At 39.2% G+C, this 72,089-nt stretch overlaps 3 protein-coding genes and 1 long non-coding RNA gene across 12 annotated transcripts; 3 read left to right on the top strand and 1 right to left on the bottom strand.

The window, feature by feature from the left end:
- Positions 1-8,986: 8,986 nt before the first annotated feature.
- Positions 8,987-13,749, top strand: LOC6725078 (presequence protease, mitochondrial). Of its 4 annotated transcripts, none has more exons than XM_016173398.3 (3): positions 8,987-9,124; positions 10,528-11,138; positions 11,189-13,749. In XM_016173398.3, the coding sequence occupies exons 2-3, from the start codon at positions 10,570-10,572 to the stop codon at positions 13,713-13,715; spliced, it is 3,096 nt and encodes a 1,031-aa protein (XP_016025997.1). In that variant the 5' UTR covers positions 8,987-9,124; positions 10,528-10,569; the 3' UTR covers positions 13,716-13,749. The 4 variants fall into 4 exon arrangements, with proteins under 4 accessions (XP_016025997.1, XP_016025998.1, XP_016025999.1 ...); XM_016173399.3 differs by lacking the exon at positions 8,987-9,124 and adding an exon at positions 9,131-9,220; XM_016173400.3 differs by lacking the exon at positions 8,987-9,124 and adding an exon at positions 9,271-9,325.
- A 15,730-nt stretch (positions 13,750-29,479) lies between these two features.
- LOC6725079 (protein gustavus) lies at positions 29,480-37,505 on the top strand. Of its 4 annotated transcripts, none has more exons than XM_016173406.3 (3): positions 29,480-29,628; positions 34,434-35,323; positions 37,096-37,505. In XM_016173406.3, coding segments are annotated over exons 1-3 (1,032 nt in total). In that variant the 5' UTR covers positions 29,480-29,626; the 3' UTR covers positions 37,236-37,505. The 4 variants fall into 4 exon arrangements, with proteins under 4 accessions (XP_016026005.1, XP_002106107.1, XP_039147446.1 ...); XM_002106071.4 differs by lacking the exon at positions 29,480-29,628 and adding an exon at positions 33,814-34,104; XM_039291512.2 differs by lacking the exon at positions 29,480-29,628 and adding an exon at positions 34,273-34,349.
- Positions 37,506-39,164: 1,659 nt separating this feature from the next.
- LOC123327129 lies at positions 39,165-40,376 on the bottom strand. The gene is made up of 2 exons (XR_006541602.1): positions 39,974-40,376; positions 39,165-39,906 (listed from the first exon to the last, which is right to left on the bottom strand). It is a non-coding gene; the product is annotated as an uncharacterized LOC123327129 (long non-coding RNA).
- A 5,451-nt stretch (positions 40,377-45,827) lies between these two features.
- LOC6740662 lies at positions 45,828-56,490 on the top strand. 3 transcript variants are annotated; one of them, XM_016174202.3, is made up of 3 exons: positions 45,828-45,982; positions 48,503-49,452; positions 54,546-56,490. In XM_016174202.3, exons 1-3 carry the CDS (start codon positions 45,955-45,957, stop codon positions 55,788-55,790), a joined length of 2,223 nt encoding a protein of 740 aa, XP_016026006.1. In that variant the 5' UTR covers positions 45,828-45,954; the 3' UTR covers positions 55,791-56,490. The 3 variants fall into 3 exon arrangements, with proteins under 3 accessions (XP_016026006.1, XP_039147395.1, XP_039147394.1); XM_039291460.2 differs by lacking the exon at positions 45,828-45,982 and adding an exon at positions 46,749-46,776; XM_039291461.2 differs by lacking the exon at positions 48,503-49,452 and having other exon boundaries at positions 45,871-45,982.
- The last annotated feature ends 15,599 nt before the right edge of the window (positions 56,491-72,089 follow it).

Here is a 72,089-nt window from a genome sequence, read left to right on the forward strand (position 1 = left end):
AATCCGATTTCGACGCAATTCGAAAAAAATCTACTCGGAAGTCAAAGCCACAAGGTGAATGTTCAGGATGCGGACGTTTTGGTCACGCTAGTTATGACTCATCATGCCCAGCAAGGCAAGAAAAGTGCAACAAATGTTCACAAATTGGTAATTTTTCCCGAAAGTGTAGAACCATTCTTAAGAGACGGAACTCTCAGTCTAATTTTAAAAATGTTAAGAAACGTAAAACGAATGTTCGTTGCGTGGAGGGCGAGAACACAGAGCCCAAATTGGAAAAGGATAACACAAACTGTTTCAAAATAGCAAGTGATGAGGAAGAAGAGCTTATATACTGCCGGGTAGGGCCAGAAAATTTCGGGCCAATTGGAATTGGAAGAGTCTAGTAGGGAGATTACAACGTTTATAACGTCAAAGGGGCTCTTCCGATATAAAAGATTGATGTTTGGGGTAAATTCGGCTCCTGTTAGCTGCATTCCCAAATGCCATGAATTCGATGACGTGATAATTTTTGGTGCCAATGAACTCGAACATGACGAAAAAGTAAAATCAATTTGCAACTCGGAAATTAACCCAAAGAGGCGCACCCGCTGTAGCTCTTGGATCGGTCCTTCTACAGTTTGATATGGATGGCGATCCAGTGATTATTTGATTTGCCAGCAAAGCCCTGTCTGAGGTTGATAGGCGCTACTCTCAAACGGAGAAAGAGAGCTTAGCACTTGTCTGCAGTAGAGAAATTCTACTATTACCTATCTGGTCTACATTTCGAGCTGGTAACAGATCATAAATCCTTAGAGGCTATCTTTAAACGGACATCGAAGCCTCCGGCTCGTATTGAGAGATGGTTACTACGCCTTCAATCATACAACTTTAAAGTAATCTATAAAACCGGAAAGGAAAATACATCTGATGTATTGTCGATGCTATACACAGTCAAGAGAACGACTCCCTGGAACGAGAAACATCAACGAAATTATATCCATTTCGATTTGAACTGTCGACCATAGGGCCTCTCCTACTGAGAGGAAATCGCATTGTAATCCCAACAACTCTTCGAAAACGGGTACTTGAATTGGCACATGAAGAACACCCAGGAGAATCAGCTATGAAACGCCGCTTAAGATCCAAGGTATGGTGGCCGTTGATCGACAGAGATGCGGAAGAATTTGTTAAAACGTGCAGAGACTGCCTCCTGGTATCCCAGTCAATAGGACCAGCCCCGATGGACAGGAATCCATTTCCTACTTGACCGTGGATATGGGTTGCGTCAGATCTGTTGGGACCCCTGCCTAACAATGAATTCATTCTAGTTTGTATAGACTATTTTTCTCGCTCTATGGAGATTAAGTTTTTGCGGTCGATCTCATCGAGCAGTTTGATTGGAATCATGAAAGAAATATTTTGCAGATTGTGCTATCCAAAATACTTACTTACCGACAAGGGACGGCAATATATTAGCTATGAATTCTCAGAATATTGCAAGACATGCGGCATAGAATAAGTTAAAACCTCTCCATACTGGCCCCAGGCTTATGGGGAGGTGGAAAACATGAATAAATCCTTAGTCAAACGGCTGAAAATTACCTACTCCGATTCTGTGCGAAAGCCTTGTGCAAGCCTCTACTGAAACTGTTTACCTTATCTCTGGAATCTTCACAGTTTCCTCATATATGGAAGGAGTCCTTTGTGATTCCTCTTCATAAAAAAGGTAGCAAACTGGATGCAAGCAATTACAGAGGAATCTCTAAATTGTCGGCTATCCCAAAACTTTTCGAAAATGTTATCACTCCTCATTTGCAGCACCTTTGTAGATCAATCATATCACCGTGTCAGCACGTTTTTATGAATCGCGGATCAACAACCACTAACCTCTTGGAGCTAACTTCTTTCGTAATACAGGGTTTCAAAAATAATCTTCAAACAGTTGTCATCTACACTGACTTTAATAAAGCATTTGACTCTGTTAATCATTACCTTCTAGTAAGGAAACTTGATCTATTAGGTTTCCCTATTGATCTTCTAAATTGGATTTCAAGCTATCCGAATGGCATGACGCAAAAAGTCCTCTTAAAAATTCTCTGTCTTGTATTCTCCGAGTCACATGCGGTGTCCCCGAGGGAGCCACCTTGGTCCGCTTCTTTTTACATTATTCATTAACGACCTCCCCTTAGTAATAAAACATATGCCTCCAGCACAAGGACATTTCGCGCCATTTGGACTTACAATCCGATCTAGACAGCTTTCAAATATGGTGCCGTGATAACGTATTAACCTTAAATGGCTCCAAGTGTAAAGTTATGACCTTTTGTCGTGTCAACCCAATACGCGCGACTTACACTCTAAGTGGGTGCTCTTTGGACAGAATAACACGTGTTGATGATCTTGGTGTTCTTCTGGACCCTGACTAAAATTTTCTGACCATATTTCGACTATTGTCAATAACGCCAGAGGTGTGCTTGGTTTTAGAAAAAGGTGGTCTAAGGAATTCGATGATCCTTACATGACTAAAACCTTATTTATTTCGTTAGTCCGTCTGATTCTTGAGTATGGAGTTTGGAGTCGACAATACGTAGTCCACTCGGACCGCATTGAATCGGTCCAAAAAAACTTTTTACTTTTTGCCTTGCGGGCCTAAATTGGTGTGCAAACCATATATTACCTCCTTATTCCAGTATACTACTTTTAATTAATTTACCTTCCCTAGCTAACAGTAAAACTATGCTTGGAACAGTCTTTATTTGTAAGCTTATTCGTGGTGATGTTGAGACTTGATGTCCCGACTTGATTAGTCCGCTTAACTTCTATGTTCCAAGTATTCACTAGAAACTATATACCCCTTATCTTAAATCATTGTAGATCTAACTTTGAGTTGCATGACCCTTACAGAGTATTGTGTTCTGACTATAATAGACTTTATCCTATTATCTGTAATCTTGACTCTCTGCCGCTCTTAAAGCAATCAATTTTAACTTTTTTAGTACATAATTAGATCCTACTAACACTAATATTTATTAGAGTTATGTTATTATTTAGTTACATTATTTATTATTATTTATGACATTATGTTCATTTCCTCGTCTCTGTTCTCTTTTCCGTACGATACACTTCAGCGCCCCTCGGTCGGTTGGGCGGAAGGTGTGGCCGTATCAGGGATTGAAGAATTAAATGAACAGTTCACAGACTCTGCGGAAAGAGATAGAGATATCGTGCAAAAAAAAGGAAAGGAAGCAGCGGATAAAAAGATAGGAGCTAAGAAGATCGATATTAAGATTGGCGATAAAGTGTTGCTAGAAAACGTAGTTTTTCCAAATAAACTAACACCGACTTTTGACCAAACTGAGTTTGAGGTATTAGAGAGACATAAAGATAGCAGGTGGCGGCAGAACATTAATGAGAAACGTTGCACACCTAAAGAAGATTCCAGGCGACGTATCTGTCGCACCAGCGCGCTATGGTCCAGAATTCGTTTTTTTTGGCATAAAGTCTAAATTTTTATGTCAATATATCGTCCTCTAGCAATTATTTTCTAATAGAAAATTGATCATATAAATAAAAACAAAAAACAAAATTAACCGAAAGCTTCACTAAATCGTTTTATGAGCTTTTAAAGTTGAAGTGTTAAAAAGCTGATTGAGAGAATGCAATTTCCGAAAAATTACTTGCTTACTTTTGCATGTGGTATGATCGTTAATACGCATCCTAAAATTATAGTAAAATATGGAAAATAAATGCCAAGGTATGATGTTTTTAACTTATGTAGGTAATATATGTATAGTTGTACTGTTTTTATGTTGTGTGACATCCAATTTATGTGTATTTTAACAGAAAATTCTAACGTGTCCCCTGTGTTTCGTGGAGTATAACTAATTTTCTGACAATTTCTGACAAAAGTTAAAAACGTCAGTTTGTACCTTTAACTATTGTCTTTCACGGTAAAGTAATATCTTTTGCCCATTTTTGCTCGTTTTCTTAAAAATTTGATTTTATATAGGCAATTTTGAGTTCAGACATAGCGACCTCCTGGACATTTGGAGGCGTAACAATAGGCAAATAAGTTATGTTTCAGATTACGTTTATTCCGCAATCAACAACAATAATCAGGAATCGAAACAGACAGAAGATATTGACAAAAAAATAGTAAATTTTGAATTATTTATTAAAAAAAAACTGCCCGAGTGTAACAGATAACTAGACCGATTTATTTCCAAACATACCAAGTGGATGGCGTCAAAGATAACAATTCTTGTTAGAGATTTTGAAAACTCCACGACACCGAAGCAAATGGGACGCCGAAACTTATCTTACCAAAATGAAGGAGAAAGATTAAAAAGGAAACTGAAAATACGAGTGAAGCCCGGAATAAGCTTTACAAAACGGACCGACTATCACATGCAAAAAAAGATATTCGGATCAATAGGATGAGTGATATTTTCCACAGAGCGATTGATAACTCGGACCCACTATTATCAACAATTAGTTTAAAAGAACGAGAGAGAAAAAATAGGAAAAACCACTTCCGAAGGCAGTAATAAGTCTTTTGGAAATACAGTCTAATTTTAAACCTGATCCATGAGACAAAATATTGGATTCACAATCTGATTCTGATTCGAATTCAGATTCGGAAATTTAAAATGTAGAACTAGAAAAAGAAAAGGGGGATTATTTTTAAAACAACAATATACACGATTTAAAAAAAAAAAAAAAAAAAAAAAATGATATTTCGTTGACTCCTGAGCCATACCAGTAGTTAATATGGGAGGCAAGAGAGGGCGTGGTCGCACAGACTTCAAATTTTCTGTGCAAACTATTTGTGATTTAACAACAAAATGTACAAAGTTTCAAGTCTGTAGCTCAATTTTTAGACTTTATGCCAAAAAAATCGAATTCTGGACCACAGTGCAGCGCCCGTGTTCGGTATTCTCCAAACCATTCCAGCATCTTTTCAGGAGGCCCTAGAAGACCAGCCGTCGGAAGCACCTGCTCAACACTCTCTTTCGAAGGTGAAACCCCTGAAGCTCCGTCTCAAATATAGAGGAGGGATGTGGGAACCTGTACCAAACAGTGACGCTACTGGGACAAGCAGCGACGCCACAGACACGGGAGCGGGAGAGACACGGCGATGAGTGGGCAGCGAGACAGGGAGATTCAGTCAATTGTGAACCACATGATTGATAAGTCGTATTACCAAAGAACGAATAAAACGGATCAATAACAGAAGCTCAGCGTGTATCAATTGTGTATTTTCGGGGTCTTTACAACGGCGAATACAGGGTAGCGTGTCTCTTGCCGTTCCGATAATCTAAAAGCACCGAACGAAAAAGGAGCACCAAAGAACAAAATGAAAAAGAACACCGGTGCAATAGCGGAAGCGAAAACGACAGTTCACCGGTGCAGCTGGTGGTATATAAGGCTGTAAGTATAAGTGCGCAATCGACAGTGATTACAGTAATAAATAAAAAAAATAAATAAATGTTGTTTAATATATGTATGTATTTTATAGAAAAAAAAAGCATATTGACTAATTTTCGTAAAATCTAGCTCTTCTATATTGATACGTGAGTGCCAAGAATTGAAAGCGAGGTGTAATAGTTCAGCAGAAAAAAAAAATTCACCTTGTTTCCAACTCCAGCTTTCAATTTTTGCACAAATTTTCTGATTTCCTTTTGGTAATTTCCTTTACGGTTAAAGTCCCACGGTTGTGGTAGCAATAATAAGGAACTAGGATCAGGGTATTACGAGACATTAACCGACACGAATATGTGCAATATGCAGTTAAGCCCTAAGCTAGTCGCGGGCAATAATTATTTTATTTAATTAGTAAATGAAAAAATTAAAACCTTTTCAAAAATGTAGGCGTATGAGTTAGAGTGGGCGTGGCAAAAGTTTTTGCCAAATCGATAGAAATTTACAAGACTAACATACATGTGAAAAAACATCAACACATTTTTCAAAAGTGTGAGCGTGGCATATTTGTGCAGCTTGTGGGCGTTATAGTTGGCGTGGCAACATGGGTCAACAAACTTGCGCTGTGTATGCTGAATCTCAACCTTCAATCATTTATAGTTCCTAACATCTCTATGTTCATACAGACAGACGGATACGTCTTGACCGACTCGGCTATTGATCCTGATCAAGAGTATATATACTTAATGTATTTGGAAACGCTTTCTTCTGCCTGTTACATACTTTTCAACGAATCTAGTATACTCATTCACTCAACGAGCCTATGATGATTTTACTATAACGATTAAAATTCTCAAGGCAAGAATGCAGAATAGCCGAAGACTTGAGAGGGGGTCGAAGATTTTAACTCTTTTAACCTTTTTTTTCAATACAGCCAATGTCCAGTATTCTCCTTTTAAATCTCTTAATTTATGGATTCTTGTAAAACCGTGCAGTGTTACAAGTCTGCAGATAAGGAACAAATTTATTAGTATGCAGATCAGAAATTGTGTATATAAACTGCTGCCTAACCCTAGTATGGTGATTTTCCTCGAAATCTGTATGGTGAAATTAAGACGCCACAAAAATTGACACCTCTAGCAAGAAACGGGCGATGTCCACAACGGCGATCAACATATTCCTGTCACATTACTTAATAAGTGCAGGAGAATCATCTCCTAGATACCAAATATAAAAATTCTTTAATAACTTGGTTAATTATTTTCCGAGTTGTGGTGTATGACCATAGTTGTGTTGTTCAATTTTAATTCAATTTATTGCTTTATTTAACTTAGGTCAAGTCTTCATCTTCCCTTCAAGGGGAGATTTTTCAACTCGTTCAATTCAAAACGTTGTAAGAATACTTTGCTGGGATCGGCGTCTCAGTCCGCCTAAGATGCTTTTCAGACAAAGTTGATGTCATATTCATATCATAATGATGTCATATTTGGGAAAGGCTTGCTCGGGATGCCGAGCTTTGGAACACGGTTTACAAATCGGGGTATGTTCACGACCACCACTTTAGGGATACCCCGCCACGGCCTCTAACGCACAATGTTGGGCCGTACTCACCAGCAGTAGGCACAGCTCCAAGAGTCCATTGATCGCCCGCCGACGACGATCTTCAGGGCCATGAGGCAGGACAGGGTGAGAATAGCAAACAACTTTCTTTTCGCTTTTTTCTCTTCGTCCCGTGTGTTATTCCAATGGGGTGTCGTGGCTGCCACTTGCCAGTCACGCCAGCTGATCACGCAGTCAGCTGGGATAGCAGTGCTGGTAAACAGCAAAAGCTCCCAGGTCTGGCAGCGCTGCACGAGTCCTCAGGCATAGATGGCGCTTTCTTCTCGGTGCACTCACTGACTAAAGCTAGCAGCTACGGAAATCACCTAACGATCTGTTCTCCGGGCGGCCGATGGCTATCCTTGGCAACATTCCATGGAAACCCGCAGTCAGATCTATAATAGAGCAGTAGAGCCAGAAGAAGAGTATAAAAAGTCAAGGAGCAGACCAATAGCCAACACCCCCGCGCAGGCGGCACACTATAAATCCGGGGCTCTGGCGACCGAGCTGTAGCGGTATATCTCCCACCGTCGCAACTTATTTTCCTCTGCTCAACCCCCTACCCAAAGCCCACGGCGCGTCTGACCCAAAGTGGGTGGCTACGTGGCCTGTGCCTGTACTCTTGTCAGCCGGGCAACAGCAAAATAAAAACCCATTCTGCGTCTGAGTCAAGTTGGCCGGCACAATGGTCTCCGGCTGCGCCGCATCGGCCTGCAGTATATCTAAAACCTGGCGAAAGGTATAAAGCAGGAGGTATAAAAGGCAACAATTAACTTGAATGTCTGGAAATAACATGATTACTCCAGGTGGCAGCCACACATGTGGAAATCCACCCTCTGCTAATCCCGAGGCTAGGACACGGATTCAGGAGGCCCTACCCAACATTACCCCCAACCCCACCCCGACGGCGGCACACTTGGCCGTCGGACTAAGCAATTCAACAAGTGCACCCAGTAACGACGAAGAAAGCTTGGTGTTTGGGAAAAGGTCAAAGGTCCTAAGGACCCCACCCCAAAACCCGAGCGATGGCACCCCCAAGAGACCATTGGAAGTGCCAGAGCCCCCTAGAGCTCAACTAGCAAAGCGGGTAAAGACCCCCCAGCTAGAAATCGAGGAGATGGAAGCAATCCTGGACAACCTTCTGACGAAGTTCAACCATAACGGGGTGAGGAGCATTAACCTGGCAATGAAAAACTCATTCGCCAGATCGAAGGAGCTCCAACTAAAGCTGCGCACAAGGCTGCCGGAGTCAGAGAATTCGCTGGTCGGACGCACGGCAAAAGCAGGTGCTAGCCAACAGACCACCCCCAAGCCAAAGGATCGCACTGCGCTGTCAGCGAAGAGATCCCAACGACCCGACCACCAGAAGGCTGCGGGACTGATAACTTGGGTTTATGATCTTTGTGTTCTTCTGGACCTCAAAAAAAAATGTTCAGACCATATTTCGACTATTGTCGTTCTCTAGTTCGTCCGATTCTTGAGTATAGATCACCAGTTTGGAGTCCTCAATATGTAGTTTACTCGGACCAAATTGAATCGGTACAATAAAACTTCTTACTGTTTGCCTTGTGGCGCCTAAATTGGGATTGGTATACTACCTTCATATTCCAGTAGACTACGTTTAATTAATTTACCTCCCCTAGCTAACCGTTGAACGAAGCTTGGAACAGTCTTATTCGTGATGAAGTTGATTGTAACGACTTCTTTAGTCGGGCTCTGCAACCGACCACTGTATGCACACGTACGCATATGCATTGTGTGTAAATACTTCTGACAACAGTCAAGCATCAGTTCAATGCTTCTATTTTTAGCCCATGAACAGTTATTTTTTCCACTTCTTTTGTTTGCCTCTGTATAGATGTAGAAGCACGACAAATATTGTTATGTTCGTTTCTGAGTACATAAGCAGCAGCAATAAGCGATCAAAGTTGACAATTGAAAAAAAAGCATGTTGTGTAAATACTTTTGACCACCTCTGTATATAAAATGTACCAATTTCCACCGTTCCCCCATCGCCACTAAGTCGTCGACGATAGCTTGACGTATAATAATCAGTCGCATAAAAAGATTTAGATTTTAATTGTCAGATTTTAAAATTTAATATATTCTATACATCTACACGCCGGTGAGTAAAATTATTTAAGTCCATTTCTGTTTAAATCAAAAACTTCTGTCAATAAAACATTATTGAGCCCGAAAGATATACGTGCATATTTATTATGTATGTATATCATAAAGCAGAAATATTATTATACATGCTTACATACGTGCATATATGCAATTGCATGAGAAACACTAAATTGTGGTATTCAGAGTCAAGATGATTGTCAGTTCAGTTGTTTTTAAAGTTTTAGCCGATGGGATCATGGAATGATTTTTCATCTGGGCCGTTTTTAAGCTCTATCCAAATTCAGTGCTGAACGAAAATCTTTATGTGTACATAATATATATAGTCATATATCAAGCGCATACTACTTTTGAAAATTATTTTGATATTCTCTCGTTATTTTATTAGTGTTGTAAATTTCTATATATTTGCCAAAAAAAACTGTTACCAAACACTTCGCTAGGCTAGGTGCAAGTTGCGCAGTCTTTTTGAAACCAAATGTCTTCTAGACCATTCGCACGCACTTTTGGAAACAAAAAATTAGTCGAGCATGGCTCGGTAGCGGTTCCCGTTGACGGCCCTACCACCAGCCCATGAATCGCACCAAACTCTGCATTTCTCTGAGTGCATCGGTGGCTCATGGTATGCTTATAGATGGGTGTCGGCCTATATGTGGCAGTTTTGTTTCTTTACCACACCACCGAGACAAAGGTGAGCTTCTCCCAAAATTTTCCGGTAAAATTGCTGATCGCGCTTGAGGATCTGAACTACACAAAACGATGGTCGGTTGGCTTCAGAACCAAAACCAGCTGAATTTTGTGCGCCTTGAGACCCAAACCTTTGCGAATGATCCTCCACAATTTCGATGGGCAGAGGTGTTACTCCTGCGCACGGTGACGAATCGAAGAGTTCGGGTCTTCTGTTACACTGGCTTCAACGGCCGCCATATGTATTTTCTCCAGAGGTCCAGAAGACTGAATTGGGTGCGAAACTTCTCGATAGAGTCTGAATTGATGTCCGATAATGAGCACCATTAAAGGGGTGAGGCACACGGTGTACTTTCACAAACGACCACTGATTTTGGAAATAAAATTCAAATATCTGGTATCGCTGCTCAGCTGTTAACCTATTAATTATTAATTGCCAAACAAAACTGAACATAAAGCAATCGACATATGTCAGCTGCCATCAAAGATGGCCCGATTGAAACCCATTAAAAAAATATATACATTATAAAAAGCGTCGGATATGCAGCCTTGCGTCGGCTTAGCCGAAGTCACAACTGGCTCTGTGGTCATTTTGAGCAGTTATTCAAAATTAAATTTGAAATTGCAGTTGTCCCATAATGTACACACAAACAGATTGATGATGATTCTTTGATATAATAATTTATACATTTTTATATATTCTTTTGTATTTAGCGATTCAGCACGGATGGTGCTGAGTTCGTGATAAAAGGTGGAATGTTATCACGGTGGAATCTGCTGTGGTCTTCACAATACAAAATCTTGAGGAATCAGCTTAAAAATTTCAAGTCGGTGTCCACATATAAGGACATTCCTGGCGTCGATGCCAAGCAGCCCAAATTATCTCCCCTACAAATTGGTAGCATACCACATGTAACTAAGAAAAGAAAATACAAGTATAAAGAAGGAAAGACATATCATGGCTTCCAATGCGAACGCGTGGAACACATTTCTGAATTTGAACTTACGTCCTATACTTTTCGATATGAGCGCACGGGTACAGAATTATGGCATATCGACCGAAATGATTCAAACTGCGTATTTTCCATTAATTTTCGAACCACGCCTTTTGATTCTACTGGTCTACCTCATATTTTAGAGCATTTATCGTTATGCGGTTCACAAAAATATCCTGTCAGGGACCCTTTCTTCAAAATGCTTAACCGCTCGGTGGCGACATTTATGAATGCAATGACTGGTCCAGATTATACTATTTATCCTTTTTCGACGATGAATGAGATAGATTTTAGGAATTTGCAACATATTTACTTAGATGCCGTATTCAGGTAAGATGAAAATAATTGACTATATCTCGTAATAATATCTCCCTTTCTAGACCAAACCTGGCGTATTTCGATTTTCTTCAAGAGGGCTGGAGGCTAGAAAACAAAGATATATTCGATAAACATTCGAAGCTTGTAATCAAAGGAGTTGTTTATAACGAAATGAAAGGTGCGTTTTCTGAAAACGCGCAGGTATTTGGTCAGAATTTACTTAATAATATTTTTCCTGATCACACATATCGACATGTGTCTGGCGGGAATCCATTGGAAATACCCAAGTTAGCATACAACGATTTAGTTGAATTCCACAAAAAATATTATCATCCAAGTAATGCTCGCATATATTCCTACGGATTATATGATGTAAGTAAAACCCTTGCACTTCTCGATGAGGAGTATTTATCAGATCAAAGCTGGGTTGACAACTCTTACAGTCTAATACGTCAGCAAGAGCGTTGGACTCAGCCTCGTCTTGTACATATATCCAGTAGACTAGATAACATGGGTACAACAATCGATCGACAGAACCAAATTGCTATTGCACTGCTGATGTGTGATGCGACCAATATACAAGAAAGTTTTGAATTACACGTGCTATCTGAGCTACTAATTCGTGGGCCTAACTCCCCTTTTTACAAAAACTTTATAGAACCAAATTTTTCCGGTGGGTACAATCAAACCACTGGATATTCTTCGGATACTAAGGACACAACTTTCGTCGTTGGATTACAAGACCTTCGAGTTGAAGACTTCAAAAAATGCATTGAAATTTTTGACAAAACCATTATTAATTCAATGAATGTCGGGTTTGATTCCCAGCATGTTGAAAGTGTTCTGCACAATCTTGAGTTGTCTTTAAAGCACCAGAATCCGAACTTTGGAAATACTTTGCTTTTTAATTCCACAGCATTATGGAATCATGATGGCGATGTAGTCAGTAATCTCCGCGTATCAGATATGATATCAGCACTTCGGGGAAGCATAAGCCAGAATAAAAACTATTTCCAAGAAAAAGTAGAGAAATATTTCGCCAATAACAATCATAGACTAACATTAACTATGTCACCTGATGAGGCATATGAGGATAAATTCAAACAGGCCGAGTTGGAGTTGGTGGAACAAAAAGTAAAACTTTTGGACGAAGCTAAGCTTAAAAAAATATATGAGAGAGGATTAATATTGGATTCATATCAAAAGGCTGAGTCAAATACTGATCTATTACCTTGTCTGACAATGAATGATGTAAGAGATCCACCAAAATGGCCTAAGCTATTCATTCAAAATGTTCAAAATGTTAGAACCCAGATTTGCAAGGTTCCGACCAATGAAATTACTTATTTTAAGTGCATGTTTAATATAACAGGACTAAGTCCCGAAGAAACTCACCTTATGCCGCTTTTTTGCAATGTTATTAGTGCAATGGGCACCACTAACTATAATTATCGGGAGTTCGATAAGCACATCCTCTCAAAAACCGGTGGATTTGATTTTAAGTTACATTTAATTGAAGATGTTAGGGATTCAAAAAGTTACAGTCTAAGCGTAATGATAAACACACATGCACTTAATAACAATGTTCCGGAGATGTTTGGATTGTGCCAAGAGTTGATAAAAAATGCCAGGTTCGATGACTCGGAGCGACTTAAAATGCTTATAGAAAATTATATATCATATATATCTGTGGGAGTGGCAAGTTCTGGTCATTTATATGCTATGTTGGGAGCAACATCACAAGTGTGTGATACCGGTAAACTCAAATCGCTACTATATGGGGTAGATCACATTGACTTTATGAAAAATCTTGTACAATCCACAAGCACGGTAGATATATGTGATAAATTGTCAACAATTGCAACAAAAGTTTTTAACAAGGATAATATGCGTGGCGCCATTAACACAACACAATCTTATGTGCCCTCGGCTATAAATAATTACGAAAAATTTTTGGAGAGCCTGTCAGCATTTGGGAAAACACAAACAAGTCGAAATATCCATTATTTGGACCCTAGCTGTCAACAATACGTGATGAACATACCAGTTAATTACTGTGCTAAAGCTTTGTTCACAGTCCCATATCTCCACCAAGACCATCCAACACTGCGAGTTTTGGCAAAATTGGTATCAGCGAAATACCTATTGCCTGAGATTCGCGAAAAGAACGGCGCTTACGGAGCTGGTGCGAAAATCAGCTCAGACGGGATTTTCAGTTTTTATAGTTATCGAGACCCAAATTCAACTAAAACGCTTAACGCTTTTGATGAAACTTATAAATGGTTACGGGCAAACCAAAATGTAATTGACCAACAGTCTCTTTTTGAGGCGAAGCTTGGTGTGTTGCAGCAATTAGACACTCCAATAGCACCTGGGAATATTGGCATCGATTATTTTCTTTATGATGTTTCACAAGAGGATTTTGAGAGCTATCGCTCCCGTATGCTCTCTGTAACTATTGATGACCTGCAGAGCGCTATAGAAAATTATTTTGGAAAAGAGTCCATGCATTATGGAAAATGCATTTTGGGTCCAGTCAATGCAAATTTGGAGTTTGAAACTAGTCACAAATGGATAATAAATAATTAACTAATTGTAAATGTAATAAATTTATAAAATTCAATTTATTTTATTGGTTTATTTCTATCATATATGTATGTCCAAAGGACATATGTCAATCACGAAAGGTAATATAAAGGAGATCCCCTGTTTTTTCTTCATATACCTTTTAGGAATCGTTAATTGTATGTATTGTTTCATATATATTTAGCCGCCGTTTACAGAAGTTAACATTCGAATACTATTTCAATTGTCTCTTTTATTTCGATCTGTACTCTAGCTTGGTTCAACAGCGACTGACTGCCGCGCTCTCTGCAGAGTGGCGAGTCGATCAGTCGATAAGTTTCTCGATAATATTTGTATGTATGTATATAGTACGGATGGGTGTATGAATGTATAAGCTTATGACTAGATTGGCTATGTATAATTAGGTATGTATGACTAGGAATGTATGACTAAGAGTAAAGGAAGAGGGTAGAAGGAGCAGCCTACTACATATAGACTCTCGGGCTTTCCTAATACTTCCCATGACTACTAAACGGTAACTTGTTTACACCTTTTTACCACTTCATACAGTCAAATTCTAAATTCCACTCACATCGCGGTCACCGAAGTCCCAATAAAGAAAGTTTGAACCAATAAATATGTCAAAGAGTGCCCAGGATGCCCTTCTTCCTCTTCACTACTCTCGTTATTGTCTGCGCAACGTTTTCTGGCGCGTGAGCGAGGCATGTCTGTTCGGCTCAATGATCGATCACTGACTGACTCAATCTCTTTTCACAAGATCAGAATTATGCGTAGTTCGGCAGAAACTCTAACGGTTCTCTGCCGCGCGTCAAAAGAATAGAAAAGAGGCCTGCATGGCGCGTGCCAAGCAGAAACACGCAATTGCTAGAAATGTCATTAATTTTAAATGATCTGCTACAAATATAATTTAAGGCGGTTAACAATACCTTTGAATATTTCCCTGCATTCTTTGAATTAGGATTTTATCAAATTAAAATCTTCGGTTTGTTTAGATACTCAGTCATGTTTATTTAATTTGATTAAATACAAAGTTTGATTCAAAAGTTAGCTACGCGCCGTTGTCCAAATTCGACTGCCTGGCCAGCGTTTTGCCGGCCGCTCGTAAGCTCAGCGACCCAACACTTACCCAAATCCCACGGTGTCATCGTATTCCGCTGCAGTCACACCCGCAGCGTATGCAGAGCTCTAGAGTCGTTGGCCTGTCGTCCGGTGCTGACGCTGCGATGGAGGTGGGGTCGGAACTGCCTCGCTTGCAGAACGATGACCGCAGCTGTAGTGGTGGCAACGAGTGAGAGTTGGGAGGGGGAAGCAAGTGCTGCGTGATAACTGGATAGAGGTCAATTTCATCCACAGGAAATTCCTCCGTTAGGAATGACAACAACAACTCCCCGGTCACCTCCGACATATTTTCCAAGTCTTTTAAACTAACGTCATGTACGTACTACAGAGATAGCCGATAATCGTTGGCTGTTACTGATGGCAATGCCATCAGTTGGCTGGTTGAGTAGCTCGTTTAATTTCGGCCACCAACTGTTCCTCGTTGTCACATTAGACAACAAAAGTCCCAACTAGACGATGTTTCCATTCCAGAGTTCCATTGAAGTTGGTCAGGAAGAGCATCCCTTCGTCGATCGTGGGATATAGCTGCTTAAGGCGATACGGTTTCTTCTCTACCTTTGGGAACGCCAGTATATACAAGAGTAAAGCCCCATTCGTCATGATCGAGGGGCGGGAGAATTCGATGGCCTTAACTACATTCTGGTAAGGCCAATTGCTAACCTCATCGAAGAGATTGGAATTGATAATTCCCGTCTTAGCAAGCTGGCAAGCTCTTGTGACTTCCGAGACTTGGTTGGTAAGTATAATAGCTTAGTTTAGGGTAGTAGTCGTCGCGTAGATGTCCCCATCGATACCAATTACTCTTGGATGACCTCATTTTTTCGTAATTGACTCGTGGGTGACGTCAATGAGTCGAAGTTTATCCTCAGTTGTTGGTCGCTATTCTTCGAGCCCACCTCTTCAGTTGCTACAGTCGCGTTCCAGTCAGCTGCGTCGGAAGTCCCTACCACCCATTTCCTTGCAGATCCCACCCAGTTTATCGAGCGAGGGGCACTGGCTATTCGGCTAATACACTCCGTTGCGTCTTTGAGATAGGCGATTTCCTCCATAAATTGTCGCATTTTTCCAAGGTCAACGTCGTCTGTCAATTTGAAGACGCCATTGATAATCCAGATATTGCCGTGCTGAAGCGGGACTAGACCGATAGACCCTTCATACTTGCAGACGCCTCCCACTACGCAAGTCAGAGCGAAGCTTACAAAAAAAATGTTTAATCTTTGCTATTCTATATTGTGTATTTTTACATGTTTGCTTGTTTGTTTCAGTGTTTATGCTTGTTTATGTATGTTATGTGTTTATGTTGTTGTGTTAGTTTGTTACATTGTAACGAACTGTTTTTCTTGGTTCTGCTCGCTACGAGTTGCAGCGATTGTTCGTCCCAACAAATTTATGATTTGAGTTATTGCCTGACCAAGGAGAAGACAGAGTTTCAGATTACCGTCGTTTGATTGTTGTATTTTACAGCCATCTCCTCCGGTGATCGCCGTTTGCTGCTCTTGCGACTCCTTGCCTTCTTTGTCCTGCGTGTCCTTGACAACGGACCACTACTCGAATGAGATTAGGATGTTATGGGAGCAGGGTGTAGGTTACACGGGTTAAGGCAACGCTCGGCCTAGGACCACCTTTGCTGACCACTCCACCGTCCCTTTCAAACACGCCAGGTCCTTGTCGTCTCCTCCGAAGAACCACGTGCCGGCTGGAATGGGTTTAGTATGTTATGGAGCAGGGTGTATCGTCCACGGGTTAAGACAACGGTCGGCCTCCATCCCAAGGATCAATCTTAACATGTACTGCTCGTCCTTCTGTGTCCTGCGCGCTTCTTACTGCCCGACACTTTCACACTAAGCCCAGTAAAGCCTCCTCGTCTAGCTATATTGGGATTTTCTTTGACTGATTTGACTTAACCTTGTTTAGCTATTGAGCTTTTTCAATAGCTGTTGAGAATAATAAAACACCGAAGAAAGTTTGTTTTATTACGACAGTTTTATTTTGCGAAATAGCGATAATTTACGAAAGCGACAATGGTAAGGTTGGTCTTTTCCGAAACGCGAAGAAATTGCAACTGGCGGGCAGGCAGCCGAGAATGCTGCGCCCAAGCTTAGCGTAGGTAGCTAACAACAACAAAGGAATGAGCGCCGTACAGATAAATGCACGCGAGAGCAGCGGTTTGCACTATGGGCATGCTACTGATAATTTGGCTTAAATATTAACAAGTATGAAATTAGTCTACTGCACAGTTTTGGCGGCTGCATGACCCAACATCCTCCCCCCGTTGGAAGCTTGTGTTCCAACAGAGTCCTCAAGGGGGAGCAGACACAGCTTGTTCACTGCCCGTCTTATTACTCCAGACGCGGTCCTCAATTCTGCAACTCGAGCGACGCCGTCTCTGCCAGGAATCAACTGCATGGCTCTCGCCAAAGGCCATCTCATTGGGGGTAGATTCTCGTCCTTAACAAGAACGACGTTGTCCACGGCTGCGCCAGGCTTTGGGGTGCGCCACTTGGAACGCTGCTGGAGCAACGTCAAGTACTCTTCCTTCCATCGCGACCAAAATATATGCTGAAGAAAGGAGATGCGCTGCCAAGAGTCAAGCCGATTATAGTTTAGGCCCGTTATATCTGGCTCGTCAAACGACGAAGGCGGACCACCATTGAGAAAATGCGCCGGAGTGAGGACATCTAGATCGGCAGGGTTCTCTGAAATGGGAACTAAAGGTCTGGAGTTAATAACTGCCGAGATGTGGCAGTTATTCGGGTGGCGGCCATCAAAGTCCAACGACGAATTCCGGAGGCGACCGCCAACTCTAAGAAGTCCGAATTGATCCAGGAACGGCGAGAGCGATGATATGGGACTAGACGAGGAAACTCTTCCCAGCGTTTTTAGGGACTGCAGGTCCTCCCATAAATGCGCGCGCTGCACCAACCGCAGATGTTGGAATTTCTCAACGTTGGAGAGGTCCGGATGGCTGTCGATTATGCTCGTGAACACGGAGTGAAAATCCGCCCAGTTTGCGTAGCCGCCGCCAAACGTTGGCAGCTGCACAGGCGGCAACGGCATCGGCCTCGGCCGCGGCTGCGTTTGAGGACCACTACACTGGTGGGGCACAATACCTTCCGCAAGCGTTGAGTGCGGCGCGAAATGCACATTGCGTTTGGCTATTTCCGCGCGCACCCTAGCCTTGAATTCAACGATGAATTCATAGAAAGACTCGCTCATTTCACTGCCAATTTCGTCGAAGTCCAATTCCTCCAGTTCTGTATGCAGAACATTGAAGGCACTTTGCAGCTCATCAATCTGCTCCAGCCTCACCGTAAGAGTGAATTCGTCGTATCCGCTTAGCGTCTCTATAGACAGCGACGTTTGTAGCCTCTGCAACCTGCTGAACAGCGCATTGGTTTTGCGCTTTAAAAAGGTCACCCTGTTTTTTTCACCTTCAGCGGGCATAGCAACAAATCGCCTTTGATTCGGTTCAGCGGGAAGATGAGCACAAAATAGATGCCGAAAATGCAAGCGGGGTCAATGCACGCAACGATATATGTAGCAATGTATGTATATATGCAATGCTAGCTAGCTTAAACACAGCCACTATCACCGAAATCTCCACTCACTTGTCCAACCGATTGCGATTTAATGTATTTATATTTATTTATAACAGGGATAAGTGCATTAATTACTGCATGCAAATTAACACAATCACGTCGGGGTCACCAAACGTTAAAGGTTTTGCAACCTTAGGGTAATCGCGAGTATACTTCCTATAATAGGAAGTCATGCCTCTGACGTGAGGCCCAGGAACTCAACCTGAATTGCCAAGAATTTAGATTTCTCCAAGTTAACTTGTAGTCTTGACGTAGCATATCTTGCCAGCGTGTTCCCTTAACACTTCGCCAATCATGCGTTGGAAAATCTCTGGGGCTTTCATCCCAAAAGGAAGCCGTGAAAACTTGTATTTCCCATTCAATGTGGAAAATGGTGTCTTTGGCGCATCTGATTCCTTCATGTAAATTTGGTGAAATGCTGACGTTATTCTGGGTAGGGGTATCATTTAGTGTATGTAGGTTCATTCGTGGACATGCGAATTTCATCTCTGACGTTAATCTGAACTGCTTCGCCTGGGGGCAGTGCAGAAAATTATTTCAACAAGGACTGTAGTGCTGAGCTAACATCTTGCGAGTGGTTGAAGCCGAGTATGGAGTGAACATTGCAAGCACTTTTTTAATAGATAATAAAATATGATAATAAAATATGATACCTGAAATTATTAATTGGTTATTTTTCTTATCGCTAAAGGCTTTTAAACCCTTATTGGGGCTGTGGGAACCTATTGTGTCCAATTTTTGAATCGAAGCGAACTCCAGAGTCTGCAACTCGAGGCAGATAGAATAGGCTTCAGGCAAGGACTTGGGATTGCGTATTACTAGCAGCCTTGAACAGTCCCCTTTAACTCCTAAAATAAAAACAGTTAAGGCTCTGTTCCTACATGTCTCGATTAGTCGTGTACATTTCTATCTATTTGCAAAAAACTTTTTGTCACGCGCACTGTAATGACCTAAAGCCTAAGCCTAAAAAATAATGAAATGTAGCGTTCGCATTCACACCAGTTTAGTATCTGTATCTGATTGTCGAGGAACTCGACTATAGCATTATCTCTTGTTTTATTAGTGTTGTAAATTTCTATCGATTTGCCAAAAAAAACTTTTTGCCACACGTTTGAAAAATGTTTTGATACTTTTTCATATATTCTTAGTCTTGTAAATTTTTATCGATTTGCGAAAAAACATTTTTTGTCACTACTTCTTTAACGCCCATAAACCGCACAGAACAGCCAATTCCGCACTTTTAAAGCATGTTTTGATATTTTTTCATAATTATATTGGTCTTGTAAATCTCTCCCGATATGACAAAAAACTTTTTGCCACGCCCACAAACAGCCAAATCTGCCCCTCCCACACATATGAAAAATGTTTTCATATATTCTTATATTTTTATTAGTGTTTTAAAAAACTGTGCAACGAACTGTTGGAGTGCGCCGGACTGAGCATAACGATACCGGTTGGCTCAGCGGGGCGAAGCAGGCCACGCGAGCGCAATCGTGGAGAGGGCCGCGGACTTCTCGTAGGAGGATGTTGACGACATCCTAAGGTCGGAGTTAGCGAATTAGGAAGGGTACAAGGGACATCACCGGTGGCGGTGCACAAGATAACAATGAAAAACGATCAACCAGTCAAGCAGCGTTATTATCCAAAGAACACTAAGATGCAGGTAGAATTCGTCCAGAAGCCCGTACAGCTGAACAATATTGATGGGTAAAAAGAAGACGGAACAATGATGGTTGTGTGTGGATTTCCGACGAATAAACGCAAGGTCCATGAAGGAAGCGTATCCGATACCGATGGTAAGCTACATCCAGGACCTTGACTTGAAGGACGGTTACTGGCAGATTCCGTTGGAAGCGGGAAGTCGGCAATATACGGCATTAAAGGTGCCAGGTAAGGCCCTGTTTTATTGAAACGCGATGCCATTCGGACTGCACTCCGCGTTGGCAACGTTTCAACGAGCATTGGACCAAGTGATGGGCCCGAAATGGTGATCGGACGGATACTGCACGCGCAACTTGAAAGAAGTGTTCCGGAGGCCTCGGGGTTGCCGCAAACCGGAAAGTGAATGTGGATAAGTGCAAGTTCTTTAGGAAGGATCAGAAAAGGTGAAAGAGCTGCGACAGTACTTGGGAGTGCCGTCGTGGTACATACGTTTCGTACCCCATTTTGCGACGCTGGTACAGCCCCTGAATGCGCTCCTCAAGAAGCAGGCAAAGTGGGATTGAACAGACGCCCACCAAGACGCATTCGAGGCCACTTGGGGCGGTCTCTCCACCTCAGGCACCTCCTTCCATCGTGTCTCGTTTAACGACGCCCGCCTGCGGGCTGGTTGCCGCTCCTCCGGGAAAGAAATTAGCCTAGGCAGATTCGCTGGTGGTGCCTGACCTGGTGTGAGCCAAATTCACGTACCTTTCTCAAGGTTCCATTCCCTGGGCTATCTTCGGAAGCTCCTCCTTTTCTTTCGGTTTCTATCCACGTCCACGTCACCGACTGCTGGTGCCACCGGGGGCCCCCCATCTCGATCGTGCGGATCGCATGGCCTACGTGCGCCTGCTGAATTTCCCATGCACACTGGTTGGACTTGTATGGAGTCGCAGCCAAAAATACTTCTAGTTGTAATAGCGTTTTGAAATTGATACTGTAAGCTCTTTTAAATTTAAGAATTGTTAAAATGTAAAAACTAGGCGTGGTCGAAAAACCAAAAAATACACCTAACAGCATTCTACAATTATTTTACTTGAAATATTATTATTATTATTATTATATGTGTCGGAGCACAAGTATTATTCTCCATTTCGCGCAGCGAGTTTCGAACGCACCGAAGATCTACACACAATTAATTGGTGTCACTCACTTCTTCTCCGTGCTATCCTTCGAACCACACTCGGCGACAGCGACCACACGCTGCCGCCGCGCGCTGTAACGGGAGATGCCAAAGCTACAAAAATACAGCCGACCAATAGCAACGCAGTATGCAACAATGTAATATGATGAAATATAAATGATTTCCCCGAAATGATGAAATTACTGTACTTCTGGAATATTCTAACACACAATACAATATGATGCCATACCAATGATTTCCCTGAACTGATAGAATTATTATTCTTGTGAAATATTCTAGCACATCCACCAGCTTACAAATGTATGCGCCGAAATATGTATAAATGATTTAATTTCAAAATAAAAAACAGCAAAACAAAATAATTCAGAATTGAAGCATAAAAAATATAAGAATGGTGGCTAACTATATACCTATTAAAGTTGTAGTGCTTCAACAGTCTTTTTTTATAATTTAATCATTTTCTAATAAATCACAGGTCGATGATAATAATTTCGATTTGTCATTCTTTTTTTATTTTTCTTTGACCTGTTATGTAGGGGTCTGATCTCAAAAGAAGTATTTAAATTAAATCAGTGTTCGTGAATATGCGAGACATCATTCGGGTATGCTGCAATCGGTTTTTTTTACTTCCTTGTTGTTTGACTCTGCAGCTTCCTCTGAGAGCTACCCAATCGACACCAACGCGTGCTCTATCACCTTCGGTCCATGAATTAAAATTTTATGAAGTGTAACTGGGAGGTAGTTCCATGGATATATCTTGATTAATAATCGAAGCTGTGTTATCTAGTAGACTTTGAAGGTCCACTTCTGCATATATTTTGTTGTTCGTATACCTCAATGTTACAAATTTCAATATTTTCAACACATTATTGGAAGCTTCGCATTTAACGAACTCTCGGATCAGCAAATATTGGTGTTTTGTTAATCCAGTATCCATTACAAGCGATACAACCTTTTCAATATTTGCTTCGGATGACTATAAATTCGGTTGAAAGTCGGATGAGCGCAGAATAGAAGCTGCAGACTCATCATGTTCTTCCAGCAGAGCTATTCGGCGGCGTTTTGTGCTTTCAAAAGACTCAGCAAAATCAATTTTAGGGCGGCGACGAATATTACTTGTAGCCATTTGTTTAGGGATAAAAGGAGGCTTCAGTGTAATTATTTCCATGGTGGTCAGCGAATTCGATTGATTTTTCAAAACTGCATTCTTCGTTCGATTCTTTTTGACCCAATAAGTGGAAATTGTGTTTGCAAATGTAACCAATACATTATTTAGCCTTGGTCAACTCGGCAAAGCCCTTCTTTTGAATGTTAAATTTTACTGAATTCAGTACAGCCTGAGCTTTTTCTGCATACGAGCACTCTGCTGTGCACCAAATCTAAAAAATATGCATGCGTGAAAACACACACTTATGTATAAGAAACGCCTATGAAAAAATCCGCGACGACGTTCAGCTGACCTTTTTATACGAAATTTTTTAATCGTACTGCTGCAGTTCCAGCCCACCTTGCTATTCTTCAGGACGGGCTCTCGATCCCATTTCAGAGCCACACGATCCGTTATCACCTTGAAGTGGCAGTCTTCCAGGTACGGTCTCAATTTCCTGACGGACTATATTATTGCTAAACATTTTGTCCGTCCAGAGGAGTTCCTGTCCATTTTTTCAGCGTTCTCCACTCGGACTGCTGTGTGAGAATCGCGTTCCGTTTGCAACACAAACGTCTTTGTGAAGGGTGGGCATGCCAGAATCGGGTCGGCGACGAGCCTGGATTTGACGGCCTCGAATGCGTCTTAGTGTGCGTCTGTCCCCTCTCACTTTGACTGCTTCTTGACATTCAGGGACTGTACCAGCGCTACATCGGGTAAGAAACGTCCGTATATTGCCGACTTCCCGTTTCCCACGGAGTCTGCCAGTAACCGTCTATTAAGTCCAGACTGCTTATGTACCTCGCCTCCGTAAACTTTTCCAGGATGTAGTTAATCATCGGTATCGGTAATTCAATCGATTTTCCAAAAAACGTTTTGCTACGCCCACAAACCGCACAAAACTTTTGAAAAATGTATAATAATTAGTAGTGTAAATTCCTATCGAATATCCAAAAAACTTTTTAAACCAAACCACCCAAAACTGCCACTGCCACACTTTGGAAAATGTTTTGATATTATTTAATATATTTATTTGTGTTGTTAATTTCTATCGATTTTCCAAACAAGAACGTGGTAAACAGAAAATCACAATAGGATCGAAACATCCGTAAATCTCCACTGGAGATCAGGATGGAGTTATTGAATAATCAACGCTTTTCATGCACTGAATCTGGTAACCTAAGCACAATAACTACGACGGCAACATTTACATGTGTTACTTGCAATACTACATCTACTACAGCAATCAGTAGTCTGATGCGCAAAACCTTTTGACGAAAGAGAGGAAGCGGGAGACAAATTTATAACCCAACCTTAGCGCTAAAAGAGCTGTCAGAGACGCGAAGCTGGAGCCATCCTCAGCAACAATTAGGAAGGCAAACACAAACAATAAGTTTGCCATGCTAGACATGGAATTGGACGCAACCAGTAATGGTATAGAAATTCCACAAGTTTCTAATGATGGCGCTGCCACCTTGTGTACATTGGCCGCTCCAAATATTCCCAATGATGACTGCGTACCAAATAAGACATCCAACAGACCACAACAGTATACTGATAAGAAGAATTCTTATAAACAATCAAAACCACCGCAAATAGAACTGCGAATTACCAACCTTAATGATCTCTTTGCTCATTACGGAGGTCACTAGCCTAGATAATATAAGAATATTTCCCAAAGACGTTGATACTTATAGAGCCATTGTTAATTCTTTGGATAGTTCGGGAATTGAATTCCATACGTACAAACGTACATATTCTTCATTAATATAAAGTCATATGCAAATATAAATGACATACGATATTAACACACTATGCCGACAGAAAATGCGGATGGAAAAAATGCGTAAGTCTTCGGAAATTGCTCAATGCATACGTTGTCAGGAATTCGGACATACAGCTAAATACTGTCGTCATCGCAATTGTGCTCGCTGTGGCGAAAATCACTTAACCAAGTTATGCGGGCTTCCCAATGATCAGCCAACAGCCTATCAGTGGAGGAAATCATTCGGCAAGTTACAAACGCTTACAAATGGGCACTATAAGGAAGCAACAACCTAAGCAAGACATGTTAGATAAAAGTGCAACAAACCAATAAGAACCCCAGCAAAAACAGCAGCATGCAATAGCTAGCACTCCCAAGGCCCATAGTTGTACCTTGTCCTACGCAGCTATTACAAAAATGGCAATACAACGGCACAGCCTCGTCTACGTAATGTACAATTAAAGGGAATTGATATTAAACAGTATCACCCGCTTGAAGTTCAGTCAATATTAGCACAGCAGCATGAACAATATACGAATTGGCAGCAAAAGCTTCAACAGCAGCAATTGCTATCGTGGCTACAGCAGCAGCACCAGGAGCAACAACAACAATACAGGCTGAATAGTCACCGACTCGAACGTCTGGAAAAAATCGTTTCTGAAATGGCCAATATACTCAAGCAACGGACTGAGGATACATCGGCTCTCCGACTCCATAGTAACACTTTAAGATCCCAATGAACCCTCTGGAGATTCTTATCTGGAATGTAAATGGTATTTCATGAAGAGCCAGGGAAGTGGGGCTCTTCGCACACAACAACTGCGTTGTCATTCTTCTTCTAAACGAGATCAGACTGAACAGAGGGAACACAGTTAAGATACATGGGTACAGCATTTATTCCGCATCCAAACCTTCAAACCATAATCACGGAATGGGAGGAGCAGCAGTACTGGTGAGGAGCTTTCTTCGTCATTTCCCGCAAAAAGTTATCGAAACGAGAAATATTCAGATATCTTCAGTTAAGGTCTCCACCGGGCTGGGAGGTCCACCAACAAATATGTCAAATAGTAGTGACGCTTCAGTGACATATTTGTCTCTTGTGGCCAAAGGTATCTAGTTGGTGGTATTTGCGAAAACTGGGATCTAGGCTTCATGTAGCCCTTGTTGCTACTCTACAAACAGAAGGTGCCTATGTAAGGCCATGCTCTCGGTTAATAAACATCAGAACTGATCTTATTGTTATTAGACAACATCTGGAAAACTCTTTTCAATAATATACGTTTCTGAGCTCTAAGGTTCTGAGCTTATGCTTCTTCTTTGGAACTCTTTTTATTTTAATAAAATTTTAATTTTCACCTAAAATTGGTGTTTAGGCAATGAGCTTTTTCATTAGTTTTTGAATTATTAAAACTTATTGTTCAAATCGAAGCGGAACAGAAAGGAACTTAATTAATGCACTTTAACCTCATCTGTTGAGGAGTCTCTCCATAGAATGACTTGCAAGTAGCTGTTCTGGTGCGAAATCCTTACAAAGCGATACATTTTTCAGATGTCCCCTGTAATGACAACAAGGTGCGAACGAAACCGGATTTCATACATATGAAACAGCTTGGGCTGGATAACTGGACCCGACATGAACAGATCATTAACAGAGTAACCAGAAGACGTAGACGTGGATCCGTCAAAGACGGCTAGAAGCTTAGTTGTAGATCAATCTTTTTCATGACAGTGATGCGGACAGAAATGTCGCCAAGAACTGACCAGGGATGAAGGAACAAGAGACATATGCCTAAGGCCCAGATACTCCCTTATGAATGCAAAATATTGATACCAATTAAGGTACCAATTAAGCTTCACCTGAAGAGATAGAAACCTCCGCATGGCCTGCTGATAGGAATCTCCCAAAAGCTACAAGCCTAATTTGGCCGGCAACCGGACGGTATAATCACCAGACGGCTTGCGGGCGAAGTCCTCACGAAGCGCGCCTCACAGTCTAACTTTTCCTTTGAAGACTGAACTATTGTGTCCGGACAACTTCCAACCACATCAACATCAAGTCTTCCATTATCATTGTCCTTAGGGTTCTGGGATGGAAGCTATTAGGGATGTGCCACTTGGCCGCACACAAGCTCCAGATACAACCATCCCAAACGAGTTGTCTGTATTAGCGGCAACCCTGGCAATATTTTCCAGTGCCCGATATCAATGTTGAAGCTTGTCCGCTGATCAGTAATATTTGGGGCACATGTTGCAGCTATGTTTGTAGAGTAGCCCAAAGCAGTGGAACGCTGGATAATATCGACAAGAATGGGTTTTTACCCATCAGTTTCCGAAACTTCATTTTTTAAGTTTAAGCTAGTTGGCAAATCGGGATGTAATTAGATGCAATTCGGAATCAATCAATGCCCTACCGGGAATAAACGATCCATTACGGAGGCAGTGGCTAACAGCGGAATGTGACTACCGAAATCCTGGGCAATGATTGCAGTGGCATTGCTAAGACTCAACGTTGAAGGAACGAATGCATTAAGTGGCCACTGCTCGGAAGAAGAGATTGCGTTTTCAAAATGATGTCACCCGCCTCAAATACATGTAGTATCCCTTAAGTTAAGTCACCCGCCAAACCAATTAATTATTGTCCTCTCGGACAGATCTTAAATAAATAAACGCACGCTACAAAAAAAAAAAAAAATAAATAAAAAAAAAAAATTAAGATAGTTCCCGTAATTTAGAAACTGATCCATTGCCTACTGACTTCAAACCCAGAATATCCGTCATATGTGCCTGAAAGCCCAAACGCCGATTATCAAATCGGGCTTGCAATAAATCTAACGCATAGCATAGTAGCATAGTTGCTGTTCGAGATTTCCAAGGATCGGATGGTATCCAACGCAGAATCTTTCAAACCAGACTTTAGGTGCAGTAACTTATTAATGTTGGTAAGGTCTGGTTGACTGTCTTTAATACTCAAACAAATTTCTGTCCAGTTCCCGCTGAATACTGGAAGCGAAAAAGGCGGCAATGCAAGCGACCTATATCGCGACTGATGCCGTGGATAACAGCAATTATTCGGCGTGACACCTTCGGCAAGCGTGGAATGCGAAGCAAAATAGGCATTACGCTTGGCTATTTACGCTCGTATTTGTATTTCGTCGAAGTTTTCACTGAACTTTTTGCCAATTTCGGCAAACTCCAGTTCTATAAGCTCGTTGTAAAGTTTCTCAAAGCTCGTCGATTTGTTTCAGTCTCACAGGCAGCGGTTGTTCATCGCAGCCGCTTAGCGTCTCATTTCACAAAGATAATTTCAACCTTTGAACTCTTGCGTGCAGTTGACTTACGCTTCAAAAAGTCCACTCTGTTTAGGCTGATTTCATTGGGCATGGCAAATAGATTCAATAGCAACACAGCGCGAACACGAAATAAGAGTACGAAAGACAAACAGCTAACAGCAACTAAGCAAACGGCAGTATATTTTAAATATATATGTATAATTACAAGTTCGCAATATTCATAAGTTAAAAAAAAATATAATTTTTATTAAATGAATAATTACAATCTTTTATTTTTAGAAGAACACCGACTGTTTTCATATAGTTATAGTTATCAAGTTTGTGAGTCCGAACTTGAACGTGGAAAAGTGACAATTAAGTGAGGGCTTAGGCAAGAAATGTTTAGCTTAGGCGATGGATGTTAAGTCTACTAGTGGGTGACTTATCTGAAGTTCTCAGACCAAAGACACTAGAATAGAATATTCTAGTATTCTGACTTACTGACTACAAATGCTGTAGAGATAGCAACATATGCTGATCATACTGCTATTATAGCCACGATAGGGTCGTCAAGATCATTCGACAACGTGTTTGGGACGTGTTTCCACGTCATGTTTTAACAATTTCGGATTTAAGATTCCCAGCCTCATGGAGGCTACGACTGAAACAAGTAATATACACAAAACGACAACCCAAAAACTTCGCAATTAAAATCAATGACAATCAAATATTATTACACCCATATGCCAAGTACCTTGGAATAACTATTGACTCAAATCTAACATGGAAACAGCACATTCTAAATAAACGAAATGAAATAAAAAACAAATTTCGACAACTTAACTTCGTAATAGGAAAAAACTCAAAACTAGAATTACATAATAAAATTTCAATATACAAGGCGATAATAAAACCAATATGGAGGTATGGAATATAACTCTAGGGAACTGCCAGTAAATCCCACTTACAGCTAATTCAGGGAACGCAATTGAAAATGCTCAGAATAATCACAAAAGCCGAATGGTACATTAGAAACGAAGATATCCATAATAATTTAAACATAAAAACGGTCAACGAAACTATTAAAAAAAAGCAGCAAAAAACACACAAATCAACTACTTAGCCACCAAAACTCAAACTTGAGACAAATACCGATGACAGAGTTTGAACCAAGAAGATTAAAATTTAATTCCAACAGAATTAAATTATTAATGTATTAGCGTATCCTTGCACTGGGAAGGGCCGCTTCTTTTATTTTTCGCATCTAGTCAACCAATTACTTATTGTTATTTTTTAAGAACAGATTGTAACTTAAAAGTAAATTAAATAAAAAAAAAAAAAAAAAAAATCCCAGCCTAGTTAACTGGACTCACGTACTAAATTCTTTGAAAAGTATGTAACAGGCACTTAAAGTATATATATTCTTGATCAGTGTCAAAGACGAGTCGATCTAGCTATGTCCGTCTGTCCGTATCGAGATCTCAGGAACTATTAAAGCTAGAAGATTGAGATTCAGTATACAGATTCTAGAGACATAGGCTCAGCGCAAGTTTGTTGCCACACCCACGCTAACGCCCACAAACCGCTTCAAACTGTCACACCCACCATTTTGTACCACCATTTTTTTAAATTAATATTGTTCCGAGCCAAAAAGAAAAACCAAACCTTTTTCTAAAACTTTTTATTGCAGTTGCACTACCTAATATTATGACCGATTTTTAACTGCTTTGCAGCTTTAAACTTATCAAGTTACGTTTACGAATTGGGGTCCATCAGGCACCTTTAATTTAAAAAATTTGTAATTTGGTGATAAAATTAGGAACTTTTTCATTAGAAATGTAAGTCAGTTTAAATAGATTTTCAAATTTGTTTAATTTCGATTATGTTTTGCTACGCATGTCTTGAAACGGCTTGACTTAGAAAGTCTTTGCAAAACTGCAGTCTTTGAAGTTATTTATATAAATTATATCATTTCGAAGATTTATCAGTCCTCAAAAATCCCACTCATTCCGCACATGACAAAAATCGTTACATGTCACAACACTGTTGATGTACGTGTATATGTGGATATACAAACAAATGAATGTTTTGTGCATCAAAGGTTCCTGAGTGATATTTTGCTTTATGTGTTGTTTTATTTTAATCATAGCAAATCGACAAGATAAAAGTAATGTAAGTTTCACAGGAACTGATAAATGAGATTCATACAAATCTAAGCGTCGGCATTGATAAATTTATTGTAAATTTGGAATGTAAGAACATATGTATGTTCATATTTATAAACGTTTATCAAATAAAATTTCGAGTTATGTGATGCAAATAATTATATGTGAAAACCTGTCTGTACATATTGAATTTCATATATTCAGTCTCCTCGGATTGAATCGGTATGAGCGTACGAAAGTTCTTCATAAGAATATTAATTAGGAGTGACACCGATATCTTCAAAAATACACACATACGTAATTGCACACAATCTTAAAGATTTGTTGGAAAATATTTAAAAGCGAAGGAAACGTTTATCTAATGCATAAAGTACTTGTATATAAATAACTATATTATTGATCAGGATTACTAGACAAGTCGATCTTGCCATGTGCTTCAGTTATACGATGAACTTTTCTCGAATTTGTTTTATGAGATGTACCGATTCGTCGGTGCATAAACAACTTTTCATTTATTTTCTATTAACTTTAAAAGTAACGTTGAATCAATATGAAATTTTGGTTATTGCATAAAAATTACATTTAAACCAAGACTGCATCTCTACTTTCCTTTTAAAAGCTAACGTGCTGGCTTAACTCAAAGAAGGCGGCGTAAGCCGCTTTCACTCTTGCATATCGTTAATTCACACACACGTATATTCCCGAAACCCACAATGTAACGTTTACTTTAACTTACTTTACAACATCCTTTAGTCTTTCAGATTATTACTATATATATATAAAGTATATATATTCTTGATCAGGATCAATAGCCTATTCAATCTGGCCATGTCAGTCTGTCCGTATGAACGTCGAGATCTCAGGAACTATAAAAGCTGGAAGGTTGAGAATCAGCATACAGATTCTAGAGACATAGACACAAGCCCATAACCCATGTTGCCTTGCCCAATCTAACGCCCACAAACCGCACAAAACTGCCACGCCCCCACTTTTGAAAATGTATTGATATTCTTTCACATTTTTATTAGTCTTGTTAATTTCTATCGATTTCAAAAAAACAAATTGCCACGCCACTCTAACGCCCTTAAACCGCAAAAAACTGCCACGGCCACATTTTTTAACAAATTTCTGGATATTTTTTATAATTTAATTAGTCTTTTAAATTTGTATCGATTTTCCAAAACACGTCAAATCAATACTATTTTTTGCATTGCTATAATTATTTGAATATCGCATAGAAATAGTAGTAGCCGAATATACATATTTACATAATATCACATTATACATTTCAAAAAAGACATTATTATAGAAAAATTGTCAGTAATTCATCTTGCGTAAAAATAAAGAAGACAATGATTGTTGGTTTTTATTATTATGTTTTAATAATATGTTTTTTTTTTTGCAATAACCAGTTTCTTATTATTTATTTTATAAATGCTTGTGTTTTTATTATTTTTTTGAAATGTATTTTTTTATTTGGAAAATAAATTCCAGATCGCAAATTTATTTAATTTATAAGTTGAAAAATTGACGTTGATGTTAAAGTATGTCGGCAGTCCCGTATTAGTAATCATAATCACAAATTATAATATGAAACTGTTACTTAATTAAAAAAAAAAAAACACTTCTTTAAAAAAAATAAATAGTCAAGGTATACATTTTTAAATAGTATTTGAGTAGATCATTTTGCAACGAAATTGCCTGAAACTCGAAATATGTAATTGCGGTTCGTAGAACAAAATTAATTTCGGCCCGAAAATCGTCTTCTAGCACAAGTACGCACTTACTCGTTTATTTCTTTTAAGTACGTTCTATTTTTAGATTTTATACGCTCTCAATTTTACGCGAACGGATAGAGAGCAATTTTGGTCGTCAACAAAAAAGTGGATGCATAGTCCAAACCAATGAATGGTCGTTACGCATCTTTTTATTCTATTGTGTTTGCTTTAACCCGGTCACTAAGTTCAAATCAATAAGGAATTCAATAAGACAATTTGGAAATCTTGATATACAAGCCATAGGCATAGGAATGATACGAATAAAAGAAAGATGTTAGACATTTCTTTAAGTGGTTGGCACGCACTAGGTATAAGTAGCCTTGATCTCGAAATCTACATTTTTTTTCGATTTCCTTTTGATTTTCCTTTTTACTTGCGAATTTCTATCGATACGCTCACTAAGTTTTGAAATATCTTCCTAGCACACAGCTAGGATTCATGGTAGTCTTGAGAATCTGTGATTGTTATGAATATTATAAACTAGTACTAGGTGTTTTAAATTCGATAGTATTTGTTTCACAGTACATAAAAAAATATCTCTTCATAATGTACTACCATATGTAATAAATATTTAAATTTGCTTATATTCGAGTCTTAAGTGTGAAAGCATTGGAAAAAACGATTCATATAAAAATTGGAAAGAGACAGAAAAGAATCGCGAGGCATTTTTGCTGCACTTGCTATATAATTTTTTATTTCTTGTGTTATATTATAAATTATAAATTTTGTGGCTGCTTTTAAATTATGGTTGCTATTTCGCCTCTAAGTAACAATATATTATTAAAATCAATACAAAAAATATTTTGATTATTCTTCGTTATTTTTTCTTTGTCTTGTAATTTTTTATCAGTTACCAAAACACCGTGGTCACGCCTCTTCTTTCACTTATAAAACGCCCAAAACATTCACGCCCACACGTTAAAAAAACATTTAAAATTTTTCTCATTTTATTCCCCAATATCTATCGATATCCCAGAAAATGATTTTACCGTTCACATTCCCCATTATGAAAAATATAAAATATTTTGCAAAAGTGTGGACGTGGCAGTTTTGGGCGGTTTTAGCGCGTGGCAAAAGGTTTTTTTTTTGCAAATTGATAAAAATTTACAGGACTAGAAAATCTTTTAAAAAAATACAACACATTTTTCAAACGTGTGAGCATGACAGTTTTGTGCTGTTTATGGGCTTAAGAGTGAGCGTGTACAAAATGATTTTGTCATACCGATAAAAATTTTCAAAACAAGTAATTAAACAAAAAATAAACATAACATTTTTCGAATGTGTCAAGGTTGTTGGTGACTTCATGCACCTTCTTAGCCATTTTTGGGGTCGAATTTTCTTGCTTTGCGGATGTGTAGCGGGTAGAAATTTAAAAGCGGAACCAAATTAACGGTGTCTACTTTCAGGACTAACTCTACGACAATTCCGAGGCACCGAAAAAAAAGTAGCAAATACAGAGTCCCGACAAAAAAAGTTCTAATAACTCCGATGGAGATTTAAGCTAAACTTTCCAAAATAGCCACGAATTTAAAGAATGGGTCAAAGACCTATTTCCATAGATCGAAAAAGATTATTCTGGAGCTGGCGGCAGAGCAATGCGAAAGGCTTAATCATAGCTCGTATAGTATACTTTTAGGGTTCGAGTAAATGTACATATACTTCGATTATAATGTTGTGACCAATTTCAATACAGTTATTCTTTCTTATGTTTTTACTGTATAGGTTAATTAACATTATGTATTGTCATTGTGTAGCGGGTTGCGAGTCATAATACGACGAACTCTATTCGTTTGACCATATGGCAAACAAATAGTTGCGAATATGACTTTAAAATTAAAAATTTACTGATTGCAGCTAAATTTTCATTTTAATGAAAACGCAGTTGTGTCATTCCAAAGCGCAAGTGTAATGCTGTTCCACTTTTTGTTTTAATTTAGAAAAAAGAAACGAAGACTAATATTTCCACTAGCCTTACCATAGGGGTATGTAAAAATGCTATTAAAAGCCCGAAATTGTTATAGAAACCTTAAATAACTTGTTTTGCTCATTAATGACAGAAGGACACGATATAGGAATATATATCTTTTTAATTCGTTTCCGATCTTATTGCTCTGGAAATGCATACTTTATCGTAGATTTCTATGCAATGTGCAATGTGTTCTATAATCTGCATGTTGCATCCCCAGATCTAGATTCTAGACGTCATTGTATCTTTGGAACAACATAAGTGTCAACATAATCAGTTTATCACACAAACTAGAAGTCCGCGAAATTGTAGTATTAATTAGGCAACTTAAGATATCTAATTTACGATAATCTCTTACTAGATTTGCAAAAACGAAAATTGAGCATTGAGAATGTTTAGTATTTAACAAAAATTGTGCCGTGTATTCCGCCCAAAAGAAATCTTTTATGATTAATGCCATAAGCACCCTGTTTTGTTGGCTCGGTTTTGTAATACTGTATGTAAGCCTACATATATTGTGATCGGACAACCCGTGTGTTATCTTGAATAACAAATTTTTTTATTTACGTTGAAAATAGTTGTTTGTTTCGTTTATATTTTAAATACTCTCTACATATTTCTGTGCATAATGAACATTACGATTTCACAACTAAGTAAGAAAAGAAATTAACTTCACTCGGTGACGCCATTTTGTCCAATTTTTGTATACTGCTTTATAAATGGAATTTGGTAAAAAAAGGTAAATTTTATTCAAGTTTATGGCCAATTTAAGTAATAAATGCTCCACATACTTTTTGTGTTTTGACAAAAGTTTAAAATATGTAAATATGTACGAAATGTTTTATAATATTAACCAGTTTATCTGTATTATTGTTTAAAGGTAATGTAAAGTACATGGAATGTAGAAGTGTCTTCAACGCGAATGCACATATGCATATACATGTCTATGTATGTATGTATATGTATGTTTATATGTTTTTATATGTACGTATGTATGCTCTTTTATGTGTATACATAACGTATTTCATTTCAAGGTAACACAAAATCGTTAATTTTCTTTCTTTTAAGGTATAAGGGTGGTCGGACACCTTCTATTAGGTCCAGTGAAAGGCGTCGTCCTCAAAGTGTTTCATCTATATCCACACTATCCCCGAGAGTTGTTTTGTCAAGATTGGAACCAAGGGAGTTTGAACGTCTTCGACTATCCTACAAAATTGCAATCGACCAAAGAAGATCCAGAAGCTGCCGTGGCATGAACATGGGTCAAAAAATTAGTGGCGGAGTCAAAACAGTTAGTCGCAATGATTCACAGTCTACATTCAAACCAATAATACCAAGAGAGTTGCAAGCTGATTTCGTTAAACCAGCACGAATCGATATATTGCTTGATATGCCGCCAGCATCTCGAGATCTTCAATTAAAGCATTCATGGAACTCCGAAGATCGGTCTCTTAACATTTTTGTAAAAGAGGACGACAAGTTGACATTTCATAGGCACCCAGTGGCTCAAAGTACTGATTGTATTCGCGGAAAAGTCGGACTTACAAAGGGATTGCATATTTGGGAAATTTACTGGCCAACAAGGCAAAGAGGAACCCACGCTGTTGTCGGGGTATGCACTGCAGATGCACCTTTACATTCAGTTGGCTACCAAAGTTTAGTTGGATCAACTGAACAAAGTTGGGGCTGGGACTTAGGAAGAAATAAATTATACCATGACTCAAAAAACTGCGCTGGAGTTACATATCCAGCCATTCTTAAAAACGACGAAGCTTTTTTAGTTCCAGATAAGTTCTTAGTAGCGTTAGATATGGACGAAGGAACACTAAGCTTCATTGTTGATCAGCAGTACCTCGGTATTGCGTTTAGAGGACTGCGAGGAAAAAAACTATATCCAATTGTTTCGGCGGTTTGGGGACACTGTGAAATAACAATGCGTTACATTGGTGGATTAGATCGTGAGTAAATTTGATATATTACATACATATAAGATATACCAGATTATATGAAAAATACGAGTATATGGGCATAAAGTACATTCATTTATTGTTAATCGTTGTCTCGGAAACTATGCGAGCTAAAAAGTTATGATTAGGTATGCAGATTTAATTAGGGAATATGGTGTGCAAGTTCGAAAATGCTTTTTGATTTCTATTAATATGCTCTGATAGGGCTGAGTACATCCCTTGAATATTTAAACTAAATTTGTTTAGCCTTGCAGAGGGATGTACATATGTGTCATGTATGTATGTACATACATATATATTTCAGTATATATGCATTTACATCTAATAATATAAGTAGAAATATACCTATTATATTAATACCTATTTGATATTTATCACTTTTTTGAGAAAAATATTTTCAGTTGTTATTTGATCATATATATTCTTATTGAATAATATGAAATAGAAATATTAAACAAAGGAGAATGCTAAAGTCGAGTTGTCCGACTGTCGTTACTCGTTAGTGGAAATTTCATAATTTTTCTGGGACATCGAAAGAAATTGGTGAATAAAGTGAGAAAAATTTAAAAATTGTTTCAAAATATAAATGTGACCGTTTTGGTCGTTTTTTTGGTATACGAACAGACGGCCAGGCTAGATCGACTCGGCTCTTGATCCTGATCAAGAATATGTATACTCTATATAGTCGGGAACGCTTCCTTCTGCCTGTTACATACTTTTCAACGAATCTAGTATACCCTTTTACTCTACGAGTAACAGGTATAAAAGGAAGCGGGTATAAAAATAGATATAGTTTCGTTATTTTTAATCAAATAGTTTTTTCATGCACTTGACACTTTTAAAATATATTTCTATTTTAGTTTTTGCTTTCTCAAAGTCTGCATTCCCTCAACTGGGATGTACCGTATGGAGTCTATTTTGATTCCGATCGTTGTCACTACCAACGTGCAAGTCCAATTATTGTTCGACGTGAAAAGGCTTAAAAATAACATATTTGCTTCTGTTATAAAATAGCACAACACCTAATCTCTAAATGGTTTAGTTTGTAAAAGCAGTTTGTAGTAAAGACCGTTGCACATTGCTTTTGCCGAAGCGGAATGCGTTGCTCGGCCGGCACGAGTGGCATTCCGGTGGCATTGTACCCCTCCGACTTGCTTTTGGAGGTTGTGAGTTGTGTCACTTTTCATATGGATTGTGTAAATCTGTGCTCTTTTTTAAAAGTTCTGCGGCTTGGTTTCGTACATATTCGTTTACCTTTGCAGCATAATCCACTGGTGTGATTATGATTATATTATTCATCATAAATATTATTGATTAGAATCACTAGCCAAGTCGATCTGGACATTGCCCTTGATCGTCAAGATCTCGGCTAAACAAGATTGGAGATGCAGATTCCAGAAACCTAGACGCAGCGAAAGTTGGTTAACTGATTTTGCCATGTACACAAGCTGGCCAAGCTGTTACGCTCCCACTTAAAGAATGTTATGATATTTTTCTATTTTCTTATAATTTACTATAGAGATCTCAAAAAACTTTTTGCCACGCCCACTCTAATGCCCACATATCCCCAATGTCAGAGAACTGGTAACGGGTATCTGATAGTCGGGGAACTCGACTATAGCACTCTGTTTTGTTTTAAATTAATTTCTGATTACATGATCATTGCGAAAAGTACATTAGTTATTTAGATGTCGTATGGTATTTATTAAAAAACTATATATATTTTTACAAAAAAAAACAATTTCTTACCTTTATCTTTTAAGCTGAACCGTTGCCCCTAATGGATCTTTGCCGAAGAACAATTCGTCAAAAAATTGGCCGCACAAACTTGGAGGAGCACATTCAACAGCTTCAACTTCCTTTATCAATGAAAACATATTTATTGTATAAAAACCGCAGATAATAGTTTTGTTAAGTAGATGGAGGAGCAATTTCAATTTTTGCTGCATGTGATGAAAGCAGCAAATACTAATTGTGTTAGATTATAATAGTATTAGATCAATGTTTGTCTGTCCTCCAACAGGAAAATCATAGGTATACAATTCGTAATAATACTTTACTTTAGCTATAAAGATTGATTGTATATTAAGAAGCATTCAAATAATAGTATGTACACGGAATGACATCTCATCTTGCAATAAATTGGAGAATCGTGTTTCTTCATGTAACATTATTTAAAAACTATACTCACTTCGTGTTATATAAAAAGCATATTTGTATAAATATTAAAACTTAAAAAGCGCAGTTTTAATTATATGTATGTATGTATAAATAATTCTAACAATATTTAACAAAACTAAGCTCTGAAAGTAATTGGTTTACTTTTTATAAATATATTTCGGGAGAACAACTTGAAATATCGAAAATATTTATTAAAATTTGTAAGCTGCTTTTAATTTTTAGGCAAAAGGCCTGAGGACATAGAAAATTCTGGAAGTAGCGCAAATCACAATTACAATATTGCTCTATAGTTGCTGAGTAGTATTCAATAAAATGATATTAAATTTTTACATAAAAGTATGTAACGGCCTTAACATGCAAGATTCAATATATGTTTTCCTTTAAGTGTTCATAAACAGAAATGTGTTTATGCGATGTATATTATTTCTAAACCCAAAGTAAAGCATACAATTCAAAGGTAGGTTCCTGATGTGCGAGTTTTAATTTTTGCAGACTACAATATTTGACGTGACTGCATGTATACTTCGACTTGCCACAGTGTTTCATACGGTATTTTCAAAAAATAGCATAGATCAGTAGAAAGGTATTTTACGCTTTTAGTATAAAAAATTGTGCATTGCAAAATCCATAAATTCGTATATCTTCTCTACTTACTCCCGCTACTCGTAGAGTAAAAGGGTATACTTGATTCGTTCAAGAGTATTTAACAGGCAGAAGGCGTTTCCGGCTATATAAAGTATATATATTCTTGATTAGGATCAATAGCCGAGTCGATCTGGCCATGTCCGTCCGCATGAACATCGAGATCTCAGGAACTATAAAATCTAGAAAGTTTAGATTCAGCATACAGATTCTAGAGACAAAGAAGCAGCGCAAGTTTGTTTACCTATGTTGCCACGTCCACAAATCGCACAAAACTGCCACGCCCATCCTTTTGAACCATTTTTCCAAATTTTTTCATTATTTTTATTAGATTTGTAAATTTCTATCGATTTGCGAAAAAAATGTTTGCCACGCCCACATTTTTTAACCATTTTACATTTCTTATAATTTTATTAGTCTTGTAAATTTTTATCGAGTTGCCAAAAAACTCTTTGCCTCTCTAACGCCCTAAAGCCGAACCGGTTCCGGTTTTTTTCTATTTTTTCCCCAATGTCAGAAAACTGTTGAACTTTCACATTCGGCCTTCCACTAGCTGAGTAACGCGTATCTTTAGATAGGAAATGATGATGAATGAATGATTTTTTGTCATTTTTTTGAAGTAACAAGTCAATAACAGCCTCCCCCCACTTGACCTGAGCGCATGGCGAGAAGCGCGCTGTTTGACATGTCCATATGTCCGTCCGTTTGATCTCAGAACTATCAAAGACAGAATGTTGACATTAAGCATGCAGCTTCCAGAGACAGAACCTGTGCACGTTTCAGATACGCGTTACTCAGCTAGGGGAAGTGAGAAGGAGAAATTTCATCATTTTTTTGGGATATCGATAGGTATTGGAAAATAAATTGAGAAAAAAATTAAAAGTTGTTCAGAAGTGTGGGCGTGACCATTTCAGGTGTAAGGAGGGGTGTGGCCAACGTGTTTTTGGTATACCGATAGAAATTGGCAGAACAAATAATAAAACAAAGGAAAATAAAAACATTTTTCAAATGTTTTTCATGTGAAAGTTTTTTGTTAAATCGGTAGAAATTAACAAGACTAACATACATACATATGAAAATTTAACGAAACATTTTCAAAAGTGTGGGCCTGGTGGCATTTTTGTCGGCGTTCGTGTTGGCGTTGCAAAAAGTTTTTGGCATATCAATAGAAATTTCCAAAAATTAATAAAATATCAGAGCAGTTTTAAAAGTGTGGCCGATCTGCGTTTCGCCATCCACCATCCATCAGCATATTTTCGATGCTGGCAGAGCAGCAGCGAAAACTCGTGCAATCCACCGTATTGATTTTTAGATTTCAGCCCAACATTGTTGCTCAGTTCAAGTTGCTAGCGCTGCAGTTTTCAGTTTGTTCCAGAGAGGCGTCTTGTTATTGCTGAAATGGGCCGCTTTTCGCGCTGATGCATGCTATGGGCGGGCGGCGCATTTCTGTCGGCACACTGCTACCGCTGCTCTGTTGTTGCTGTCGAACCAACGATGGATGACATTCCAGCTCGTCGCTGTTGCTGCTGATGTTATGGTGTATCGGCTACATTGTTGTAGGCACTTGAACTTCTGCGGGCATTAGGGCTGAAGAGGTCTAGCGGAAAGGGGGTGCCTGCTTAAACTCCTACCCACTACAAGATCTGTGTCCCACAGATCATTTGGTCTTAGGTGATGTTTCGATGGCGTTCTCCGCCTTAGATTTGCTGCGGGATCTGGATCAAGGGAGTCGCCAGGGTAGGGTCCTGGACCTAAAAGGAATGTTCAAGAAATTTCCTAATTTGCTGCCTATCACGTAACTTCCCGTTGTTTATTTACACTATGTACTGTTCTTATTCTCTTAGTCAATCTGTCTCTACTTCTATCGATCTGCTTTCCATACATAAGCTGTATGATAGGTGCTTTCACTAAGAGTTTCCAGTATTGGAAGATGAATTCTACTAGATTAATGAATGGTCACGTCCTTTGGGTTCCTTTAAAATTTGCTAGTAAACCAGCGGACAGACGGGCATGGTCAGATCCATTTGGCTTTTAATCCTAATCAAGAATATGTATTCTTTACATGGTCGGAATCGCTTCTCTCTGCCTGTTAAATACTTTTCAAATAATCTATTATACCCTTTTACTCTATACTATACTATATAAATAGCTTACCAACCGAATAATTACCTTAGAAAGCATAATAGACTACAGATGCAAAAATGAAAAATTTAGGTACGACTTAAAAAAAAAGACTCCCCTAACTATTTCACCTCAACCTTCTAACCCACTACCCCCCCTTCATACAAAATATGGGCTAATATAAGACGTTTCTGCGGACTAAAACCCGTAAAACAAATTTATGCCATCTCAAACCCGGTAAACAGTGAGACAACATTAGCTAGCAACTAAATTGATAACATACATCTTTTTGGGACACTTTTCTGACCTCTCTGGCGACTGGAACTGTTCAGAGGAGTTCCGAAAGAATACAGAAACAACTGCCAACTGCCCGAACCATAGAATAAAACACAACTTACCTCGAAATTACATATCTAAGCCCTCCAAACATGAAAAGGATCTGCCATAGGACAAATGATTAAAAAAAAACAATACATTTAAACATTTAACGAAATATTTAATAGCCAAATACCACAAGCTTTAAAACAACTCTCCCTTTTTGTGCGTTGTTCGCAGTGGTGTTTGGTGTTGTTTTTTGCATGCATATAAATTGCACTTTTCGCTCTCCCTCTCTCTCTCTTTCGCTCTTCCACACAAAATCTAAATTTCTCAGCGTGCAGACTGCTCTCGTGCGGCTCCTTTAACAGCTCGCTTGAAAGTTTTGGTCTTGTGTTTTCGTGCACGCACAGTGGTCTGATTTCAGTTGAACATGGAAACCGTAAATGTTGTCTGCTTTTATAAAAATTGTTGCCAGGTTATAAAACCTGAGCAACCAAAAATGACTTGTTGGCTATGTGATAGAATGGTGCATACTAAGTGCGCTGGTTTTAATGGCCGTACAAGTGATGACCAAGCAAAGGGTAAAAATCTAAATTACTGTTGTGATGCTTGCCTTGTGGTTGCGAACGAGATGAAATCGTTTATGCGCCAAACTAAAGGTGGCTTGAAAGAACTGATCAACAGTTTTGGCGTAGCTAGAGATAGTTTTCGTTGAGCCGATGATCTTCTTTCCGCGCTTAATTCACAGTTTAATGGCCTTAAGCTATTAGATGAATCTCCAAAGCGCAAAAAAGCCGCTGGTGGTAGGCTGCCTAAGGCCCCGCAACCACGGGCAAATGGTCAACAGGACCCCACAACTGATCAGCTGTCAATCGCAGCAAATCCGCATATGTTGCTAGAATCGGCAGCTAAAAAATATTCGGAGCCATCCACTAAACAAATTCCACTAAAGAAACTAATTTTCGTTTCTCGGCTTTCCCCTGATCAAACATCGTCGGATGTATTGTCTTATATACAAGACAAAACCAAAGCCGATAATATCAAAGTGGAAAAATTTAACTTCTCTTACGCTAGGGACATATCATCTTTCAAGATAACTGTCCCAAACGAGCTCTTTTCGACCATATGTTCGGGTGATTTTTGGCCGGATAGTATGGTGGTAACTGGTATCAACTTCAGAATTGTAAAACAGGCCCAAAAATATTCAACTACATAAAAAACTTCATGATTAACTGGAAAATAATTGTCCGTCTCGGTCCGCATATATCGAACCCATTACCCCTATTCAATGGAATCCCCCAATGCTCACCCATATCCGTAATACTATTCCTTATAGCTTTCAATAAATTATCTAACATCATATCCCTTTACAATAAAATAAAATTTAATAATAAATTTCAATAAAAACATATACAGACTTCAGCACGAACAACCACTTAAACAATATAGGGAATTGCGGTTCCTAGTCAAGGGCATTGCGAATTCTATCTAAATGCCAACATATGTTAAAAATAACATAACTGCAGTTGCAAGATAAGCTGCATTGACGTACAAATCCGTTACTTTTTTTTAAATTCTAGGTATAACAATGAACGACAAATATAAACGGAACACACACCTAAACTCCACAATAAACTAAATATTTTGAAATGCCTATCCAGTCCTAAATTGAATTGCAACACGTATACCCTCATCGATGTCGCCAAGTCAACGGTCGGTCATAGCCAAATTAGAATACGGACTGTTTCTATACGGCCACGCTCCCAAAAGCATTCTAAGCATTCAACTTCGCAATCCGTCTAGCCCTGGGAGCCCATCGCTCCACCCCAATAAGCAACATTCTCTAGAAAGCAAATATTCCCTCCCTAGAAATGAAACGAGACCTTCAAACAAAACCTTTATTTTTCCAAAAACACTACTAATAATAGACCGAACTATCAAACTTAGCCTAGAACCTAACCTAGAACCTATAACCCCACAAGCCCGAAAAACTCCACAAATACAGACCATCATGACCATACCAATTCTAATAGACACATCACTCCGAACCCATAAAAAACAAGAAACATCTCTAGAATCATCGAATACTGTACGAGCTCACAAAAAATAATCTCAAACAACATACTTTCATATTCACTGACGGTTCAGAAATTAACTGCACTATAAACATTCACCATCACAACGGAAACAGTGCAATTGGCAGTACCAATAAATCAATACGTGTAACCAAATTATACTATTAAATCTAAAAATTAAATTTAATATAAAAATTACATACTAAACTCAACAATCATTTAGCTAAATACCCAATTAAGATTAAGTACAAAGCAATTGTTAACATAGTAGCCATAGGACCTGCAGCCAGCGATATAATAATTTAACTTATATTAGTTTTGCAGACTACTTTATTATTATATTAAATAAATATATAAATTTTCAAGACATTGTTTTTTTAATCGTTGGCGTAGCGGCAACTATGAAGTATTTTTGCAATATTGTAGTCAATGCATTCTCCATGCAGTGTGAAGCTATTACAGCTTGTTTACAAAGAGCATACGCGAAATATGTTTCTGCAACATGATGGTACGCAACCGAATGCTGCGCGCTAAAAAGAAAAAACCAAACAAATATCGAAGTGCAGATCAATGAAAATCTGTTGAAAGTGAGTGAGAGTGAATATCTCGCCATACTTTCCTAATGTATGTTGCTTCTAGGTGGAGTATACAAGACGCAGTTAGCTCTTTTTTTCGCCGTTTGTAACAACAGTGGTTTGCAGAAGGAAGGTTTGCTGTTTGGGGTTGTGGGCACTGCTAGGTTGTGATAAGAACTGCTTTCTTTTCTTAGCAGAGTTTTTCCCATGCCACACAGCTCGCAACATAAGCATCGATAACTATCGATGTAACTAGCGCTACACGGAGTTTTAGCAGAACGATAAAATAATTGGTAGCTTGGAGGACGGCAGGATTCAACGCGGCACTGATGTAGTCAGCAGTTCGAACGGCTCCTTACGTGGGGCCCACGCTTTACGGGAAGTGTATATGTTTGGATCCTTTGACATTGTGTGCTTTCTATTTCCATTCCGCAGATCACAACGAGATATCCTTGGCGGGATACAGTCACAGAAGGCGTCATTGTAGATCCTCCAGCAAGTATGCATTACTCCCAACGGCCTTGACCACCCTCGCTTTCAGGAACTTTGGCACGAAGATCACTCAGCTCGAAGTTCCTCCAGAAGACTTCCTGTCCTGGCCTGGCGTGCAGTGTGCAAGCTTGCTTGTCGTAGCGCTGCCGCCTCGTCTCATAGCCGCCCTCGAGGTGTTTCTGGACTTTGGCGTTTATGACCCGGAGCTTATCCATCGCCCTGCCATTTTATGGTCGCACAGGGACCTCAGCTGTCAAGCTTGAGGGGACAGTATTCCGTATGGCCACCTCGATCTCTGCCAGCTCCGAATTGCCGCCAGCACATTTCGATTAACCTTTCCACAGCGTTGCTTCGGGTTGAGTATATCGGCGTCTTAATATGTTGGTTTCCGAACCCATCGACCATCTCCTCAAACGTCTTAGATGTGAACTGTTTTCCATTGTCCGAATGTATCGTTTCAGGGACACCGAACCTGTAAAAAACTTCGTTCACCAGGAAATCTACTACGTTCGCCGCCGTCGCATCCTTCATCGCCTTAAGATAAATGTATTTTAAGAAATGGTCCACTACGATAATACCGATAGAGTACGATAATATCCATGCGTGACCACTCTTGGACCTCGGATACTTGTCTAGGAAGTCGATGTAGTGTTTCTTTCTTTCCCTTTTTGCATCTTGAAGTTTGGCGTTTTGTTCTTACATACCTGGATTGTCATGCCTGGCCAATAGGAGTGCCAACGTAGGACCTCCAGTGTCTTAGCCATTCCACCATGAGCGGACGTGCGTTTACCGACGACTCCGATGCAGTGTCGCGTAAGGAACTTTTCCTCTCTTGGACCTCTTGGTCCTGAACCTGTGGCTGACCGATTTCTTCGCATATAGTTTTAAATCTGTATTTCTTGGCTAGCGGTGAACCTGACGCTTAGCGATTGATCGCTAAGCCGACCAACAAGTCCACCAATTACCGTCGTTCTGGGTAGCGACATACGCGACCACCCCATCCTCGACATCTGTTTATCAGATTTCGTCTTCGTCAAAGACAGGAGGACCTTTCTACCTCAAATGGTGTCGTCCCCAGCGCCCGAATATTTAACAGCTAATATGAATAAATAAATAGATTTTCCAAAGTAACAAGGGCGTCGCCAGGGTAGGGCAGGTGGGACCAGTTAAGGACATCGGTTGACCTAGAGCTCTTGTTAGTTTTTTCTTGTTTTTTTGCAATTTCTCTAAGTAATTAAATTAAATATCTTTAAATTAATTAATTTTTTTATATTTTATAAGCATTTTTAACTGCCTGTTCCGTTTCACCAACAGTGTGGCCACCTTCGAGATAACTTTTGTCAAAGTACTTATAACCCCTTGCGAAATCGAACATTTTTGTTGCCGACTGTAAAATTTTGTTTTTCAAATCTAAGGTGTGGTCAGAAAAAAATGTTGTATAAAATAACTAAGTAGCAGAATGATCTTGTGACCATGTGGAGTAAACATGAAAAAACCATTAAGGAAACTATTTTTTCTATTGGTATATAAAATCTGATTTGATATAAAATAAAGAATTTACTTTTCATTTCGGTCAGACAATTGTGCTTGTTCTACAAATCGAAAACATTTTACGATTTCGAAAACCGGAGCACCGATTTTGCGATTTCAATTCGAAATCGTAATAATTTTATTCGTTTACCGGAGCATGCCTGAATATCTATAATTTGACTTTCTTCGCTAATGTACGAATACTTATTCAACTGAACGGAAGTTTTTGGCGGTTTGTGTGGTATTTGGCGTGGTATTCCTACTATCACTTGTTTGATAAATCTTAACTTGTTTGCTTTCAAAATTTAACGTAACGTTCTGAAATAACATTTCTCAGCTGCCACTCTAAAACTAGCAGATATAAAGCTATGAAGGTTTAATCCGTCTTAAGTGAGGAAAACGGTTTTTACATGGTAAATTTGCTAGTTTTTTTGTATTTGCTATAGTTTTTTGTGATTGTTTCGAAAGTACATTTTTATATCGATATTTCTTAGGAAGTCTCAACTGCTCCGACGGATGTGAAAAGTACACTTACTATATAAGCGTAAAATGTGAAATTACTATTATAGTATGCATTGATGATTAATATTCTAATGTGCCAAAACGTTGTGTATTTGCTGACGTCTGCTGTGGTAATCAATTCTGGCTCTGTTAACATATTCAATTAGAATTCTATGGCCGATTAGCTATGGACATCAATGAATATAAATTATACAGTAAGTTTCTTTCTTGTCAGTGACAAGCAAAGCAAGTTTAAAATGTCTTGCCTCAATTTCTATTATCAAATTCATCATATGTATGAATATGTATGAAATAACACAATAATGTGCTATGTGTGTTGTGCATAGGCTTGCAACCGAGACTCAGCGAAATCGATTAAAAAAATTAAAAGATTTCCTAATAATTAAAAGTTCGCTTCCTTATCAATATTGTCTATCAAGAAATAATATATTTTGCCGACCATCACTGATGCATTGCCATTCGTAAAGGGCATACAGCTTATTTCGTGCAGTTAACAATATGAGTTCGAATCGTCACCGCTGCCAAACTTTTGAAAGGTTTAAACGAAATTTAAATATGGCTCTGATTTTAAACATGTAATTCATTTTTTATTAATTTATCAGGACAACCATAAAAAAACTATGATCGCGGAGCCTTCTGGGTGGGCGACCTCTGTTTAGTACCTTGGCAAGCGATTTCTATGCCGCTCTAACCTGTCGTGGTACCGGCTAGAGTGCATGTTTATTGCCTCGATGTGTTCCTTACGAACCAATCGCAGCCGGTAATCATCCTGGCGATTCTGCTTTGGGCAGCCTGAATACGACGTATTTGGCTGTCGCAGGCCAAGCCCCAGATTTGACATCCGTACCTTCATATTGGAGCTATGATTTGCTTGTAAATTGCCACCTTGTTGGAGAGTGACAATTTACTTCGCGAATTTTTAAGCCAAAAATTCATTGACGCCGCGGCACGTATTCGCATTCTTTTCACACTCACATGCTTCGAGAAGGTGAGTCTCCTATCCAGGATTACTCCTAGATATTTGGCTGAGTTTGACTGGTGGACAGGGGTAGGTGACACACACGTCATCTGCAAATGTGGCCAACATTGACGTCCTCTGTCTCTCGTCTGGCCGCGGCATGTCTTAGCTGTACAAGCAATAAAGCAGAGGCCCAAGTACACTTCCCCGCTGCACTCCGGCTGCCACAGAGAGAGCCGAATGGAGTGGGACCGCAAACCTTTCAGAGGTACGACCTCAGGAGGCCGAAGAAAAGTGCAGGCAGCGTATGCTTTATTTTTCGCAGGATACATTGATTCATTGAAGAGTATGTAACAGGCAGAAGGAAGCGTGGATCGTCTGTCTATATAAACGCTAGTAGGTCGAGATTAAGCAGATAGGTTCTAGAGACAAAGACGCAGCGCAAGTTCGTTGACCCATGTTACCACGCCCACAAACCGCAAAGAACTGTCACGCCCACACTTTTGAACAATAGTTTTATATGTCCTGTAAATTTCTATCGATTTGCCAAAAAACGTTTTGCCACGCCCACTGTAATGCCCTACAAACGCCTAAAAATGCCACGCCCACAATTTTGAACCATTTTTCGATATTCATAATTTTATTCGTTTTGTATTTTTCCATCGATTTGCCAAATAACTTTTTGCCATGCCCACTCTATCTTTTGAACAATTTTAAATATTTTCTGATCTGATTGTCGAGGAACTCGGCTATAGCCTTAAGTCTGCTTGTTTACAAGATTTCAAAAGATTTATTGTGGAAAATGTTGATTATTATGTATATGAGATTGAGCATGTAGCTTCCAGAGACAGGCAAGTTTGTGCAAGTTTGTTTTCTGATGTTGCCTCGCCCACAAACAGCCAAAAACTGCCACGCCTTCGCTTTTAAAATTTTTCAATTTTGTTTCGTTTTATTATTTGGCTGGCCATTTTGGCCACGCCCACAAACCGCATAAAAATGACACCCCTCGGTTTTGCGTTTTTTTTTAAATTTTTTATTTGTTCTGAATATTTCTATCGAGTGTCCATAAAAGAATAAACATAAGGGATCTGATTGTCGAGGAACAGGACTATAGCGTTTTTTTTATTATATTATATATATAATATATAATATTATATTTTTTATATATATATATTTTTTTAGCACTCATAATAGCTGTAAAAGTCAAACTCCTCAAGTATATTTTTGTGTTTTGTCCTAGGCAGACTTTGTCTCACCGGCGTTGCATATGCTGATCATCCAACTGGCAATTTCTTTTTATACATGTTGCTTTAAAGTAAAAGCTTTTACTAGATTTATCAAAAAGTTTGTTGCACACGCCTACTCTCACAAAACTGCCAATCCCACAGTTTTTAAACTTTGTTTTGACATTTTTTCATTTGCCACGCCCAATTTAACACCCATTACGTATCTGATAGTCCAGGAACTTTTTTATTTGTCTTGTAGATTTCTATCGATTTGCACAGACCGAACAGACAGAACTTTTTGAAAAAGTTTTGATTTTTCTTGCCAATTTCTACCTGTATACCAAAAACACTTTGGCCACGCCTCTTCTTAATACCCAAAACCGTTTTTAACAATTTATTAGTTTTTAATTTATTAACGGTTACCTGATAGTCGGGGAGCCCGACTATAGCATTTTCCCTTGTTCCTGTAATATTTTTAAGAATTTATAAAATTTTATTCTCTAAGATAAATTACGCAATGTTTTTTTCAGACGATTTATCGCTGTTGGGAGAAGTGGCTGAAAATAACTACGACAATAATGTTGTAAACGACATTCTGAACTCATCAGCATTCTACAATGATACATCGTTAGATCTAAGTGAATTAATACCTGACCTTCAAAAAGAAGCCTTTGGATTGCATTTCTCGTCAAACACAATAGCTTCAGAATTTAGCTTGAATACAATGACTTCAAGTTCCGCGATTTCTTGTTTGAAACAAATTCCTTCGGCGTGTTCTGGTGAATTTAAAAGAAATGTAAATGACAATAATTTTCAATTGGATCTTAGGAACAGTAGACATGATTATCCTGAGCCTAGTTCCTGTCCCACGAGAAGCTTAAATCGTTCAAATGTAAACGGTTCTTCTAACGAATTTCTGGAAGAAACGCTCTATCCACTCCTAGTCGATTCAGATAAGATTGATCCATTTTTTGAACCTGCTAAAGTTCGGATCCCCAACAAAGAATTCAACAGCACAATTTCTAATCTATCAGATATCAAAAACGAAATTAAGGAAACTTCCCAGGACTTGGGTTTTACTTCATATCACATTTCAAGGAATAATTCAACTTTAACCAAAAGCTTGCCAATGAATACGAAGCTGAACCCAGATAATCAAGTTCCAAAAACAGTTTTACCTTTGGCACATGATTACAAAGGGCTTTTGCCAACAGAGAAATGTAACGGAGAAAGGACCTTCAAAAAAAATTGTTATGTCGGGACTAATATCGTTATTAAAAAAAAAAATTCAACTTTTATACAATCATTGAAAGAAAGCACTACATCACATAAAATGGATGATAAGATCTACAAAAAATATCAACGTATGATTAAGAACCGGGAGTCTGCTTCTTTATCACGCAAAAAAAGAAAGGAGTATGTTGTTTCATTAGAGACTCGAATAAATAAACTTGAAAAAGAATGCGATTCCCTAAAAGCTGTAAGTACTCTCTTTCAATTTAAATAATAAACTATTTATACTAAACTAAATATTTTTACCTGTCATTCATTTGGTATTTTAATCGCATTCCTTCTTAACATAATAAGTTGTTTACCTATTCTTTAATTAACATTCCAATTTTCAATTGATCTTAACCTGTCTGGGAAAACCCATCAATAAGTTAGGTAGCAACAACCGATGCGTTCGGAATGCATGTTTTGGAATATTTTGAAAAACAATAATCAAATTTTTATAGAATCGTTGAAAAGTATGTAACAGGCAGAAAAAAGTGTTTCCGCCCATATAAAGTATATATATTCTTTTGATTAGGATCCATATCCGAGTTGATCTGGCCGTGTCCGTCTCTCTGTTTGTCCGTCCGTATAAACGTCGAGATCTCAGGAACTATAAAATCTAGAAAGTTGAGATTCAGCATACAGATTCTAGAGAGAAAGACGCAGCGCAAGTTTGTTGACCTATGTTGTCACGCCCACTCTTACGCTCACATTTTTAAAAATGTGTTGATATTTGTTCAGATTTGTATTAATCTTGTAAATGTCTGTCAATTGGCAAAATACTTTTTGCCACGCCCTAAAACCAACCTACACTGTCACGACCAAATTTCTTAAAAATTGTTGGATATTTTTTCTTAAATTTATTAGTGGTGTAAATTTATATTTCAATTTTTACTCCTTTTTTCCCCAATATCTATCGATATTCCAGAAAAATCATGAAATTTGGCGTTCGCATTCACACTAGCTGAGTAACGGGAATCTGATAGTCGGGGGACTCGACTATAGCATTCTATCTTGTTAATGAATAGTATTTGATTCTATTCTCTATTCCTAAAATATAAAAGCCAACCCTCAGTAGCCGAGTCGATATGGCCATTTCCAACTTTCCGTCCGTCTGTCTGCCTGTGATTACTGCAAGTATAACAGCTAGTAAATTTACATTAAATATGAAGATTGTGAACGCAACTAATTACTGTTTCAGAAGATTACCACGTGCACTCTAACACCCACTATACAGACAAGAAATTAGGTGTTTTCAATTATTTTATTTTTTATATTTGTCGATATGCCTAAAACAGAAGAAGCCGACTATAGCAATCTCGTAATTCAGATTACAAATCTTACAAATCTTTTGGCGTCCGATTCTCGTTAAAAGCATTGCCATGCCAAACTCATCTTAAACAATTCGATATGTTTTTCAGATTCCCGCATTGTAATTAGATTTTTTAAGTCATATCAAAGAGACTAGAATATTCTAGTGTCTTTGCTCATATCATATTTTTGGATACCACTTCCCGTGGTGTAAATAAAAGTTCAAAATTAATACATTTACAACATAATGGGCGCTGCCCAAAAACCGAAAACACCGAAAAAGTGTCCGTGTTAAATGAAGTAAAGGAGGAAGTAATTAAAAAATTTGTAAACCCCTTATCCAAAAAAATTCTGATTTACTATTAAAATTGGAAAAAAATCGTATCTTATATATAAACAGCAAGCGAGAATGCTATAGCCGAGTTCCCCGACTATCAGATACCCGTTACTCAGCTATTGTGATTGCTAACGCGAAATTGTATAATTTTTTTAAAAATTGTTTAGAAGTGTGGACGTGAACGGTTTGGCTGCTTTACGCTTTAGAATAGGTGTGGCAAACATTTTTTTTTTTTTTAACCGATAGAAATTTACCCGACCAATTATGAAAACTATCCAAAAATTTTTCGAAAGTGTGTTTACAAGACTTATAAAAAAAATGAAAAAATATCAAAACATTTTTCAAAAGCGTTAGAGTAGGATTTTCTTGAATCTGTAAGCTTAATCTCAAACTTCTAGCTTTTATAGTTCCTGAGATATCGACGTTCTTACGGACGGGCAGGACAGATCGACTCGGTTATTGATCCTGATCAAGAATATATGTATATACTTTATACAGTCGGAAACGCTTCCTTCCGCCTGTTACATACTTTTCAACGCATCTAGTATGTCCTTTTACTCTCCGAAAAAACGGGTATAGTTACACCAGTTGCTAACTGAACTCACAATTGTGCTTCATGCGTCGGATTCATTCGTCAAATTTCTGACCGGCTTAGGCCAATCATCGGCCCCTTGAATCTGAAATCATGCGACAAACGCATTCAGAGTGTCCGGCCTTATCTGCTGGATTAAATGCATTCCACACACAATTTATAGAAATTGAATTTTAAAGTGGAAGTCTTAATGAATCTCCTTAACGGTACAAACGTTTCAGTCAATTCCTACAACTTCCGCACTGGGGTCCCTTCTTACTTCTGCTCTTAGACCGCTCAGTGATCCTGTGGGACTCGCAAGTGAATCCACTGCCATTGATACCATATTAGTAGCCTAAGCTACAGCAGCGGCTCCTGATGGTGGGGTTGCCTCTACTTTACTGGTGCTGTTACCAAAGTCAGTCAACCTCCAGTTAGCAACTACGGAAGCCGAAGCCAATTCTGTTTTTTCAGGTGTTCACCAAATGCAATTTTGACATGGAGTTACTTTGCGTCAAAATAAGCCGTTCTAATGGCAACTTATTTGTTTAATTCTGCTACGACCCACCATTCTGAATTCGATTTTTCCAAACTGCAAACTACTTGCAGATATTTCCACTTATTCACTGGGCATGCCTGGGCATCCTTCAACTCAATGATGCAGTGTCGTACCCATTACAATAACTACTGCTCATTCACTACCACATTTGAAAAATATAATGTCCAAATTGTACAACCGTACCATAAAACAGTATTGCATAGTCATCCGAAATTACTTTTTTTCTTTTTCAATTCGAAGTTCCACACACCATTTTATAATAACTACATAAGACACGAATAATGCTCACCTGCTTGCTGATTTCTTGCAAACTACATAGTTGTGATAGGGATGCATCAAAGACACTAGAATAACAAGATGCGTAACGGCCATATATTGGTTTGGCCAAAGACACTAGAATACATTGAGAAATAACTGTTTCATAAAAATAATTCGTAGTAGAAAATAAAAATTTATAAAATAAATAAATAAAATATGAAAACTGTTTATTGCAAAAGTCATATCTTGAGGCACGAAGTGCGGGCACAAGCACTCAACAATCACTGCCTTATTAATTTTTCACACGTTGCAAGCTGAATACTCTAATATACTCTGAATCTAATATACTCTAATAATACTCTGAATATTCTACTATAAAGTCATTTTTGAAATTCATTTTGTGTTATGTACATAGATTCGGCTATTTCTAAGTTCGTATCCGTCACAGTTCAAAGGGGGTTGGTGGATGACAGTTTCCAAACATCAAGCTCTATTCGCTTGCCGAAGCTTAGCCAGGTCTTTCAATATGTTCAAGGCTGTATAGATCTGCAAAAACTGCAAGGTGTATTCTTTTAAACTGACGGAGAAATGCTGTCATTTTAAGCATCAGTTCATGACGTGAAAACTCGCTTTTATACTGCACAGGCTGTGTGTTGCAAAAGACTAGCGGCTTGGCATAATTGCAAAGGTATTATCCGTAATTACGAACTCTTTTATGGAATATAGTAGGAAAACCAAAACACCTATAACGGTAACGTTTTTAAATGGGTAACTTGTAAATTATATTATTATTTAAATAAATATAAATATATGAAATTTATTACAACCAAGGCATTGAAAAAATTCAGACCGGACTATTAATTGAAGCTCTGTTTTATTTATCAAGGTTTAAACCTCTAATGGAAAATATATATAGAATCATGATAAAAATAAATAGTTTATCAAACTGCCACGCCCACACTTTTAGAAAATGTTTGGATTTTTTATTTAATTTTTTATGAGCCTTGTAAATTTCTATCGATTTTAAGAAAACCGTTTGCCACGCCCACTCTAACGCCAACAAACCGCCCGTAGAGTAGACTGACTTGCCCATACAAACAATTGATTAAATTTTAATAAAATATTTAATAATAATAACTGAAAGGTAACTTTATCGCATAACACTAGACAAAATCTGAAAGTCATCACAGCTTTTTAAGACACCAGAAAACGGTTTTTGTGATACCGAAAAATTAGGTGGATAGTGTTCACAGTATTTCATTATTACAACAAAAGGTAAGGTATTAACCTGTCTGCTGCCCTACTTGATAGCCGGTTGGTCCGTGGTAGGCGCACTCTCGGGTTCACTGCGGAACACGTGGTTTGCTACTCGCGTCGAGTTCCACGGGATAACACGTCTGCCCTCGTCGTCTGACGGAAGGGAAGGAGGGCAAGCTAAATGAATGACACGCTGGCGATCGTACGTACGTTATTATCGATAGATCGGAACCGCCACCCTAAGCTTCTTGTCTAACTAACTAAATACTAAAACGATGGTTTCAGCTTAGTCTATTTTAAATGAGATTTCTCGTGCGGGACTTCTTGTCCTAATAAATAGACGGAATAGACTCCGTGTCCTTAATCTCGTCCTCAACGTAATGGTAACAAAATACTAATACTAACAATGCTTATAATAAAGGGAATAATAATCGTGTCTAAAATGTTGGTATGTATTTAACCGGAAACGGTGGTGGTGATGACTGGTTAGGTGTATTTGTGCGGGCCTGAACCAGGGTCGTCTCAGAATGTATATTTTTATAACCGCTAAAATGGATATTCTAGATTCGTCATAAAGTATGTATTCAGATATTAGGAAGCGTGTTTGACACTCTAAAGTATATTTATTCTAGCCGAGTCAATCTGGCAATATATTTGTTAATTAAATTAACAATGCAGATTCCATTGGAAAAGAGCGACACGACCAGAACTGTCACGTTTACAATTTTTACAATATTCTTTTATCATTTTATTATTGTCTTGCTAATTTATATTGATATACAGTTCGGTCACGCCTACAAATCGCAAAAAAAACGTCTATATTGTCTATATTTTTATATTTGATTTTTTATTATATATTTTATTTATTAATTATTTATATTTGATATTGCTGTTTTCTGCCAATTTTTATGAATGTAAAAAAAAATTTTACGTTCCCCCCTAGCTCCGACTATCTGATGACTTTTTAACTAAATTACGTTTATTTGTTTTAAACCTTTCTTGCAGGAAAATATCACATTACGAGATCAGCTATTTATGTTTGCCACCTCTGGCCAGTGTGAATCTGGAAATGCAAATGGTATTTTACATAACTATTTAGGATCTGAACGAAGCGAAAATAAAAACGGAAGATTTACATCGAAGGCAAAACATTGCAATAAAAATAATACTACGGCAACGATTAAAAAAAATGTTGCTATATTATTTGCTATGGCTTTTGTGGTATCTCTAAACGCTGGAAATTTTCAAAATTATCTCAACATACCAAATAATTTGGAAGGTGGGAGTGAGATTGAGCCTGTCGGAAAACAATTAAGCATGTCCAATCGACGGTTACTATGGGCTGATTCAGAGGAGGAATATAACGAAAAAAACAATCTAAGTACATTTCTTTCAGACAAACAGAAAGAACCGTCTCTATATTTTTTAAGTTCTGGTATACGCAATCAAAAAATTAATTCCTTGGACAACATTGCCAAAAATGTATCTCATACTTACTCATATAATGAACCTCCACCCCTAACATATTTAAGTACACGAAACTGTATAAACAGGTGCAGGTCCCTTAATAATTCTTCCAATCAATCAAAATACTTTATGCTCGCTCAAAATTTACATAAATGGATTAGCGGCACTTTAAACATATCCAATTTTTCAAAGGAAAAAGAGGACTCAAATGGTTTTGAATTTTTTAATAATTATTTTGAGGAAAAACGTGACATACACATCAAACACGAAAAGCAAAAAATGTTTATTGATTTAAATGATTACACATCTGTTTTGCCAGAAAAACGGCGAAAACTGAACAATACGAAATCCTTTGAAAATATGCGCGAACAAATAAATGTAATTAGTAAAATCAAGAGAAGGGATGATACTTTTTACGTATTTTCATTTAATATGGATCACGCACTACTTCCAGCATTAAGTTACAACAGTAGTTATCGTCCAAAATTGTCGTTGGTACTTCCCTTAGAAAATCCGGGAATTAACGGTAAAATGAAAATGATCCAGGTAGACTGTGAAGTATTTAATACAAAAGACTTTGAAGTTAGCCATCATTTGCTTCCAGCTAAACTGCGTCAAAACATCAGTACACGGAAGCCCAACAAGCTAAATATAAAAAAAGGTAGTACTGAAACGCCAGTTAGCAAAACCCAAAGAGTGCGTAATTTTTACAAGGTTGGCTCTAGAAATCAAGCTACCGTCGCATCTAGTTTTAATAAGGAAACAAAGTTTAACAACAACTAACTATCAGCCTTATCTTGTTGTACAGTATCACATGTATTTATACCCGTAACTCGTGGAGCAGAAGGGTATACTAGACTCGTTGACAAATATCTAACAGGCAGAAGGAAGCGTTTCCGACTATAATGTATATATATTCTTGATCAGGATCAAGAGCCGAGTCGATCTAACCATGTCCGACTGTCCGTATGATCGTGGAGGTATCAGGAACTATAAAAGCTAGAAGGTTGAGATTCAGCATTTAGATTCTAGAGACAAAGACGCAGCGCAAGTTTGTTGACTCATGTTGCCACGCCCACAAACTGCACAAAACTTCCACGCCCACACGTTTGGACCAATATTCGAATTTTTTTTTTTAATGTTATAGGACTTGTAAATTTCTATCAATTTGCCAAAAAAAACTTTGAAACTGTGAAATTTCGTGTCCGCATTCACACTAGCTGAGTATCGGGTATCTTATAGTCGGGGAACTCGACTATAGCATTCTGTTATGTTTTTGTTTTAGTATTTTTTTAGCTAATTTGTATTGTTGTAAAGTGTGAGGCGCTATTTTTTTTATTCTTTGTAAACTCTTTCAAAAATAAATCCATTTTGAACTATTATAAATTTTATTAATTAAAACTGGTTATGTGATCGATGTAAAATACGCGAGCAGCGGAGTACAAAATTTAAAAGCTGAATAAATAAATAATTATAACGGAAATTTTATTCTAAACATCTTTCAATTTGGTCATGTAAATGGATAAGGTTTTTCCATTGCTTAGTAAAGTTCTAAAGTGATGTCACAGTAATGTGGAAACTGACGAATAACAGTGGATTGTTTCCGGATTGAACATGCTGTTTGCAACAGCAAATGCTGATTTAGCCAACCCTGCCAACATACAGGCGGAGTCTGTCCAACAATGAAAGTTGGCGGTAAGCATGGGCAATTATCAATTCGCAGCTTCGGGTACTTAGCAATACTAAAGCCATCCAGGAATTGCAACCCGGAATTATAATCGCAAGTGCACTTGTAAACACTAAGAATGCAATGAGTCGAATAGTAAATTCAACAACTGAAGGCACTATTGCAGACTGCGCAAATTAAAAAAGCGAAACGTTGCAAGATTAAAATTAACAACGCAACGAACTTCAAAAGTATTAAAATTCTTAATTTTTCATCGTCGTTCAAAAACGGCAAGTTGACAAACTGATGACAGCATCGTCGAGCCAACTGTACCCACGAAATAACTGCCTAATTCGGCGAAAAAGCGATGGAAACTAGTAGTCGACTATCGCGAAATAAATAAATTCCATCTTCCAAGAATATAAGGTATTTTTGATCAATTAGGACGAGCAAAATATTTCTTTTGGCTAGACCTGATGTTTGGATTCCGCCAAATGGATAATGCTATAGATTTGGGTCGCAAGTGTACTAATAGAGGTATACTTCCTAATGATTCTAAAGACGATGTTACCAAAAACTATCCCAAACCAGCAAATGCAGACAAAGCCAAGCGATTGGTTGCATTTTGTAATTACTATAGAAGTATCTTAAAATGGTATTAATGCAACCCATATTTCAGCAAAGAATTTTGTAAAGCCACGAATGCTAGTAAACAAGAATGTGAAGCAGTACTATCCCAAGGACATAACGGCTAACAACTACCACTGGCGTACGCTTCAAGAAGCTTTACAAAAGGCGAAAGTAATGAGTGCACGACAGAACAAGAATTAGAAGCAATTCACTGGGCAATAAACCACTTCAGACCATATTAAGATAGGATGAATGGTACGTTTTTGTGGCAAAAATTAAGAACTTCAAAACGGAGAGTGATGTGTTTTTTGCATTTGGTTACACTAGCCCATATCTTTTATGATACCAAAAATTGTAGGCATGGCGCCGCCCCTTACATTTAATTAAATAATTTTAATTTTAATTTTCTAGCCGAAGCAAAATACAACTGATTTCGTGCTAGTGATTGCATATTAAATTATTTTACAAATAATAACCACCAAAATAATAAAAAATTAATGAAACAATTCAGCAACAGCCTTGTTTGACTCCCTTTTGGCGGAAATTACTCTGCTATGGTACGGCACTAGGGAACCTAAAGGTGCGGACTAAAAACGTTAATTACAAAGCAAGTGCGGAAAATATTAAGATTACATTAAAATGAACACGAATTAAATTACCCACATCTTCTGTTTCAACATTGTTTCTGGGTAAACACAGGTGCCCAAAATGCTGACCAGAGGTCTGCATAATTTCCGTTGCCATCAACGTCAACGAACGGTTAAGGAGCGACATCAGTACTTCTCCGATGCGACGCTGTTGACCGCCTTCACTTGATTGCTAGGGACTAAGAGAACTATTTTGTATCGTAGTTTCAGTTTTAAATAAGCAATAAACGGTCGCTTGATACCTACAAAACTAAAAGAAATAACTGTAATTATTTACTGGCGTCCGAACAGGGACCAACGAATAAACGCGAACGACAGACAAAAATTCTAAGTCTCGGTGCAAAATCAAAATTTTGCAAAAAAAAACGTTCCAGTGTAAAATTCAGGCGACACGTTTCTGGAGATCTCCTGATAAAACAATTCTCTATCTACTGTTCTTTTTTTTCCTCGTTCTCTGTTCTCTGTTCTGTTCTGTATTGCGTCCAAAATTGTTAAAAACAAAGAAACCGAAACAGAAATAGGCAAACACATAAGTTTGAATTGGTTTAGGTTTAGGTTCGTCTTGTGTAAGTGTTGTCCACGAAACCTCATGAGGAGACCACCAAAACACTTAGGCCAGCCATTCGCTGCGCCAAGACAATATGTGTCTAATTTCGGTAATGCACCGTTCGCCGCACCCCGACGAAACTATCAACAGCAATGGCAACAATATAATGCCACACACCGTCCCTTTGCGACCATACCACAACTAAGACCAGAACCAATTGATGTGGACCGCAGTATGCAGTCGCGAAACGTAAATTATATGAACAGCCCACATTTTGACGCCGGAAAACAGCCGAGCCGATTTCAGACATAAACAAACGACAAAGAACCTACAACATCCAAACAATGGAAATGGGGCAGCCAAGTGTTGAAATAGCTGGGTCCAGTTCAAGCATGGCAGGCTATCAACGGTCGATGCAAGTATATGAAACCCAGAACGACATAAACGGCACCCTGAATGAATATTGGTGATGGACAAACAGGCAATTTGGACGGCGGGCAACGAGACCACGTTTTGCATTTTTTAGAGTAGAAGACTCCTCACTACCATACATTGAATTTTGAGTGGGGAGAGGGAAGGTTTTAAGAGTGTTGATTGACACGAGCTCTAACAAAATTTACATCCAGCTCAATTTGCTGTCGAACGCGATACCTCATAACAAGCCTTACATAGCTGACACTCCAGGCGGCGATGTGAAAATATCGCATTACAAAAGAGCAAACCTTTTCGACTTTGAAATAAAATTCTTTCTATTACCATCGCTGAAGGCTTTTGACGCCATACATAGATGCAAAGATACAATGAAGGGAATGGGAGCCCAAATTGTCTTAGAAAAACTAACCAGGACACTGGAAAATAGGAAAAGAATCGTCCTGAAAGAAAAACAGTTCAAGGCTGTTAGTCCAATTAGTCCCAGAATAAAAAACTTAGAGGTAGAACAGAGAAAAAAATTAAATAAAATAATTGATTCTCATCCAGGTCTCTTCGCAGACCCCAATCAAAAACTAACCTACACAACCAGTGTAAGGTCACCAATCCGAACCACATCGGATACACTAGTGTACTCATAATTCGACCAGTACGAAAAAAAAAAACTCGACTTCTCTGGCAAGAAAAAATACAGGGTGGTAATTGAGTACCGAAAACTTAATGTGGTAACTGTAGCGGACAGATACCTATCTCTGATATTTTTGGGAATGCACTCTGATATTGGGAGACAACAAGATATTCTCAGTGTCCAATCTGAAGAGTGGGTATCATCAGATTCTTCTAAAGGAATCTGATATTGAAAAGACCGCCGAGTCTTTAGTAAAGATGATGAAACACACTACCAGAACCTTGACAACATTTTCAGAACTCTTCAGCAAGCCAACATGAAATGTTAGTTGGATAAATGCGAGTTCATGAAGAGAAAAGTGCAGTTCCTAGTTTTCGTTGTGTTTGGCAAGGGCATTGAAACCAACCCAACCAAGGTACCGGCTATCTTAGACTTTCCAATTCCAAGAACAGCCAAAGAATTGAGATGATTCTTGGGATTATCTGGATATTACAGAAGATTTATTCCTAACTACGCTAAGTTAGCAAAACCACTTAGCTCGCATTTGAGAGAGGAGGATGGACGAATTTCCAAGACATTATCGTCAAAAAAATCCGACTCCCTTAATAGTGAAACAATGGAAGCCATCAAGAAATTGAAGAGTAGTTTTGTTTCTCCAGACGTAATACTCCACTACCCAGACTATTTTTTATTATTATCTGGGCTCTAAAAATGCTCAAATTTTACCTTTAAGGTAAATAAACAAAGCAAAGGTGAAAATCTTTACTAACCATCAGCCTCTGACCCATTCTTCAGTAGTTGGAATGGGAATGCGAGGATAAAAAGGTGGAAACCGTATCTTGCGGAATATGACTATGAGATTTTCTATAATCCAGGCAGAGAAAATACTGTAGCCGACGCTCTGTCCAGAGGACCGACAGTCGAACAGATAAACTCAGTAGCCTCAACAATGCACAGCTCCGACAGTTTGAGGCTGATACGTTACGTTGAAGCCCCGATAAATGCATTCAAAAATCAAATTACTCATTCAACATTCCAATCCCGGCATTTAGTAGATCATAAATTGTTCACACCAGATAGCCTCTTGTCAGATTTATCTTAACCCATCCGTGATTAACGGAATTTCCACATCTAAAGGTTGTAATGGGGAAAATGCAAATTCTCTACCCATCCATTTTCAGGTTTTCAAGATTAGATTCTCTCAAACTAAAGTCAAAGACCCTGTTAACGAAGCCGAACAGGAGCAAGAAATAATTGCTGCCCGACGCTTCCACTGTTTATTCCTAAGTTAATTGTCCGCGCGTTCTCACTCCCGAACTCCATCTTTCACGTTCCGTCTCACTACTTAATCTAACGCGCGGTCTGGCTGACTGATCCCGATACGTGCTTGCGCCGACCCTTTATAGGCAGTAGGAATCCCGTCATTTCCTTATTTGCGCACGGCCCGCTCGCGTGCAAAGTCCACTTATTGTACCGTTAATTCACGGTGCGTCCTCTTTGTGCACGCACCGTTATCGTCCATGGTCCAGAGCGGTTCCGTTAGTTCACGGTGCGTCTTTTTTTGTACATGCACCATTACCGGACGACCTCTTCGCCCTTGGACAAGTGGAGTCCATGGTCCAGAGCGGTACCGTTAGTTCACGGTGCGTACTCTTTGTGCATGCACCGTTGCCTCCCCCGTGGACGATACACCCTGCCCCATAACCTCCTAATCCCGGCCGGGTCGAAACGTCGTCCGCTGTCAAGGAGTACACAGGACAACGGAGGCAAGGCGACTGCCGGAGAAGCGCCGCAGGAGAAGCGAGATCGCCGGAGGAGTTATCCATAAGATTGTAGAATAAATTGACTATCATAAGAATCCTCTGCTTTTACTTGGTCGGGCAATCACACAAATCATAAATTAGGTGGGACGAACGCACAATCTCTCTGAGCTAGCCGTCGCAATTCTTAACGAGCAAAAATAGAAAATCAGTTCGTTACATCTGGCGCCCAACGTTATCATTGGCCGGGAATGCATAAGAAAGTATGTGCGGAGCTGCGAGAGCTGTATGAAGAACAAGCCCAGCCAGCTACAGGCGGACGGAAAAATGTTGACACAGGTGCCGGAAGAACCATGGGAAACCATGTGCGCAGATTTCGCGGATCTGCCGCGGTCGAAACACGGAAATTCGATGCTGTTGGTCCTGGTGGACAGATTCTCAAAGTGGACCGAGATCGTTCCTATGAGGAGACCGACCACTGAGACGCTGCGAAAGGCTGTTCGAGAGCGGATTGTGGCCAAATACGGGGTGCCCAAAGTTATGATCACAGACAACGGGGTGCAGTTCATAAGTAGGGCGTTCAGGAGGTTTCTGGAGGGGCTTGGGGTGCGACACCAGCTCACGGCTCCATATACTCCGCAAGAGAACCCTGCGGAAAGGACCAACAGGACGACGACGGGGTCGAGGATGGCCAAGGCGCGGATTGCTTACCGAAGCGTGCGGCAAGCTACGCAGGTCAGGGGCGGATAGGTCTCGGAGTCGCGCCACCGACCGAGGACCCGGTGGATATGAGGAGGTTCATGGAGGTGCGGGTCTCCACCCTGCGGCGGTTCCAGCAGATAGTGGATGCGCGAAAGGTCGCCGCCGCCAAGGCCGCATGAGCATAAAGTAACAAATAAAAAAATTGTGATTTAAATACAAATAATAAAGATATATATATATCAGTAGGACTTAAAGTTCTGTTAAGAAGTTACGTAGGACATAAGTAAGAATTTAAATACACGGGACCATAAAAGGTAGAAAATAAAGAAGATAGATAACATAATAATATCAGGTATCAAGACCCGCACCCGTACTCTTAGAGCTGGAAAACCTTCGATGGCACTATCGAAACTATCGATGGTCTTAAGTTTTTTTTCAAGCCATCGATGCTTTTCGAAAACAATCGATGGTTTCTCCGCACTGACGTCATTAACACTTTGATACAGCGAGAGAGACATGTAAGATTGGTAAATTTTATACGGAATGAAAATTATAGTTTTTTTAGATTATAGAATAGAAGTAACTATTTGAGAAGATTGGTGGTGTTGGAAGAGGTTGGAGATGGATAAATACTTGAAAAGTAAGTACTTTTAATGCAAACAAACTCGTTCGCGTACAATGTGCATATTTGTATTTATATACATCGAGTTCAATCGCAACAAAGAAACTTAAAAATGCACAAGCTTCTGAATCACGCTATGGACTTACATAAGAAGTTCCAACGCGTTGAAAAAGCGCGTACTATATGATTCAACAGATTATTTTAGTAAAAGACTCAATTTCTGCAGTGCTTCTAAACTCAACCAAAGCTCCAAGTCCATTATCAGCGGACGAAATGATCGTTCTGAATGACATATGTCAAGTTCTAGCTCCGTTTCACGACGCTACAGTGCAGATATCGACAAACAAAACGGTTTCGATTTCCTTAATAATACCTCTTATTTATGAGTTGCACCAAAAATCATGCAAAGTATACAGCCAAGTGAAATCACAGCCAGCGCTTGATATTTGCGAGGCCGTAAAAAAACGATTGCCAGAGTGTTTCTCGCATTACGAAACTCGGACTGTTACTAGAATTGCTACATTACTGGATCCCAGATTTAAAAAGGACGGTTTTTTGTTTACATCGAACTCAGAGCAAGACGCGAAAGCTTTGTAGTTATTTTCAAGTTTGAAACTCCACAAAAAAAAAAATCAGTTTCTTTACTTTTTTAGAAACGAAAATTTCAAATAAAGTTCACTCAAACAGAGCAGACTCAATAATGCTCTTGAGGACGTATGTTGAGAGACCTATTGAGCCGGAGGATAAGGATGCCCTTGCTTATTGGATGGTAAGAATATCATTTTTACTTTTTAAATTAAATATTCATGAATTTATCCCTTTTCAGGCAAACAGTGAGAGTCTGAAGCCAATAACCGAACTTTGTAAAAAGTACCTGTGCATTCCGGCCTGTTCAACAGAATCTGAAAGAACCTTCAGTAAAGCTGGTCAGATTGTATCTGACCGCAGAGCATCACTTAGTAGACATGCTACTTTTTGTGAACAAAAAACAGAAACAATGATCTCGTGTTGTCTTATAATGAATATAAAAAAACATTATTTTGTTATTACTAAATATTTTGAATCCTGTCTTAATTTAAATAATAGTTTGCATTGAAGCAAATAAAACGTTTTTGTTTAAAAAATGCATTTTAATTCCTTTACAGGCCTTTCTGCATTTTTCCGAAGGTATGGTGTTGAAAACTTTAAAGAGAGGAATGGATCGGATTGAAATTCTTGCGTTGCGCGTTGATGACCTACGAAATAAGCTGTCTGAGTTAAATTTGCAGACAAGTGGTACTAAAAGCATGCTGCAACAGCGGCTCCTTGCTCAGATTAAACAATGAAGAACAAAACATTTCGGACGATGAGTCAGTAGCAACTGCACCATTGATGACAAATGAAAATAATAGGTCATGGTATACTCTAAAAGACGTCGTAGATAGTATTTCTGAATTCTCAGGTACTATAGGTCGTGTTGATGCTGATCAGTGGATAAATGAGGTAGAAGAATGTGGGAGTACAGTTCAGTGGAACCAATTACAAATGTTTGTCTATGCGAAGCAGCTTTTACGAGGTGCTGCTAGATCGCTTGTCAAAAGTCAACAAAACATTCGAAGTTGGGAGATATTGAAAACTGTATTGCTAGATGAGTTCGAAGTTAAAGTGTCATCAGCAGAAATACATCCAAGATTAAATAGACGGTAAAAGAAAAAAGATGAGAGTTTACATGAATTCTTGTACGCACTGATGAAAATAGCTAAGCCAGCAAAGCTTGAAGATGAGAGTATTATAGATTATTTCATTAGTGGCATTCAGGATTCCCCTGCATCAAAGTAGTGCTGTATCAAGCAAAAACATTAAAAAAGCTAAAACTTAGTTTGGATGTTTACAAATAAGTTTGTAGTTCAAGCAAGTCATCAAACAGGCCTGGATCATTCGTTGATAAACAGAGTTTTGAGTCCAAGAAGATTAGCAGTGACAACAAGACACGTAAATGTTTCAAGTGCGGTGATGATACCCATTTGCTAAAAGATTTTAGGAAGAAAGATTTTGTTTGTTTTAAGTGTAACCAACCAGGACATCGCGCATCAGACTGTAAAATAGATGGAAACGTTAAGCAGGATCAAAATACAAATGTCGTACAAGATAGGAAGGAAGAGTTTAAGTCATTAAGCATGTTCACTCCTTCAGGTTTAGAGTTGAAAACTGTGCAGTATAAGTCAATGATGTTTCAAGGATTAGTTGATACAGGTGCTGACCTTTGTCTTAGACGCAGAAGTGTTTATACTAAGTTGGGCAGAAATAAGTTGACAGGCTTAGCGAAGTGTTTGACTGGCATAGCTGATAGCCAGGTGCTTACATTCGGTAGCTTTGTAATTTTGGTTGAGGTAGATGGTATAGACATGCAAGTTGAATTTCACGTAGTTCCTGATGAGGATATGGGTTTTGATTCGATTTTAGGAAGAACAATCTTAAACAGCGTGGATATCAAAGTAACCAAAGGTGGCACAGAGTTTATAAGTCGAGTTGTAAACCAAAAAAAGGTTGAGAGTCAGAGAATCCAGCCATTGGACAAAGTATCATGTGCTGAGTTGTTTGTTGAATTCAAAAGTATGTGCATGTTGGGGGATGAGCAGGCTGACATATTTGATGAGGTTGATTTATCACATTTGAGTAGTGTGCAAACAGAAAAAGCTTTAAGTCTAATTGGAGATTATAAGCCAATTCGAAATTGTTCGACACCAGAGAACCAGTTGGGCAGAGTGTGAACAAAAGATTGTCGGTGATCAAGTTCAGGAATGGTTGCGAGACAAGATTATAAAGCCGAGTGTGTCGGAATACGCATCACCAGTGGTGCTTGTTTCGAAAAAGAATGGGAAAAAACGATTGTGTCGTGACTATCGGAAATTAAATGAAAAGATAATTCGTGATCACTTTCCAATGCCTGAGGTTGACGTTGTTATCGAAAAGCTTCAGAGTGCTTTGGTGTATACGACTTTGGATTTAACTAACGGTTTCTTTCATGTGCCCGTTGAGTTGGAATCCCAGAAATATACTTCCTTTGTAACACAAAAGGGACAGTACGAATTTCTGTATGTTCCCTTTGGTATTACAAACTCACCTGAAGTTTTTACTCGATTCATAATGGCAGTCTTAAGGGAACTAATCAACAGTGGAGATGTAGTAGTATACATGGACAATGTGATTGTGCCCAGTAAAAATGTGTGTGAAGGATTGGTAAAGCTGGAGAAGGTGTTAAGTGTTGCCAGTGAAAATGGATTAAACATAAATTGGTCGAAATGTCAGGTGTTGCAAAAGAAAGTTAACTTTTTGGGGTATATAGTTGAGTGTGGTACTATTAAGCCTTCTGGAGAGAAGACAAGTGCTATCGTTAATTTTCCGTTGCCAAATGATAAAAAAGGTGTTCAAAGATTCTTAGGATTGACGTCGTCATTCGAAAGCTGGGAAGAAAGAAGGTTTCTTGACCCCGATTGAAAAGGGAGATAGACCGTTGATGACTATCACATTTACCATGTTGGGCCAATGGAGATGACGAGCAAGCGCTACCACCACATTTTAGCATCACATCAGGGAACTGCGTTCACTGCACAGACATTTAAGTTGTATTGTGAGGAGCAGAAAATTCAGCATCGAGTGATTACAACAGGTGTAGCACGTGGAAATGGTCAGTTTAAGAGAATTCATAAGACAGTAGTGTTGATGCTGTCGAAGTTAAGTCATGGGAGTGCAGGAGACTGGTATAAGCATGTCAGTAAAGTGCAGCAAATAATCAATAGTACACCGCCTAGAAGCACTTTAGTGTCGCCTTTTAAAATCTTGACTGGCACTGAAATGCGTCTTCCGAATGATCTAGAACTTAATTTGTTGATAAAGAAATCCTTAGTGAAGGATTTGGATGGGGAGAGAGAGCTGGTGCGCGCAAGAGCTTCCGAAAACATAAAACAGTTGCAGACAGAAAATAAAAGGGTTTTCGATTTAAAGCGCATAGGTGAAAAAATTTATAAAATAGATGATTTAGTAGCTATTAAGCGTACTCAGTACGGAACTGGGTTAAAGTTGAAAGGAAAATTTCTAGGGCCTTACAAAGTTGTTAAGATAAACAAACACGGAAGGTATGACGTAGAAAAACTCGAAGACGGTGATGGACCTTTTAAGACATCGACAGTCGCAGAATATATGAAGCCGTGGGGAAATTCATTCGGGTCGAATGATGTATCAGGAGGGCCGATTGTGGGAAATGAACCACATCAGGGAACTAAAATGAACGATGAATGGTGAACGAGTGCAGTCACGAGTTTTTCAATCGCGCTATATACTTATGCAACTAGAGCTAAACAATTTTCATCAAACAATTAAATAATAATAAGCGAGAACTATTGTCATTAAACAATATAAAGTGTACTATAAACAATTGTCATTAAACAATAAATTAACACTATAAAGGAAATATACTACATACATAATCTATTTCTCAACCTATCTAAAAAAATTGAATTTAATCGTAATAATATCCATAATTTATACATTTATATTCTATATTCTTGTCTAATTAAATCATATAATCTCAAGTCTCTGTGCTTTTTGCCGACTCGAATGACGGTTAATGAACGGTCGTAAGGAATAAAAGGGATATCCATAATCAGTACATTTATATTCTATATTCTTGTCTAATTAAATCATATAATCTCAAGTCTCTGTGCTTTTTGCCGACTCGAATTATTGACTCGATAATTGCCCGACTCGACGGGCATTATGCGAGCCCCACAATATCTGTGTCTCCGCCAAAAAATGAGTTTTCTCTCTGTCCTTTATCCAAATTCCGCTTTTTTTTCTGATTTTTATCCTTCGGTGAATTTTGTTTATCATATCTTCGGGCTTAGTTCTAACTTATAGTTTTCGCAGCACGCTCGATTTCTTGTCTTGTTAATAATAATGTGTAGTCCGTGTCCGAGATCTGGGTAAACACTACCACCACCCCCCGAAGAGCAAGAACCGTTAACATACAGCATACCCCAACAGCTAAGATCCTCCCAAAGCAGATGAACTTTCGCTACAGCTATAATTATTTATTACTAATGAGGCGCCACCTTAGTACAAAAAAAATAAGGATTTTTTTCTTATCTCTTTAACAAATTCATTATTTATTAAAAAACTCTTCCTCGTCTATATAATTCTTTCATAACAGTTTTCTGATGAGATCTCGTCACCCGTTGGACAAGACGGAATGGAATCGAGCGCTGAGTAGGCTCCGATGCGCGTTGGTGCTGCACAAATTCGCATGGTTCGACGAAAGGCTTGCCAATACTGGAATCGAAAGCGAAGCGACGCATTCTCTGTGGAAGGCCACGCGCGCAATCAAAAGGCGTTGCACGAGGAAGGCGCCTCTAGTAGATAGCAACGGGACATGGTGTCGGACCGACTTGGGACACGCGGAGGTATTCGCTGCTTACCTCGCTGATCGATTTCAACCATTCAAGCTTGCCAGCCTGCAACAGGTTGAAGAAACTCAGGACCAGTTGAACCAAGCGCTTCAAATGAATCTGCCAATCATGCCGTTTGAACCCTGCGAGGTAGCCGAAGTCATTGTGCGACAGAGAAGCAACAAAGCACAAGGACATGACGTTATCTGCAACGCCACATTGAAGGCCAAGTCAAGTCAAGCGATCCTCTACATAACGTTGGTTTTCAACGCTATTGTGGGGTTGCAATACTTCCCTTATCAGTGGAAGCTCGGGATAATCTCCATGATCCACAAACCTGGCAAGCCGGAAAGGGAGCCCGCCTCCTACCGGCCGATCAGTCTCCTCCCTTCAATTTCGAAGGTGTTTGAGAGACTGATTGCTGTCCGGATTGTAAGGATTATGGAAGCCCAGAGGATTACCCCTGAGCACCAGTTCGGTTTTCGTGCTGGCCACTGTACTGTCGAGCAGCTACATCGGGTCGTCAAATTCTGACTGCCTACGACAGTAAGGAATATTGAAACAGCCTCTTCTTGGACATTCGAGAAGTGTTTGATCGAGTGTGGCACATTGGACTCCAACTGAAAATCAAGCAGACGCTGCCTGCTCCATATTTTGGGTTGCTAAAATCGTACCTGGAAGGAAGGAGGTTCGCTGTGCGCTTTCATTCAGCAATATCCACCGAGCACAACGTGGCAGCTGGTGTTCCACAAGGTAGTGTCCTCGGCCCCCTGCTCTACTACCTGTATAGCCACGACATGCCCCAGCCGGATGTAAGCTTTTACGGGAAATCTATGTTGGCAAAGGTGGTCCCAGGCCGAGCGTTTCCTCAACCCGTGTAAGATACACCTTGCCCCATAACATCCTAAACCCGTTCCAGCCGGGAGGTGGTCCTTCGGAGGAGACGACAAGGACTTGGCGTGTTGAAAAGGGACACTGGACTCAGTGGTCGACAAAGGTGGTCTCAGGCCGAGCGTTGCCTCAACCCGTGGTTGTTACACTCTGCCCCATAAGGGTGTTGTTTCTGGGGCTTATAACATTTCTGTTAGCACCGGTGTCTATTAGGAATTGTAACTCGGTCCATATTTTCGTACCATACTCTAAGTATGGTACGCTAGAGAGGAGTTGACCATAAAATTTTCAACCCCGCTATTAATGCACTCTACCTTTTCGACAAGGGTATTTTGATCGTTTTCTGAAAGCTTCGGTTCCGTTGCCTTTTTCGGAATGATAGTCGTAAACCCCCCGCAATTCGGTTCGGTCCTTAATTGTACGGTGATCAGGAGCACTATATTGGGGAAGAGGTTTGTCGATAGTTCGAGTTGAAAGATGGTTCGGAAATCTTGGTGTAGGCTCCTTGTCTCCATTTTCTGTAATTTTCTGTTTAAGCAAATTGAGAACGCCTCTTGCACGCCCGTCGCAGCCTTACAAAACAACAGCAGTCAAGAGACATTGCCTCTAAGCCTCTCATAAATGTATTTAATGCCTTTTCCCTGTGTCCATGAAGAGCGTTTCCACTTTCGCGGAGACATTCATGCTTCTCATAGGATTACTGATAAGAGAAACACTGGTGTTAATTTTTAAGTAGAAGTCCTCAAGTGTTTGATTTTCCTAATTCATTCGTGTGAGTTCATACTCGATGGTGCCTACATATCGTTCATCGGCATATCACCGCGCTCTATAACTTTTTACCGGATCTGAACGTGGATTGACCTATTTTTAGGACCTATTTTTAGGAATCCCTTCGAAAGTTAGAAGGCCTTCTCACAATCCGGCAAAACCGAATACTCCCTTAGGTCGAACTCAGTCAGGGCCCGTACCTCTTCCGCAGGGTACTGATCCCAATCCCGACATTCTTATTTTGTTCTTTACCTCCCTGTTGTGCTAATAAGCTTTTTATTAGCTGTTTTCGCTGTTTCGCTTCCAGGAACTATAAAAGCTAGAAGGTTGAGATTCAGCATACAGGTTCTATAGAATCAAGCAGACGCTGCCTGCTCCACATTTTGGGTTGCTAAAATCGTACCTGGAAGGAAGGAGGTTCGCTGTGCGCTTTCATTCAGCAATTTCCACCGAGCACAATGTGGCAGCTGGTGTTCCACAAGGTAGATGTAAGCCTTTACGGGAATTCAATGCTGGTCACATTTGCCGATGACGTGTGCGTCACCTACAGGTCCCGATGCGAGCACGACGCAGCCGATGGTATCCAGGACTTTGCAGATCGGTTCTCGGAATGGGCAAGACGTTGGAATATTGTCATCAATTGCAGTAAATCCAACAACGTATGCTATACTTTAAAGCGGAGAACGCCACCGCCCGTCTACATTGAGGAAGCCCCCGTACCACAACCGAACGCAGCAAAGTACCTTGGAGTGCTTCTGGATCGCAGACTCACATTTGCCAGGCATGTGACCGACATCAGAACGCGCCTGCGTGCTAAGGTGGCGAAGCACTACTGGCTACTTTGTCGCGCAGTAAATTGTCGCTATCCAACAAGCTGACAATTTACAAACAGATCTTAGCACCAAACTGGAAGTATGGGTGCCAAATCTGGGGCTTGGCATGCGACAGCCAAATCAAAAGGATCCAGGCTATTCAAAATAAGGTAGCAAGACTCATCACCGGCTGCGAGTGGTTTGTTCGAAACACCACCCTGCACAGAGACCTGAAACTCGCAACGGTATTTGACGAAATAAATCAGCACTCTAGTAGATACCATGACAGGCTGGAGCGCTTAAGAGAGATTACAACGATGACATTCTATATACCCACAGTGAGCATACGATGAATGTGTGGATACGTCAGACTAGTGTCCTGGACTAGAATCCATAGTTATGTACATAGCGACCACCCCACCACACCCCATATGTCTTCGGCATGATCTTCCACGAAGCGTTTCCAGTCATCCATTTTCGCCCTCCCAATGACCTTCTTGTAGTCGGCTGAGGCTCAACCCGACCAATAAGAGCTCTGCAGCGGCATCGTCATCACGTCGCCTTCTAACTTGGAGTAGGCGACGAAGTCTCCGTCTCAGTCCACCAACGTGCTCTCCTGCTGGGCGATCGAATCGACTTTCTTCCCAGCGCAAAATCGCCTCTGAGAAGTTTTCTGGAAGTTCGGTGCTCTATTCACCATTTCCTCCTTGAACAATCGCCAACGTGCATTGAAGAAGTTCCACGACGGCACAGGAGCTATGCTCTCAACTGCTCTCGCGGTAGTTAGTTCGGCCACAACAGTAATTATGTTGTGTTCATTCAATTCCCACTCGTCCACTCTCCACTCATATGTCGCCCATATAGATGCTGCCTCGTTTGTTAAGTCACTACAAGCTCTGTAGTTATTGAACGTATACACCTCTGTTGACTGGTTTAGGGGGGCAACTCTTGCCTCTTGCATCCAATCTGACAGCATCTTACCAAATCTGTAGTTAGGTCATGCCGAGCATGACGAGTGAGTTTGCTAAACCGCATGGGGAATTGCGGGGGTTCTGCTGGCCTGCAGTATACGCCATAATCTGTAGTGAGGGTCCTGATGATAAGGCATCCTGATGATCCACTAGGATGAAGACAGCCATCGCTCTCGCCGGTTGGTGAACATCCTCATTCCTTCAGTCAGCACATTCATTCCATCCACGCCTCGGCCACAGTTCGATTGGATGAAGCTAAACATCAATGTCTTGCTTGCACCCTAGCTAGCACCGAGCCGTATATCGGGCATGTGTTCGAGAGCATGTAATGCCCTAGGAGTTCGGCACACGATGAACCCGATCCGAATCGAGCGTTTATAACAGTCGGCTGTATTTTGGAATACGCGTGGAATAATTCTCATCGATTACCTTGAAGAAGGAAGGAACATTAACAGTGACTATGACATAGAGTTATAAGGACGAAATCCAAAGAAAAGAAGGTGCGGTTTCACCTGGCAATGCACCGTGTCACAAGTCGAATTGTTTTCGCAACCGCCGTATTATCCAAGCGTTTTCATGGCTGGAG

Source organism: Drosophila simulans, chromosome 2R (assembly GCF_016746395.2).
Source record: "Drosophila simulans strain w501 chromosome 2R, Prin_Dsim_3.1, whole genome shotgun sequence".
Taxonomy (NCBI): domain Eukaryota; kingdom Metazoa; phylum Arthropoda; class Insecta; order Diptera; family Drosophilidae; genus Drosophila; species Drosophila simulans.

Excerpts from the sequence above, each read along its gene's own strand:
- LOC6740662 (XM_016174202.3), top strand. The coding sequence starts at position 45,955 with ATGGACATCAATGAATATAAATTATACA. Across the intron at positions 45,983-48,502 it reads CAATGAATATAAATTATACA|ACGATTTATCGCTGTTGGGA; the intron begins GTAAGTTTCTTT and ends TGTTTTTTTCAG. Across the intron at positions 49,453-54,545 it reads AATGCGATTCCCTAAAAGCT|GAAAATATCACATTACGAGA; the intron begins GTAAGTACTCTC and ends CCTTTCTTGCAG.
- LOC6725078 (XM_016173397.3), top strand. The coding sequence starts at position 9,761 with ATGGGTGTCGGCCTATATGTGGCAGTTTTGTTTCTTTACCACACCACC. Across the intron at positions 9,818-10,527 it reads ACCACACCACCGAGACAAAG|CGATTCAGCACGGATGGTGC; the intron begins GTGAGCTTCTCC and ends TTTTGTATTTAG. Across the intron at positions 11,139-11,188 it reads TACTTAGATGCCGTATTCAG|ACCAAACCTGGCGTATTTCG; the intron begins GTAAGATGAAAA and ends CTCCCTTTCTAG.
- LOC6725079 (XM_039291512.2), top strand. The coding sequence starts at position 34,288 with ATGCACATATGCATATACATGTCTATGTATGTATGTATATGTATGTTT. Across the intron at positions 34,350-34,433 it reads ATGTTTATATGTTTTTATAT|GTATAAGGGTGGTCGGACAC; the intron begins GTACGTATGTAT and ends CTTTCTTTTAAG. Across the intron at positions 35,324-37,095 it reads TTACATTGGTGGATTAGATC|CTGAACCGTTGCCCCTAATG; the intron begins GTGAGTAAATTT and ends TTATCTTTTAAG.